General features: G+C 32.4%; 4 protein-coding genes across 10 annotated transcripts in view; 1 reads left to right on the top strand and 3 right to left on the bottom strand.

The window, feature by feature from the left end:
* LOC107839696 overlaps positions 1-6,248 on the bottom strand; it is a 6,967-nt gene extending 719 nt beyond the window's left edge. The window contains exons 1-2 of the mRNA XM_016683297.2: positions 5,923-6,248; positions 1-237 (exon numbers count right to left, since the gene is read on the bottom strand). The exon at positions 1-237 is cut by the window's left edge and continues 719 nt beyond it. Coding sequence (XP_016538783.2) covers positions 1-237; positions 5,923-5,989 — 304 coding nt within the window. The 5' untranslated portion in view covers positions 5,990-6,248. The remainder of the gene's footprint in view (positions 238-5,922) is intronic.
* Positions 6,249-16,813: 10,565 nt separating this feature from the next.
* Positions 16,814-18,263, bottom strand: LOC107839695 (bZIP transcription factor 53). The gene has a single exon (XM_016683296.2). The coding sequence runs from the start codon at positions 17,436-17,438 to the stop codon at positions 17,022-17,024; it is 417 nt and encodes a 138-aa protein (XP_016538782.1). The 5' UTR covers positions 17,439-18,263; the 3' UTR covers positions 16,814-17,021.
* Positions 18,264-20,569: 2,306 nt separating this feature from the next.
* LOC107839694 (pentatricopeptide repeat-containing protein At1g09820) lies at positions 20,570-28,409 on the bottom strand. Of its 7 annotated transcripts, XM_016683293.2 has the most exons (4): positions 26,308-28,409; positions 26,087-26,201; positions 21,240-21,330; positions 20,570-21,120 (listed from the first exon to the last, which is right to left on the bottom strand). In XM_016683293.2, the coding sequence occupies exon 1, from the start codon at positions 28,272-28,274 to the stop codon at positions 26,421-26,423; it is 1,854 nt and encodes a 617-aa protein (XP_016538779.2). In that variant the 5' UTR covers positions 28,275-28,409; the 3' UTR covers positions 20,570-21,120; positions 21,240-21,330; positions 26,087-26,201; positions 26,308-26,420. The 7 variants fall into 7 exon arrangements, with proteins under 7 accessions (XP_016538779.2, XP_016538777.2, XP_016538778.2 ...); XM_016683291.2 differs by having other exon boundaries at positions 20,570-21,330; XM_016683292.2 differs by lacking the exon at positions 21,240-21,330.
* A 20,726-nt stretch (positions 28,410-49,135) lies between these two features.
* On the top strand, positions 49,136-51,710 carry LOC107879358. Its single transcript, XM_047395578.1, has 5 exons — positions 49,136-49,393; positions 50,282-50,567; positions 50,706-50,851; positions 51,008-51,337; positions 51,534-51,710. The coding sequence occupies exons 1-5, from the start codon at positions 49,136-49,138 to the stop codon at positions 51,708-51,710; spliced, it is 1,197 nt and encodes a 398-aa protein (XP_047251534.1).
* The last annotated feature ends 20,379 nt before the right edge of the window (positions 51,711-72,089 follow it).

Genomic DNA, 72,089 nt, shown 5'->3' with positions numbered 1-72,089 from the left:
GTTTAGCTGCTTCTTTTGCTGCGATGCCTTGTGATATGGCATCATGCAGAGCAGTCTCGATTGCTGAGTTCCTTGCTCTCTCCACATGAGAGGATCTGGTGTTATAAGCGTACAGCTTCACACCTTCCTTGACTAAACATGCTAAGCTTCCCGTACTCCCATCAAAACAGTGCAACCAAGTAAATTCTCCACTCTTTGATGCAGCCTCTTGACCAACCCACTCCCTACATTTTTCAGCTGGAAAGCAACAAGATATAAGGCAATTGATTGATATAACAAACAATAAGGTGGGATAGAATAAGCAAAGAACCAAATAATGGTGAGTAGGGTAACGCCGTAGAGGCCCCTTATCGTTAAGAGTCGTGAATATCAATGGTACAATTCTATGCACATAATACTAGAAGAAAAGTGCCTCAAAGTAGTGATACTAATGCTGGTAGGGAAAAAAACGCAGATTAAGAAGTATGAGCATAAAAGTATCCTGTAGCATGAGTGCAAAGGATAAAACATTTCCAAAAATACAAAAAAAGTGATTGTTAAATCGAGAACATAGTAACCTTCATATCCGCTCCTTCTTCAATGCATAGAACTACGACCAGAATCTCAGTCGGATGGTTAGCGCAACAAATTTAACAAGAAATAAATGGTAGAGAAAACATATGCATGATGCAACTATCCAGTAGCATCAGAGGGGACGGAGGAAAATGCTATAATGGATTAGGAAAAAGGTCAGAATAATCAAAAAAAAAAAAAAAAAGGAAGATTCAAAGTTGAGAAAGAGATTGAATATTAGTTCCTAGTTATCGCCTTAACTGAACGAACAACTTCTAATGCGAGACGAAGCACTAAACCCAGTAGCACCTAATTTCAGGATTTAAGCACTAAATATTTCTCTACAGTATATTAAGCACGACGGGTACAAAGAATTAAAACTTAAAAAGAGTCAAGAACCACAAAAGTATATTTAGACGCGCAAATAGAAAAATTGTTAAAGCAATACTCATCCAAGATTCTAATGTCAAGCTACTTCCAGGATTATGAAAGTAGTTAGTAACTCCAGGTAGAAGATTGGTCAGTAAGTTGAACTATCTTACCATCATAAGCTTGAATATTCATTCCTTAGATATTGTTAGTCCAAATTTCTAGGATCCTCATGATGGTATGCCACGGTACGCATCCATCAATATACAAGACCCAGTGATCCACCCGGGACAAAGCCTTCAATATGAAGACGGAACACGTATATTACAGAAGATGCCTATTCAGATTGGCTGAGTCATCTGGATAGTCCATATTCAAACATTGTGTTTGATAAACGGAAACTGTCCTCGTGAAAAAGTAAGAAGCAAGATGCGGTCTCAAGGTCCAAGTAGAAGCTGAGAACCGAAAGAATAAAGCAGTTTTTTCAAAAGTTGATAAATGAAATTAAAAATCGACAATAGTCACGATACACTGCGTCCAATTTAGTCTTCCATAAAATAAAATATACGTATTTGAGATCAGTTGACACTTTCTTTTGATCAGCTAGCATATGTCTTAACTAGTTCCCATCGATTTCCTTAGTCCAAATGATCAGCTAGCATATGTGTTCAACAAGATGCTCTAAGGCCTAAAAATTAACCATACATGTGACAATCTAAAAACCTATGACCTACATGCTCCATCATGAAGGAGTGTCAAGAATGTTTCTCTTAAATCATGGATTGATACTCGCTTATCTCTATTTTATATCCTCTCAACAACAACAACAACAACATGCCCAGTATATTCCCACAAGTGGGCTATATATCCTCTCAAATGATTTAAAAAAAAGGAACTAAAAGCTGCCACTTCATGTCATAGCCACCAGATTCACCCTCCTTAGAGATGTTCTCACTTCTTTATTCTTTTGGGGGAAAAGATCTTCTACACCAATCAATAGGCTCCATTTCTACCTTCAATCACCTCCCCACGAATAAAGATTCAGTGATGCACCTTGTTTTTCAAAAATTAGGTAGATCCAGGGTAAAACGTGAGTAATGTGCATTTAGCTTGCAGGACAATTTGAACAGTATTTTTCTAACGGCCTATAAGGATATCCAGATTTATTTTATGTGGGGTTCTTAATCATTTTTTGATCATAAAAACCGTGTTTACCATGTCAAAATAAGAAAAGAAGATAAATGAAACACAGACTCTCGAAACTCTATCACAATGTACTACGTTTGTTTCATTTGACCATGCATAGAGCTTAAGATAGCAAGGCAGACTTTTGAATCTTGTGGTCCTAACCCAAAGATGTTATAATGCTGCACTAAAATGACCTTCGAATCTTATGGTCATAAACCCGTCATGCGGGATGTTGGAATTAAAGGGTTACTAAATATAGAAAGCGTCATTCTTTGTTAAACATACTAAAAAGGAAGGTACAACACATAATTGAAACAGAGGGAGCAGTAAATTTGCATAAGCAGTACAATCTTTCATTATTGTCACTTCAAAAATGTCGAGAGCATGCTTATACCGTGGGATGATTGTGCTTCATCTGGACATATCAACCTTAAATCATAGAAAATTCTTAATCTCTCAAGAAGCTAAACGGATATTTCAACTTAAACATGGCTTTCTAAATACAAACTGTAATAACTATGTTATCAACATAAACACCGAATGAAATATATAGACTATGAGCACAGTGCCTACTAAACATTGAACGGTCAGCTTATAGATGTATTTGCCAATTCCCTAATCGCTCCCAACTGTTACATATAACGCACTTAGTTAACATAACTTGTATTGACCAACTTTTGGAGGCATGTCAAATGGCTCAGTGTAGATATTAAACGTAAATGGTTAAATGTGTAGTATATGATAAGTGTTCTACATAAAAATGCAGCTATATTCATTGTAAAATATGCCTATAAGCGGATCCAAGTACAAGACATAAGTCACCCTTATGCCTTTTCAGGATCATATGGAATATAACAAACAGAAGGATGTTTCTGGAACGATTGAAAAGACAATATAAATTATCACGAGTGCCTTTTTGGTTTACTAACATATTTTTTAAGTTACTAACATATTTACTTATGTATGCATAGCTCACTGCTTTTTCAAATTTTTTAATTACATTGGAGAAGGGGATGGGGTTAGGGAAAGGGAACACTATGCTAGTACTGAGGTTTAAAACCTCTACCAACTGTGGAAGGCAGGGAGCTCATCAAGTGAGCTAGCCCTCAAACCCTCATTGCACTTATATGGAAGCTAAATACAAAACTTCTTATATTTTCGTAAAAGAGGAAGTAGAGGTGGATCATCAAAAAAAAAGGCACGTATATATATAGTTTGGATAGCTTGTTTGACAATTGCTATGAAGCCACTCCTTCAATTGTATATAATATTTTCCACACGGAGGGTACTGAGAAATGACAATTATTTAATTTACCAAAAAGTTACTAAACTCTGTAATTTTTTTGGCACCATCTTGGCACATATTTAATAAACTGATTATTTGATTTATCAACGAAGAAAAAGCACAAGACATGACTTTTCTTGCATCCTCCATCTTTCTCTTACTGCTCACATTGTGTATTAGAGAAGAGTCCTTTTTCCTAACCCAACCCAAATATAGTTTCTTTTGTGCCTTTGAGAGAGAAATTCTGCAAGGCAGATGGGGGATTAAATAAGGCATTTGACTAAAAAAAAGTAGCATGGTTTCAAGCAGCCATCACTACTGTAAGAACTTAAAACATAAAATGACGCCGACAAGGAAAACTTAATTTTTTCCACATTTCTGAGTGCAGATAAACCTGCACTTTGCCAAATTTATTTCGATTTTGACAGATCAAATGCAACTTTTGGCATTCATGTGTCAGTCCAGGGCCCTAAATCAGACATCTTACACAGCAGTACATGCAACAACTGCTACCCCTTTCACTTCAATTTCTTTTTAGTAATAAAAACTACATTAAATATAGTATCCTGTTATAATATATAGTATTTACCCCAAGTCTCTACAGCCCAGAGATTAATCTGGACTCTGGTATCCAAACAAACTAACGAGTTTTCAAATCCACATTATTGAACTCTCCCTAATAAGTTAATTACCACGCTATATACTTGAGCACTAAGTTGCTCGGACTCTTCAAAAATGTCTATGGGTGCGTGTCGGATCCTCCAAAAATAGTGTATTTCTGAAGGATCCAACACGGGTGCGGCAACATTTTTGGAGAGTCCGAGCAACTTAGCTTGAGCACTTATAGCCAAATATTGGACACTATGGACTGCTAAATGAGTACTTTTTAAACTGCCCATTGTCCCTGCACTGTACAATATCCTTTTGATGACTTTGACTTTATGCACTATACTATCAACTGCGACGCAGTCCCAAACAAATTAGAGTCGGCTATATGAATCCTCATCGACCATGTTCACCATTCAAATTCATCAAAGGCCGACTATAATGAGAATACTGAATTGGTTATTTTACGATGGTTATGAAACTTCACATTTGCACGGGCATGAGACCGGTAACATGAGTAAGCTCACATTGTACAAAGATTCGTTTTGGTAAAATGCTTCATTAACAAAATTACTACCTTTTACCTATCGAAAAGGGAGTACTTTAACCTTTTAAGTCAGCTTTCCGGTGGTTAACTACCCAGTAAAATCAATAAGTCATACCTAAAAGGGGATATTATCTAATTCCTTAACATTGCAATTCGAATAATTTCCTGTGGCTATTCATAAATCATAAAAGTCTTGTATTCACGTTAGCAATACTGCAATCACAAATTGGCCGTGCAAATGCAAAACTAGTCTAAAGGAAGATAAAAGGCTTTAGATCATCTTGCTAGACGTCTACTTTAAATTGTTATATAAAGACACATTAAGTAGCACTTCAATTAAATGCAACAGCACCCAAATCAAAACTGACCAATGTGACGGTAAAACTCCAATAGGGATAACATGTAATCAATTTATGGGCATAAATACCCCAATGGACCAAGCACATAATATAAATTTCACCAAAGAGTACACAATGCCCTATCACCCATAGCAAACAACAACCTGAGGACCTCCACCATCTCCTACATATCATGTTCCCTACAGGAAATTAATAATTTGGAGTCTAACACGTTTGTCCTATACCACCGAGACCCCTTCTAATTTGAAGGCAATTATGCATCTAGTGCACAATCTCCATACAGATTTACAGCTGCATACTTTCATCTTCCGTAGAAGTTGAAAATCGCCTGAGCAAATTATATATTATGAGCCATCATTACTAGCCTTGGAACTTGTAGACATATCAAGCATTAATATAACATTTGGAGAGCAATAAAATGGATCTTTCCGTTCTAATACTCTATCCAAGAGTTATCAGTATTAATGGAACGCTATTGGATCAAACGACAAAGACATTGTTGAGAAAAGATATGGCTTTTTTCGAATAAAATGAAAATTGGATTCATACAACAGGAGGAAGATTCCCCTTCCCTTAACCGGAAAGATATGTGACCATGAAAGAGGGATTAAGTAGAACAAAAATTAACTGAGTGGTAGAGTTGTGAAAACACTTATTCCTTCCATATTTTGAACCTTAGCTCCATCGAAGAATACATTACTATATCACATCCCAACAAACCATAATTGAATCAACACTTGCAGACTTCCATTTACGTAAATAAAAATGTAAGATTTTCATTCACTACAAGACAATAGAGAGCTCTACAAAATCATTCGTCACCCGGGCAGGCAGTCAATATTTGTGACATGCTAAAGCCCAAAATACCGCAGTGCGTCATAACAAACTAAACAAAGTGGACGAAAAGGTAAAATTCACGGCTTTATTAATCCCAAATAATAATAATCTTCAGCCAATTTCTATACGTACATTGAATAAATCAAAGAAAAAGTTAGAAAAGAATAGGGATTACATACCAGTGATGCTGAGAAATAGAAGGCCAACGAGAAAGAGAAGAACTTGAACGCGCTTCTTCTCAATCATTGAACTAATAATTACTACACCAAAACCCTAAAAGTATCAAAAGCGAATCTACGAAAATGGGAACGATGGATCTGCAGCAGTTGAATTGAATGTTGCGTATAAGCTTGACTCAAATGAATCTGCGTTAATTTTATTAATTTATTCGAGTTCGTTAATTAAGCGGGAGAAGAAAAATCATCGCGCCGGATCACTGTTATTTATGACGGTAAGAGAGTTTAATCTATAATCTATGTTTATAATATATTAAAAGAGCACCTCCTCGTTAAAATTCTCCTCTTAAGATAAAATCATCTTTTTATTTTTTTAAAAAATTATTATTTATTTATTTTTAAATATGAATTATAATATTAACTCGTAAAATATAATGAGTTAGGAAGAATTTTGATCAATTAAAAACTCTTAAAATTACCAATTTAAAGTTAATTATTTTTGACAAAGTATAAACAACAATAGGAATACGTTAGCTATTTTTGACAAAGTAGAATTTTGATCAATTAATAACTTAAATTTGTTTATTTAAATTTGGCTATTGTTAGCAAAGTATAAACAATAATAGGACTATTTGTACGTGAATTAATTTTTGACAAAGTAAACTGTATTATATAAGATTCTTGCTTTTTAGTTTTTATTTTCCTTCAAAGTAGGAGTTCTAACTAATGTGAATTATTATTTATCGCAAAGTACACAGTATAAGGAATCCCAGATTTTTAATTTTTATTTCATCATCGACATTCAAATCGCCCACGAAGGATTCCAAATCAAGAAAGATTTCTGCCTATTTCAAACATAAACTAAAGCATGAATCTTTTTCGAAAAACGAGAGATACAAGTATTTACCAATGAGTTGCCAGCCACCCCCACCATAGCAACTCGAGCAAACCAACAACTTTCTACTGATCTACAGAGTACATCTATCTAAAATTAAGTCAGATCAAGCATTTTTATATTCAGAATCGAACCACAACAAAAGAGGTTTCTTTGAAAAGTGCTTTATGATGTTGTTCTGGTAATGATCTAGGGAAGGTCTTCAGAGTTCAATGATTGTTTCCAACTTCTTTATGGCTTGAAAATGGTGCAAGCATTACTGCATGCAATATAAATACATTGAATATTAACAGGTGATCTTGTCAACAAAATCATTTTTTATAAAGAACGCAGAGAATTTTATAAATAAAAACCTGAAATATAGTTCATCAAATTCAGTGTAATTTTTATTATTATTATGAATGTTATGATTGTTGTTGTTGTTACTGTGTAAACATGGGCTTGTACTAAAATAGATCTGTATTATATATGTACATTCAACTTATCCTAAATAACTAAGTGAATCCACCTTTTATGATTAAAGTTGCATCAGTCATGGATAGGGAGACGTCAAGGAATTGCTAATTTGGTGATCCAACAAGTACTTTTTTAACAACACCAACATCATTGAACATTCATTAAGAAGCATATGCCAACCAACAAGTTACCTTATAAAAACAAAAAAAGTATGTGCCAACCAACTAAAAAGTCTAACGAAACCACCTTTCTAGGTTGCATACACACACACTCCTCAGACCCTATTTGTGGGATCTCACTAGGTATGTTGTCGTTGTTCCAAAACAACCATCCTCAGACCTTTTATAATCTGAGTGTGGGCAAGAACAACCTTCCACGCATTCAAGCTATGGCAACACTCATTTAATCGATTGATTAAGGAGCTAAATTGTGATTGTGGTGTTTTGATTATCTACCGCAAAACAAGACACAGATTAATATAATTAAAGTATGTCATGATAGTATATATTATTTAAACAAAAATTATTTTCTTTTTATGATTTAATTCTTAGTTTGATATAATGTGATTTTAAGCATTAATTGATAATATTAGTGATGTACCCTTGGTTTTATTGGTTTCTAGGATCTATATTTCATGTTAGATTTGATTTTGTTTTAAGCTCTTATGACTTTCAGTTTTTATCGCAACGATAGCAACAACAGAGGCGGAGGCTACTATTAAGGTTAGGAAGAAAAGGAGTATAAGTAGGAAGGAGAGGCTAGTGGTTAGGTTGCTGGGGGAGAAAGAGGAGGATGAAGAGAAGTTTCTAGAAGGTGATGATGAAGAGTATCTTTTTCTTCATTGGGAGTGTGGATTCGTGCAAAGTTTGCTACTTTCAATCTTTGATACTGTTAAAAGGACCATGATCGATTACTTAGAATTATATTCTTCGAATTCTTAAAAAAAATGTTGATGGTTGTGTATCGCATCTTTTGAAAGTAGTGTAAGTTAGAGAATCTGACACGATTGTGATAACATATTTGTAGAATTCAAGCAACATTGCTTGGAGGATTTTTTGAATAGACGAATATTGATTTCAATTATATGTTGTGTAAAGTCTTCGAAGCGGTATAAATACTTCTCAAGCAATATGTAGAAATTTTGAAGTGACTTTTTACATGCATAACAATGCAGTTATACCTTGAAATATAAGCAGTTTGATCTGAATTTATTTAAGTAGCTAACATCAGTAAGAGAAGCATAATTTTCAATCTTTTACTGGTGATGGAGTTATGTCCTTTATGGAGCTAACAGAAATGCAACAACTGATTTCTTATCATATACTGGTGACACTGATCATAAGTGTTTATTGGAATTACATTATAAATGATATAATTAATATTGTTATTATCAACATAATCTATTTTATAATTCAACTTTTCAAATAATCCAGTAAAGGTCTTATAATAATGATAAGGGACACACGTTATAATAATAATAATAATAATCTATATCCATAATCTATATCTATAATTTATATCTATATCTATATTTATATTTATATCTATATCTATAATTTATATCTATAATCTATAATCTATAATATATTAAAAGTGTGAAAACTTTTAGAAAAGTGATTTGAACTTTTTGCCCTTCACTAAAAGACTCCACAATAGATAAAACAATCATTTACCATATTACTAAATTATTATTTAATTATTTTGAAATATTTCAGGTGTCCCATTAAAATTTGGTTATTAATCTTAACTTATTTACACATAATTAAAAATACTATTAATTTTCAAGGTTATTAATCTTTTCTTATTTAAACATAATTAAAAATATTATTAATTTTCAAATATTAATTTACATTTGAGGAACTGATAATAAATTAATCTTTTAAATAAAAAGATGTAACCAAATATGAACTTTAATACTAACGAAATACTATTTTAGTAGTCATTTATTGACTGAATTTTTCGGTCCCTTTTGAACAATAATTTCACAAAAATGGGTAGGTTATTTTGGTAAGAATTTTACTTAAAATAGAAAACAAATTAAGTAAACTCTCTTTTTTAGTGTTAGCATCCAAGTAATTGTATGAATTTTTATCTCTTTACTTTTCTATTTAATTTATATTTTCTTTGCACTTTGAAATTTATTTTATCAGCTATTGGTTATTCGTTGCTTTTAAATGTTGGTTTGATTACTTAATTATGTGATTTTTTTATGTGTGTTTTGTGGTATTTTGAGATTCTATCAATTTTTGAGATTTTATCATAATTTATATTTGATAGTTGTTGACCTCACTCGAAAAAATGCGGTAAGGATGAAAATTTCAATTCAAATTTTAAGCTTCAAAAGAATGCAGATAATTGAGGTACAACTTCTATTAATTTAATTAACATACGATTTATTATTTTGAAAGTTAGATGATCTATCTAAATTTATTATTTAGGAGAAAATTATTCTCGCAATATTTTTTTTGATCGATCATATGTGGGTTAATTGATTAGTCACAAAGAAATTGAGGTTAACACTTTTAATATTCATTCTGATGTTGTCGTAAGTGTATCATTCAATATTTACATCTAATTATGTACGCCCTTTGATTAAAGATATATACAATATTGATTTGAGTAATTGAAGAAAGTAAAAAGTTTGTCCATGTATGATCATTAGTTTTAGCAAGGTAAAGAAGTGATGTTGGACAAGATCGAAAGATAATAATATATTCTTACAAAATATTTTTTTATTTGTGCTTTCTTAATTTTCTGACTTTTTTTCTCCCTTTCTGTTATATTTTATATTATGAATATTAGTCTCAACCCTAAATTGGATCATAGTGTACTAATAATATTTATATTTTAATTTTATATGACGTATATGTACAACAAATGCTCCTTTACAGCTTAATTTTCCTTTACATCTTTTTCTTTGATGAGTAAAATTTTTTAATTCTTTAAATTTTTTATTTTATATATAATTTTATTTATTAAGATGAAACACTTATAATGTTAAATTATATCTTTTAAATAGATACAACATTTATTTTAACTCAATTGCTATTTCTTTTATAATTTTATTTCTTTGTATATGATTATACTTATCAATACGAGACACACGTGCAAAGCACATACACTTGACTAGTGTAACTAAATAAATGTTGTTTAGTTTTTTTTTTTAATTTCTATGGAGTAAAAAATAGAGAAAAGTCATATTTTCCCCCCTGAACTTGTCCTCCCAACTCACTTTAGCACTTAAACTTAACTTCCGTTTATTTACCCCCCTTAACATCTTTAAAGTATATTTATTTCACCCCTCAAAATTAAATACCACTCTCACAACGGAGAGTGAGTTACACACGCACCATGTCAGTGCCAAATCAGTGCCAGGTCATTGCCACGTAAGAAATTAGAATTTTAAAAAAAAAAATCCCACACATACTATTTTTATGTATTTTTTTTTAAATCAAAAAATATTATTTATATATATATATATATATATATATATATATATATATATATTAAAAAAAAAACCCCCCCCCCCACTCTATTTTAATTTAAATAATATATATTATATATAATTATTTTTATGTATTTTTATTTTAAAAATAAAAATATACATGTACTATATATACCATTTCAGCCCCTTCCCCCCCAACCCCCGCTCTTCTTTCCTTCCAGCCCCCCACCCCACCTCACCCCCGTTCTTTCTCTCCTTCCAGCGCCCCCAACCCCACCCGCTATTCTTTCTCCCTTTTAATTAAAGAAAAGTGTTGCTTTAGGTGGTGTTGTTAATGGAAGAAAGTGAAAAAAAATTAAAGAAAAGTATTGTTCTTGAGTGGTGTTGTTAATGAAGGAAATAAAGAAAAGTGTTGTTCTTGAGTGGTGTTGTTAATGGAGGAAAGTGAAAAAAAAAATTAAAGGAAAGTGTTGTTCTTGGGTGGTGTTGTTAATGGAGGAAAGTGAAAAAAAAATAAAGGAAAGTGATGTTCTTGGGTGGTGGTGTTAATGGAGGAAAGTGAAAAAAAAATAAAGGAAATTGTTGTTCTTGGGTGGTGTTATTAATCGAGGAAAGTGAAAAAAATTTGAGGTTGTTAATGGAGGTTTGGGTGTTGTTGTTGATGATGATTTGAAGAAGAAAGAAGGGAAAAAGTCTATTTTTAATTTTAATTTTTTATTAAATTTTAAATATAATATTACTGAAATTAATTTTTTTAATAAATAAACGCGCCCCTTTTTTTAAAAAATGCCACGTCAGCTTTAGGGGTCAAACAAATACATTTTAAAGATGTTAAGGAGGGTAAATAAACGAAAGTTAAGTTTAAGTGCTAAAGTGAGTTGGGAGGATAAATTTAAGGGGGGAAATATGTCTTTTCTCTAAAAAACAAGTATAAATAACATAATTACCAACCCTTTTGGAAGTAATTATACTCTCTCCATTTTTTTAATTACTTTACTCTCTCTCTTATAGTCGACATATGTATAGCATTCTGTTTATATGTTGAGATTTTTGTAATATGTTTAGAAAATTGAGATTTTTTGTAATATTAAAAACATAAGTGGTATATTTGTATAATTTTTAGAAAAAATAATAATACATACAAATTGTATGTAGCGTACTCCTTCTCATTTAACTAGATACTGGAGCCCGTGTCAGCACGGGCCCAATGTGCTATTTTTCAGCTATTATATGTTTTTTTTCATTTAAATTTATATGACACTGATTAGTATTTGTGAAAGTTAATAAAATTTACTATATATAGTTTTAGATATTTTAAGTTGTTAATTATATTATAATTTTTAAGTAATGTCCCTTTATCCTAATTAATATGAAATCGATAACTATTGTAATCTATAATACTTTTTCGACGTTGTAATTTACTATTTTAAGCTATTTGCTATTGTAATTAATAATACTATTCTTGTTTAAACTTTCGTGGTATTATAGTGAATTTAGATTTTCAAAGTAATTTAAGATTTTAATTATTATAATTTAAATTTATACAACTTTCAACGTAATTTTCAATTAATATCCATTTATCCTAATTAATATGACATCGCTAAATATTATAATCTATAGTACTTTTTCGCCGTTGTAATTTACAATTTTAAATTATTTGCTATTGCAATTTATAATACCATTCTTGTTTAAACTTTTATGGTATTGATGGTGAATTTAGACTTTTAAAGTAATTTAAGTTTTTAATTATTGTAATTTATAATATTTTTAACAAATTCAATTTAAACGACACTAATATAATTTCGAGAGTAAACTAAATATCACGAGTGAAATAGCGATATCAGAACGTGTTGAATCTCATAATAACTAATTAAAAGTGATAGAATAAAATTGCTATAAAGAATACTTGTGAAAAAATTTTTAAGTGGTCTCACATAAAATGTCAAATTAATTTAAAACATCAAGAATTAATTTATCATTTTATGTTTATTTCACCTTTTATAAAATAAATATTATCAATTTTTAAATACTTAGATGACTCATAATATTTAATTATGTACAGTAAAATTACAATTGAAACAGCTGAAACAACCATATCATAAATGTCTATTTTACTTTATAATGTCTATTTTATTTTTAAAAAAATATTATTATTTGTTTTAATAAGTAAATGTCATATAATAATTATTTAGGGATGATATAATAAAATTACGGAGCAAACAGACTGGAAGCAGGACATATCAAACGCCAGCTGCCTGCTTTCAGGTGCCTGCCACTGGAGTTTATATATAGTAGTAATATAATAAATTATTATATTAATTTTTTCTAAGATTCAGAATGAAGAAATTGTTCAAAGTTGAAGAATGTATTAATTATTATTTTTTCAAAATTATTCTTCGTTTCTTCAGCCACTTGTAAATCTCAAATAGTAATTACCTCCATTTTTAAGAAGAGTTGAAAAGAATTAAAAGATAGTATTAATAAATTATTTTTTAATTTATGTTTTTAAATATCTTTTGGGTGTGTTGTCATTAACTCTATTTATTAGATGTTTCTCAAGAATTAAACACTATTAAAAGAAGTAGTCTTTGATATAAAAGTATAGTTGTAAATAATTACAAATTATTGGCCTTAAATTTTTAAAGTGGTAATTATGCTAAAATAAATTTATTTTGCTAAAGCAACACTTATTTTGAGACCAAAAAAGAAAAGGTTATTATACAGTTTATGCACTATTATGCAACAAATGATAACGAAGAAATTATTATGTGATGATCAATGAAAGGAGAAAATAATTAATGAAAGGAGAAAATAATTAGACTCTTCCATTCACTTTTCTCTAATACTTGTAATATTTTCCCGTATCTCTTCGACATAATAATGCATAATTCTCGCATAAATTTAGCGGTAGAAACGTAATCTGTATGCAAGCTAAATGCTGCGTCATTTATATTAAATTTTAGAAATCAAATATTGTATTGATTATGTAGAATTTAGTAATGCAGAGTTTTTATGTTAGAAAAAAAAAAATGAAACTATGTATCACTATATTGAATTCTATATGATAATTTTTTTCTCTTTTCCTATATAGCGAATGGGGAAGACCAATTCATGATATGGCAAAATTTTCATTTGGGTAAAGAGTAAAATATCCAAATATACCCTATGTTACAGGTTTGGTTCAAATATGCCCTCGTTGTTAAAGTTTAAGAGCAGATATATCCCTAAACTTTGCGAAAAGGTCTAAATATACCATCCTTTACAAGTTTGGTCCAAATATGTCCTTCCTGTTAAAGTTTAGGAGCAAATATACCCATTAACTTTGCAAAAATGTCCAAATATACCCTCCGTTACAACCCATAACCCAACCCACCAATTTGGACCAACCCATAGACCAACCCAAATTTTGTTTATCAAAATTTCAATCTTATAATGTTATCGAAATATTTCATCAGTTCAATGACTCTTCAAATATTATGTTAATGTTGCATTTTTGTTATTACCAGTGTGTTCTACTTCAAATATTGTGTTGATATTGCATTTTCAAACTTTGGTTTGTTTCCATGTTGTTTGATTTTACGCGAAGGACTCTAATCTATTGAAATATTTCAAAATAGTTGTAAAATATGGAAGAATCAGGGTCACGGCTTCTCCAGCTGTTTCAGCTCCTAAGAGAGAGATAGACCCTAAAAAAATGAATTGTCATATCCGAAATAGGCCTTGTTTCAATCTTTGGAAGTAATATCGACAATTTTTACAACAAACTTCTCGAGGGGCAGAGTAGAATCACTTTAATATACAGATTTGATGCCTCAAGTTACACAGTTAGGTTCGTGGAACAGATTCGTAATTTCTCCTCCGAAGGCTAGATAGACGGAAAGAATGATCCTCGTTTAGATAACTACTAGAAATATTGTCTTGTTGCTGGAAAAAGAGCCCTCAATGATGGAAAACAAAATTTGGGTCGGGTTATAGGTTGGTCCAAATTGGTGGGTCGGGTTATGGGTTGATCCAAATTGATGGGTCGGATTATGGATTGTAACGGAGGGTATATTTGGACCTTTTCACAAGGTTAAGGGGTATATTTGCTCCTAAACTTTAACAGCGAGGGCATATTTGGACCAAACTTGTAACAGAGGGTATATTTGGACCTTTTCGCAAAGTTTAGGGATATATTTGCTCCTAAACCTTAACATCGAGGACATATTTGGACCAAACTTGTAACGGAAGGTATATTTGGATCTTTTCGCAAAGTTAAGGGGTACATTTAACCCATTACCCTTTTCATTTTACTGAATGATCCACAATATGTACATTTTTTTTTTTTTGGAAGGGTTAGGCCCATATCTGATTGTGGTTCTCCTTTAATATATAAACAATCAAGAAATTCAAGAGAAAAGAAGTGAGGAGGGGAAAATTACACGTGCAATTTTCCAAACCTTTTATAATTATTATTGGTTCGAGAACCTTGATCATGGAAAATTAGTGAATTCCTATAACTAGGCTCCAGTACAATAAACTTGTGCACGTCAATATTTGGTACACCTTTAAACATGTCTCCAATTTGATGCCACTAATGCTATCATTTTATAACCTTTTTTCTTTTTAGCCGGAAACAATGTCTATATACCACACAAAGAAAGGTAGGACTAAGGTTTCCACACATCCTATACTCCCCCAATACAACTTGTGAATTACACTGGTATTTGTTTTAGAATGATACAAACAAAAGTTGTCTGAATTCAAGCAAAGAATTTGGCAGAAACATTAGCTAAAATTCTAATTTAAGTAGAAGGAAGACCTCTAACAATGTCACAAGGTAACCTTAGAGAGGCAGATTGCTTCAAACCTATCATATTATTATACACAGAATTCATTATTTATTAGAGTGCTATATTTTGGTAGAAAAATGTCAACAATGTAGTAATCCTGAAAGATTCATCATGCAGTAAAGAGAACAACAAGAATAGATAAAGCAGTTTTTCCCTACCATTAACTAACTTGAGAAAGGCAATATTCCCTGAGTATTACATTTGATGTAAGTCACAATGTCTTAACATCATTTGTGCAAAAACATGTTTCATGCTCTCATAACATAACTAGATTAGAGAGGCTGTTTCCATCAGACCCTCTGCTCAAGAAAAAACAGTTCAAAGCAGTAAAACGAAAGAAATAACAAGCGTACAAGAGACAACAGCAAATAACAAAAGCTGATAGATCCTCTGCTCTCTTTTCTTCCCCGGGAAAGACCCAGCTAACCTGCAACTAAGGCATCAGGTTATCCCACCAGGGTTTCCAAGAGAGTACATCAGTATATCACCAATTTGTTTGCACCGGCTCGGTGACTATATCCACTGTGGACTTCGGACCCAAGTTAAATACTATCGCGTTGACCTCTGAAATTTCTAGTCCAAGGGTTCTGCCACTAATGAGCGTATCTCTATGTAAGGAGCACTAGAACTCAAAACACAACTACTCCTACTTTGAGGCCAAAACTACGCAAGAAAAGTTCAGCTAGTTCAATGCAAAACATAGAGCTTGATTACGATAAAAATGTATACTTTCGAAACTGATTCTCTCCCATGGTCAGGCCTCTGAAGAGCTGAACTTTATTCCACCAAAAGCTGGTTATTAAGAACTAAAAACATTATACATACGATTCTTATCTTTGATGGCATGTTGACATATAGTGATGCAATCCACTCCAAGTAATCGTTTTCAAAACATCAATACAGATCACTCTATTTTGAAAGGCAACACCATGACTTCTATCAAAAACCTTACCCCTCTTGGAGTTTATGCATGCTTTGCTGCACTTATTGAGCTAAGGAAAATCCAAACCTAAAGGTACTAGACAAGCTAAGGGCAAGCGAGATAATCATGAGTTTATCAAGGACATTGACAGCATTGACAATACAACAATAACAACTACTACTGCTATTCAAATACCAAACGGTTGTCATTCTCAAGAATGGATAAAACTCGTGAATTTATGATAGCTTTCACTATGATCATTCCCTAAATTCTCTATATCAGGCATGACAGGACAAATCAGTTATCCATTACTGTTAATATCATCATAAACAAAGACCAAACGGTAAGACAAAAACATCTGATTCAACAACTCCCAGCTAAGTCTTGGTATATACATGGTTAAAAGAGTAAGCAGAGACACAGCATACACTAAAACATAACCAAGAAAGACACAACTAACATGACATTACCATCCAAAGAAACTACTGTGCTAAGATGTGGACTAATGGAAGCAAAGCTACCCAACTAGCCATAAAGACAACCAAATTGACATTAAAACTTAAACAAGCCTGAAGAAGCAATGGGCTGCATTGGACAAGGAGTCTGCAATGGCTTCAACAAAGGATCAGCAACATCAGCAGCCAAACCAGTACTCTCAATAACATCATTTAAATACCTGAGCCTATCAGTCAATTCCATTACTTGTGCCTTCAACACATTATTCTGTGCAGCACAAATTGTATATCTCTCCGTTGTCTCTTCAATCTTAGTCACAATATTCTTGTTTGCACCCTGTAATCTGCTCACTTCACCTGTCAAATCTTGCAGAAGCTTCTGCTTCTTCATCCTCGAACGCCTCGCCGATTCCCTGTTGGATATCATCCTTTTCCTCTTCTTTTCATCCATTCCTGCATACCTTTGATCATCTTCTGATGCAGATGAACTAACACTCTGCCTTAAAGCTGACATTTTTCCTCAATAGTGTCTACAAATTCAACAGTACCCAAAGTCTATGATTTCAAGAATTGCCAATCTATAAAAGGGGTACTATTTATAGGGTATTTCCAAAGAGGGTATTCAAGAAAAATCATAAAAATGATAGAGAAACAATACAGAGAAAGATTGACGAAAACAATCGCCCAAAAAGGTGGTGGAAATCAGAGAGATCATAGATTGATTCCTAACTAAAGAAACCTCAAATTCATTGTCGTTAAGAAAATCAGCAACAACCCCAGAAATACCCACCTTTGTAAATCTCACAAATAACAAAAACAACAACTATAGATTAAAAAAAGAAAAGTGATATCAAGAAATGGGGTTGTCACAGAAAAGGCAATCTTTTTTAAGACAATGAACAAAGGTTGATTGATTGCAAGAAAGAAAAGACACACAGAAGGAATCAAGAAAATAAGAAGGGAAGATTAAGAACGTTGGAGACAAAAAATGGTAGGTGGAGGAATAATTAAGGAAGAGATTAATATGGAGAAACCAGAAAGTATTTTTATGGAGGCGGAGAAGAGGATTACGTTACGTTACGTTACGATACTCAACCTTTATGAAAGGTGTTTATTGGATGGACTGGTAAAGATAGTTTGAAGGCGAGAAGAATGTTCTTGATGACAATTGTAAAGTACACTTGTAGAAAAATACAACAAATATTAATCATTCAATTCCACACATATTTTTCACAAAAATTAACACTAGACTTGCTTCTAGTTTCAATTTATTCGTCAAGCTTTCATCTTTTGATCCTATACATACTTTTAATTTGATATTATATTGGAAATGTTTGATACATCAGATAAGATAAGTAGGAATATCTTGACATATATAATCAAATTATTTTATCCACTCTCCATATGGATTGATAATACCACCTTTAACTCAAAAATGATGAGATAATAGAGTTCGGAATAATTAATACCTCCTATCGAATCTGGGATAAAGTTAATCTCAGATTTTATCTCGAGATTATATCCCTTATCATGATTTATGTGTACCAAGCTACAAGATTTAAGAGTGTTTTTTATTTTTTAAAATTCGTATCCAATCAAACTGAGATAGGTAAGTCCAAAACGGAAGAACGGATTTTGAAACCGAACTCATTAATAATCAAAACACTTGTTAGTTTTTTCATTTATTTTGCTACTCAAAATCAATGTTCCAAAGCATACTGTGAATTTGAAACATGAATCCACAAGGAAATAAAAATTTCAAGAGTCATCATCTTAACCCGAATTTTGTTTGAAAGGAAAGGAAGAATAATTTTAGGATATAAAAACATACTTTTTTACGAATATTCATTATGTTTACTTCTTCTTTTTTAATTCTTTCTAGGTGATTAAGCTCGTGAATATTGATTGATACTCCTCCGTTTTAAAATAGTTACGTTTTTGACTTGACACTCTCCTTAAGAAAGTATTTATTAGAGGTTTATTTTATTAAATTAATCTTATTAATTGTGTTTTGAAAATATAAATTTAAGTAAATATACTTGGTTTAGTCATTTAATATTGGAGGTAGTATTGGAAGAGCATAATAAAATACTATTAATTGATACTCCTCTGTGTCAAAATAGTTGATCCTCGACACTCTCTTTAAAAAAGTATTTATTAGGGGTTTAGTTTACCAAATTAGTCTTATTAATTATAATTTGAAAATATAAATTTATGTAAATATACTTTGTTTAGTCATTTAATGTTGAAGGTAGTATCGGAATAACATAATAAAATACTCTTGATTTCATCAAAAGAAACAACTAAATTGAAATAAATATTTTAAAAAAAATGACCAACTAAAACGAAACGGAGGGAGTATAAAAATTCTTAATAAAATGATAGTGCTACTTGTGGACATTCTATAATTGATTCCAATCTAATCTGAAAGCCTTCACGTAGAAATTCAAATATCCAATCGAAGAATAATACTTTTTAATATTTTAAAAAATGTCAAAGTTGGTTGAATTGGATAAGGGTAGCAACAGATGAATGGCGCGAAAAGATAGATTAGGATAGAACTACATTAATTATTATACTTTATTTGATTTAAAAGTAATAATAATTCTTAGTAATTATTTAAAGCGTAGATTATGATTAGATTAATATTGAGTTTATTATTTTCTCCAAATTTAATTCATACTTATATGTTATTATCTTCTACTGTCGCTCACACCCTTTATTGTTTTTCAAATTAAAACTCCAAAAATTTACTAATTTTGAGTTTACTTCCTTTGCCAACTTGTTATCGTAATTTCACAAGCTCTTTACCATAATAAGGTTGTATATATTAAAAGAAAAATAAAACGCACACGCATAAAATAATAAAAAATAAAATAAAAACTATAGTGACAATTAGGGAGTTCTCTTATTTGATCGCTTTAACAAATTAGCATCAAAGGTTATCTTGTGGAGATAAATAATTTCTTTGTTCTTAATTAAGAGTCTTCCTTAATAATAATTTTATTCCAAATGGAAAGCGCTGTCTTTGAAATAAAATTTAGACAAAAGTAGGAGTTCTCAAATTATAAGTTAATTAAATGGTTTAAGTTCAACATTTTCTTAGAAAAAAAGACAAAACTTTGGTGCGTGCATGCAACTACCTAAAAGACCTGTCTGTAGAGAAGGCTTCTAGATATCTTGGCATAAAAAATAATATTTTCTTCATTTTAGTTTGTTTATATCCTGCTTTCTTTTTCAAAAATATCTCTTTTATTGATAACTATGTAATTTCAACATTTTACATGTCATACTTAAAAGATTAAAGGACACCCAATATATTCTACCTATCTTTAGATTAAAATTACAAAATTCAAAAATCTTCCTTAATTTTTAAAATATTCCATGTCAAATCAAAAGGACATACAAACATATCAAAATGGAGGGAGTAAAAGATTCTACAAATAATTTTCTGGGTGAAAAGGCATGTTGCAAATAATCTTACTCAAAATTAAATAATACTTGTTTCAAAGTTAGGTTGATAAATACAGCAGTAAAAGTTGAAATTTACTTGAAAGGTTAGGTTTGGGTTAAATTTATTCACTTTTTATCTTTTGGTATTATCTTATTAGATTTATCTTAACTTACTGGCTAAAATACAAGGAGTTAGGGGTGGATATGGTACAAAATTGATATAATTGGAATTCTCATACATTTTCACACTGCCAAATAGATTAGTGAGAGGAAGAAAGACCTGGTGATTCCACGAAACAAATACTCATGTTAAGCTGGGCAGATTACATAAATCCAATACCAATTTTTCCACTGGAAAAACATTATACTAACTTCTAATCCTGCATTTTCTTTGGAATAGGTAACAAAGATTGCCTCTTCAATCCACAACTTCAGTCTCATAGTTCTCTTTGAACAAAATGCTCTTCATTATCTCTCTCATCGAAACTTTGATCCATACAATTTTCCCCAGAACCAGATCAGATCTAACTGTCTTACCAGGTTCTGTAGATTAGATTGCTAAGGCGTTCGGCAGGAGATCTCCTAGCTGCACAAGTGTTCTCTTGGCATGTCACTCACCTTAAATCACATAGTAACAGGTGGCCAACAAGCCAAGGATCCGCCAGCAAACTTTGGACTTTGCAAACAATGGCCACACGATCATCTTTCATGCAATGCTTGAGCCATGCAAACTCATGATGTACCTTTTTGAGAAACAAACTCATGATGTATCTATCAGCGTAAAAATGAAACAAACGGCATATAACCCAAAATATAAGGACAACTAATTATACACGTTGATAAGACCATGCTGAGAATTTACCCAAGCATACTTCAACGGAAAACATCAAAGCTACCGCACCAGCCTATGATTTCCTCCGGGCAAGCTAGAATACAATAGAGGGAAGACCAATCTGATATTGGAACAAGGTTAAATCAAAACTTTTAAGATAGGCCTATTATAATTTCTTAATTTAATTTTACAACAACATACCTAGAGAAATCCTAAAAGTGGGGTCTGGGAAGGGTGGTGCCTTATTCTTACCTTGTGAAAGTAGAGAGACTGTTTCCGATAGGCTCTCGGTGCAAGTAACGATATCCAAACAGTGAGAAAAGGAAAAACACTAAAGAAGAAACCATACATAAAACCATGGAGAAAAAAATATGAGATTACAAATACGAATAATATTACTAATAAGAGGAACTCGACAACACCCAACTACCTACTAGCCTTCCACCCTAATCTTCGATCTCCATGTCCTCCTATCTAGGGTCATGTCCTAGGTAAGATGCAGATGTGTCATATATTGTCTAATCACCTCTCCCCAATAGTGTTATCTAAAGCAAAAAAGCACTTAAAAGCTCTAAGGTTTGTTGGAGCTTTAAGCACAAAATGAGAATAAAGCGTAGGCTTTAATTAAAAAAGGCGCAAAGGGATAAAAACTACAAATATATATGTCTAGTCTAAGATAAATAATTATAAGCATGAATGACAAATATATTAGCTAAGAAATTGAAAAAATTACGATAAAGTGAAATATCAATTGTTTAGTGTCGTCTCTCCGCTCATAGGCAAGGAAAAGTATGCCTTAGAAAATTGACGACGACACTGAAGTGCACATTAAGTGAGGCGAAGCACTCAACATGTTTTGAGCCTCGGTTTAGGGCTTAAGCGCGCCTTTGATAATGTAACACCCCGCATTTCGGGCTAGAATAAAAACCATGACTCTGATGCGTTAATAATCCCAGAGCCTTAAATCCTATGCCAATGGCATGTTTATGTATTATGTGAATCCATTTGAGCATGAATTTAGACCATAAAGGTCCTTCAACTCAAGGACGAGTTGAAATTATTTCGATCAATTAAGTTTTAGTGGACGTTGTAATTTGTGCTAGCTTCCATCGACCATAGCTCTCTTAACTCTCTGTATATGTCGAATTAGAGAGCCTATCATGTGTCAAATGATAGGTCTTCGAGTTAACTTTCCAACGATACCAATTTTGCTAAAATCCGACACCCGAGCAAGAAGTTATGGCCTTTCAAAGTAGTATGCGTCGCCTAACTAATCGCACATGGCCACTGGAAAGCATATGCGGCGCCTATGTAAATATAGGCGATATCATATGCGACGCATATCTTATGGTTTCAAGTGACTTAAACACTCCGTTTTTGGGGCAAAATGGTCCTTTTCCCACCCTTATTCAGCCATAAACACGAAATTCAGTCCCCAATTCTCCAAATTACATCCACATTCATCTAAAAATTCTCAAGAACACTCCCAAAGGTTTCAAACTAAAAACCCAAATAAATTAAGATTTAACCGTGGGTTTTCAAAATTGATTAGAGATTCAAAATCCCCAATCCACAGGCTTCAAGAAGCACCAATTATTTTCCGAAATAGAGATACGCAGGGTTTTCCTAAATTCTCATGGGCATAGAAAAATCATGTTTTAGAATGGGGTTTTCGAATCTATGTATATATTCATGTATTAAATGTTTTAACATCATTGTTTTGGTCTTTTGACCTTCCCCAAAGTGATTTGAGAATATGAATGTATGAAACCATGTATTTAAGAATGAATTCTTGTTGAGAGCATGATTTTCGGTGAATTCCCTCTTTAGTGAATTTTTCAGATTTCTCATAGCATATGAATTGTTTTGCAATGCATCCCTGAAAAGCACTATATGAAATGATTGAACTCTTATTATGATTTAAAGGTGGTTTTAAATCACTAAAGAGGGAATCTAGCATGAATGTTTAATGTTCATAATGCATGTAATGAAAGAGTGCATTGATTTGCTAAAGGCACTAGACCACCATATGTTGATGAAGTTTTTGCATGATTTTGACTTGAGTTTCGAAACACGAAATCTTCTGTATCAGTTGCATGTTTTTGGTGGTCTAAATTATGCTTTAAATGAAAGATTTAACTTAATGTATTATGGCTCAGAAATCATGACTTGCAAGTCTTGGTATGACGGTACCAATTCAGACCAATGCCATATCAGACTAAGACTAATAGACATTTCAGACTATCATGATTTTAGACATTCAAAATGTTGCATGTACAGAAAAGGTTAAAAATGGGCATACAGAGATGTTAGGTGGTTCCCTGAAGAGGGCTTGAGTTCAAGCAACTCATTGCCTAAAACCGTGGTTTGCTGACCCGGGTATATTATTATATGCTGACTTAAGTGTCGTGTGGCGTATCAGATTCAGGAACTCCAACCCTTGCGGCATACTCGGGTTGGAGGCTTCCCCGCCGAGTCAATGATGGATTCCATATCGCCCGTGGAATATCAGACTTGTAGGAGATACCACCTAACTCAGAAGTAATACACAGATTAGAGTTTGAGATTTACAAACAGGTTACATGTTTTCAGAAGGTGCCCATGTGTTTTTCAGAAACTGTTTTATGCATAATGTTTGATGAACATTTGCTCTCAGGTATTATATATATATATATATATATATATATGTTCAATTACTCTATTTTGGATTGCTTCGCGTGCCAGTACAATTGTGCTGACCCCCCCCCTTCCTCCCAGGTACTGAGGCGCAGTCTAGGGGTCCAGATCCTCAGTAGAGTCTACAGACAGGGTTGTCTCAGAGTTCAGTTGGTGAGCCTTCTTTGTTTCGGAAGGCCTAGTCATTTAGGTATTTATTTCAGTATGACTTTTGGTCTGCTGGGGGCCTTGTCCCAGTTATTCAGATAGTATGTCAGTAGAGATTTCGCAGACTGTTGCAGATGTTTATTAAATATTGTTGGGCATGTTTTCAGGCCTTTAACTGTTTTAAATTGTTGACCATGTTTCCGTATTATTATGTATATTTCGTATTACTTTGATCATATGAATTATGTGCATGATTACCACATAGACAGAGGGCGTTCCGGGCCTTCGGGTTCGGGAATGCTCGTCACGACCAGGCCCCGATTCGGGTCGGGACAGATAGCACTACTCCCCAATACTTTTTCGAGCGATCTCTACCTCTCCCAAGACCCCCATAGCCAACCTCTCACATCTCCTCACTAGGGCTCCTGCGCATTTCTCTTCACATGCCCGAGCCATTACAAACTCTCTTGATTTGCTAAAATGGACAAGTAAAGTAAAATATCTATCTTTGGTATAGGGACAAGCAATACCCTTACCAACAACAACAACAAACCCAGTATATTCCCACCTAGTGGGGTCTGGGAGGGTAAGATGTATGCAGTCCATACCTCTACCTCTAAAGAAGTAGAAAGGCTGTTTCCGATAGACCCCCGGCTCAAGGCACGAGATACCACACAAACACCTAGTAAAGCACAGCACAAGATTACATATCATAAATACGGCACCCATAAGTAATATAAAACAGAGAAAAGCACACAGATTCGTAATAAAACATGGAACACGAAATCATAACAGGCATAAAACCCCCACCAAGTAATTCCCTACACTAACGACCCAAACTGGCCCTAGTCCTCTGCCCTAATCCGCGTCCTCCAGACCTTCCTATCTAGGGTCATGTCCTCGGTGAGCTGTAACTGCTCCATGTCCCGCCTAATCACCTCACCCCAGTACTTCTTCGGCCTACCCCTACCCTGCCTAAAACCATCCAACGCTAGCCTCTCACACCTACGGACCGGGGCATCCATGCCTCTCCTCTTCACGTGTCCGAACCATCTCAATCGGGCTTCCCGCATCTTGCACTCCACTGGAGTCACACCAACCTTCTTCCGGATAGTCTCATTCCGAACTCTATCCCCTCTAGTCAGCCCACACATCCAGCGCAACATCCGCATTTCTGCCACAAGCAATACCCTTACCATTTACTAGAATTAAAAAAAATCTCTTCATCCATAGCTAAGAACTTTTTGAAACTAGAACAAGAAACAACTTGTGTTTACGTTAGCAAGTCACACGGTTAAATTGTGATTGCATGGATCTTATTCCACTTATTATGATGCATCAGATTGCATAAAGAAGCTTGCTTGATTATTTTATTAAAATAAATGGACCAACACAGACAAGACTTGCCTTGGTCTTATGTTGGCATGCACATTGGCTAATCAATTGGGTACCACTATCTCCCACCAACACGAATATCAGCAGCTAGGAAAATCCATCTGGTGTCGCCTCTGTTGAAATACCAAATATTGATCCCCAAAGGTTTTTATCCAAGTCTCAACTAATAGTTCCCACCCACCCCCTTGGGGTTCACACAAGACCTACACTTATGCACTAGATTTTCTGTAAATAAGCCAACCCCTTTAAGGTTTCTATTATTTTTATTGCTAAGCAGAACCTGTAGGTTTTGGCAATGAACCACTCGTAGAACTCCCTTGCCCTAGTTGCCAGTTAATCGGGAAGCTGCAGTTTATGGCAGAATCTAATGCTGCAGGCACATTTTACTAACTGTCAGGTACTTCACCAGCAGTTTCAGAACTTAAAGGACTAATCAGTATCAAGAAAATTTAGGATAAAATCCTATTTGGTCCTAAGACAAATACATGCCAAGGAACTAGTCGGAAGTAAAAACAAAATACATGTATAGGATCTGCTGGGAAATAAAAGCTCAACCATCGACTCCATCATGACACATGTATCAGCATAATCACATAGAGGATTGCAATAGAAAAATCTATAAAAGATCAAGAATTAAAGAAGGCATCATGCAATTTAACCTTCTGTTACAGTTGCAACTATGTGTGCACAGAAGATTGCTTTCATGATGAAGCAGACAAGTCTCCACTGAATTTCACCCATGAATGGGCTTTAATATAATTACCAACCCTTGATCTACACAAAGAAAAAATTATGAAATGTGATTAACCGCCATAGACCTCGTACATTTAACTACTCTAAACCAAAATCGAATGAGAGATAGGAGGATAAAAGCACATACCTACCTTGCAATGTAACCATGAGCCACAAAGACTTTTGCTTTTGTCCCACCGGAAGAAAATCGCAACAGAATGACTCGATTCATTAGACCATTTTCAAGCTTCTCCACCATAATTAACAATTAACAATATCCTTGTAGAGGTGTCCATCTATGTCAGGGACGAATCCCTTGTCTATCATTTCTTCTCTGATAATGTCATAGGTAATTCTATTGGGTGCCAATCCTCTTTCCAACATCTCATTCAAAAGAGCATTTGCTTCTTCCAGCTTATCTTTCTGACAGAAACCTTTAATCAACACGTTGTAAGTGACAACATTTGGTTGCTTTCCTTCCTTCTCCATTCTTTTCCTAATAGTAACAGCTGCTTTGGTGTTACCTTCTTGGCAGTAGCCAGCCATCAAAGTGTTGTATGTCACGTGACTTGGGAACAACCTTTTCTCAGACATCTCATCTAGAAGTCTCACTGCCTTTCTTGATTCTTCCCTTTTGCACATTGCATCTATTCGAATGTTGTAAGTTACTAGATCAGCCTTCACACTCTTCTCCTCCATTTCCTCTAGTAGCTCTTTTGCTGCTCCAACATTTCCGTCTCGATAATAACCAGCTAATAAGCAATTATATGTTGAAATGTTGGGACAAATCAGTTTTCTCAACATTTGGTCACGAAGAGCGACTGCTTCTTCCATTTTGCCAGCCTTACTATGAGCATCAATAACTGTGTTGAAAGTTAGTACATTTAGATCTAACCTTTGCTTCACAATATCATTAAACAACTCTTTAGCCTCTCCGAACATCTTCATTTTTGAAAAACCATTTATCATTACATTATAAGTCCGAATATTAGGTTCCAACCCCAAATGTATCATTTCTGCACGTAAACCAAGAGCCTCATCAACTTTCCCATCACCAAAGAGCCCATAAATTAACGAGTTAAACGTGACAACGTCCATTCTCATCCCTTGAAGCTGCATTTCTTTAAAAACCTTCACGGCTGCCCCCACATTATCATCCTTACAAAACCCATCAATAAGAATATTATAAGTTCTCTCATTTGGACTCACCCCCTGCTCCACCATTTCTCTCAAAAGCGCATCCGCTTTATACATCTTCCCATCCCCACCCCTCTTACAATACCCATCAATCAACGTATTGTAAGTAACCACATTAGGCGTAATCCCTCTAACCTTCATATCATCCATCACATCCCTCGCCTTATTCAGCTTCGCCGCCTTACACAACCCATTAATCACAACATTAAACGTGTACAAATCAACCCAAATCCTCCTCCTAATCATCTCCTTATACACGTTCTCCCCTACCTCAAATTTCCCCTCTTTCACCACCCCTTTAAGCATCGGTTTACACGAAAACACACTCAACTTAAACCCATAATCCCCAGCTCTCCTAAAACCCTCCAAAGCTAAATCCAACTTACCATTGTTAACATAAGCTAATACCAACATATCAACAATAATAGAATTAGCACAGAAATTATCACTACATGTCAAAAGCGTATGAAAAACAGAAGAAACTGAATGAGTCTTCCCATTTTTAACAAAATCATGCAATAAAGATCGAACCTTTGGGTATTTTTTGTCATTAACTAACAATACAAGAAGTTTAAATAAATTTTCAAGAGGATGGTAAACCTTAGACCACCTGAAAAACCCCAATATGGACGAAGAATCAAACCCAGATTCCAAAAGAAGTTCAAGAAAGGAAGACGGGTTAATAGGTTTAATTAATTCCTTGAGGTTATACCAGTGCTGTTTTGAAATTAATTCTTCAACTTTGGATTTGAAAATTGGGTCGGAAAACAAGTTGGGTGCTGATTTTGGTGATGGATTTGCTGTGTGGAGGAAGCGGCGGGGTGTGCGAGAATGGAGACAACGTCGGACATATGTAACCGACATGGATGCCGGCGACACAAGTACTGGAGGAGTCTTGGTTAGGAACAGCGGAAACATAGACAGCTACGAACAAACAGAAACTGAATTTGGGAAAATTTGGTGTAATTTACGCGAGTGTAGTATCCAGTTTCAACTAGGAAAATGGCTTTAAAATAGCCCTCTAAAATTAGCTAAGTTTTCTTATTCAAATAGGGATGGACATGGTTGGGTACCATAGCGTATTTTAAATTTTGTTATAGTGATTTTAATTTTTGGTATTTGAAAGAACATTATTATTATTACCATATCAAATTAGTTTGGTATAGTTTTTTATCTTTAAATTCAATTTTGATATTTTATGACATGATAATTCGGAAACAATACTTTATTTGATTTCGACTTACATATATTCATATAAAAAAACTATAACTTAAAAACGTCTCAATCATATCATACTAACAACTATCTTTGTTAATCATCTACATAAAAAGAATATTTCAATCACGATTGAGTAGTTCAAGATGCAAACTCTGAACAACATTACCTAAACTTAAGCATAGTACTTCGAAATAATAAGTTTCTCAAAAAAATTATTTCTGAATAAAAGTTACTTTTATGTTCAATTGTCTAATGGATGACATATAAATATATTTAATAATCTTAAATAGTAGTAATATATTTGGATTTTATATATTATTAAAAAACTTTGATTCGATATACGATATTTTGATATTTATTGCATAAATACTGTATCAAATATAATAATAATAATTTAAAACTCCTATCAAATACCATAATATCGATACTACGGTATAAAAAATTTCGGTATGGTATTCGGTATATATCATCCAAGTCCACCCCTAGGGTCAAATATATTCCAATCGTTATCAAAGTATGTAAATATATTTTTATTTTCATAATTTTTTATATGTGTTGATAATTAAGTGAGGTGAATGTCACGTGGCATGTCACTTCAACGCCAGATATATATATTATTTTTTATTTAATAGAAATTGAGTGAGATGTATGCCACATGGCATGCCATCTCACTCAATTGTCCGTCCACATTGAAAATCGTTAAAAGAAAGGTTTATTTGGATACTTTAGTAATGACAAGGACATATTTAACCTCATAGTTTAATTAAAAGCAAACTTAGCTGATTTTATGAAAATTGAGGGGTATATTTGAGCATTTTTCCTTTTAATTATTACATTAACAACCAACTTATTAATTTAATTTTGGCTACTATATTTTTTAATAAAAGATTGTTCAAGTGAAAACCTACTAAACAAATTAAGAGAAATTTAGATTTGCTGTCAAATTTACAATCAGGAGAAATGATATTGAGGCTTAATGAAATTTTATCTTCTAGGATGTAGAGAGTTTCACAAAAATTTGTTCATATACTTACACAAGAAGATTTCGGTGTTCCCTAATTTTTCCTTTTCACTTGTAAAATATTATTTGAAAAATTAGTATTGAAATTTGATTATCAATATCAAAAGTATATGTATAATCAAAATGGAAAATCAATTTTCGCTCACCCTATTTAAATGTTTATGATAAGTAAAAGAAATAGAATTATCACAATATATTATTATAAGTTTCTCCCATTTATCTTCGTATTACGGTATTTTATATATTAAATATCATTTAATCTCTAATTTATTCACATTATAATTATACTTGTGTTGGTGAATTATTACTATCTAATAAGAGGAAAAGAGCTTAACCCAAAAAAAAGAAAAAAAGAAAAGGGGAAAGAGCTTAACCGTAACATGTGTGCTTCAGCGGTATGCTTACTCAATGTAGTAAGGAGTCGTTTGGTAGAGTGTATTAAAAGTTTAATACATGCATTAGTCTTTGTGCATTAGTAGTACCATGTTTGGTATCATATTTTTGACCATGCATAATTAATACTTGTATTAATTATACAATCTATTATGTATTGAGGTGTGTATTAATAATACACACCATTTTTCATGTATTAGTAATGCAAGACTTTCAACACATGTATTAATTTATTAAATGACATTACTACCCCTTAAATTATTTTTCCTCCTTTTCCCACCATATCACATCCCCTATTCCTTTTCCACCATATTCAAAAAATGATCTCTCTATTTTTGTACTCTACCATGAAAAAAGGGTGTTATTCGATGAACTTGTATGAGATAATTTTTGTACTCTACCATGGAAAAGAGGGTGTTATTTGATGAACTTGTATGTGATACAACAAAAGGGTTCATCCGAGAAGAAATTCTCTACGTAGTTACCACAATAAGTTTACATTGTGTTCAAGTCCTCAAATTTATTTTTATATATGTTGGATGATATTCTAGACATTTAACTACAACTTTCTTACTATAGAAACTTTGAAATGTTAATACCAAATATTATTAATCATAAAGTTCAAAGTATTTAGGATGATTGTTTCTGTATTTACATTCTTATTTCTTGCAATTTTCACTTTGAAATAAGAATTTGTTCGAGCTTTGTTGCTTGTACACCTTGAAAACAGATTGTAAAAGGAAGGTTGAAGGAAGGACAATTCAGTAAAAAAGTATTTTTTTATAAAAATTATATAAATATATATTATCTTTAATATATCAAACCAAACGCTATGTAAAAAATAATGTATGTGTAGCTAATACCAGCATTGTTAATACTTGCATTAATAATACAAGTATTACTAATACACCACATTTAGTATTATTCTTATACATTCTAGCAAACGACCCTTAATTGCTTTGGCTTGGTTGTCCAACACCTGTTTTACGTGCATGAGGTCTTGTGATCAAGTTTTTTTTCTCATTTATTGGACCGTTCTCTTTTAAAATCCAGTTGTGTATTTATTGGGCCCATTAAATTTTATATTTTTATTTGTAATTTGAGAAAATACGTTATTTCACCCTTGAACTATATCCAAAATGGTTGAGACACACCTCAACTTAACGGGGGTCGTATTACCCCCTGAACTAATTAAAAGTGTAATTTTGACACCCTTAGTGCCTACGTGGCACACACGTGTGCGTGGACCCTTCAATGTGTTGTGCCACGTATCACTAAGGGTGTCAAAATTACACTTTTAATTAGTTCATGGGGTAATAGGATCCCTTTTAAGTTAAAGTGCGTTTCAACCGTTTTGAGTATAGTTCAAGGGTGAAATAGAGCATTTTTTCTTTTTAATTTATTTGTGAATATTATGGCTCTCTATAATTTGTATTTTTATTTGCATAAAAATTTCAATAGTAAAAAAAAAATCAAATAATTTATATATTTGCAAATATTGTAATAATTACCCTAAATCACAATAATTAATAATTTTAAAAATTACAATTAAAAAGAAAGTTGTTTGACTCTCAAAATTTCACTTATAATTAATGTACAAAAAGTAACATAATTTCTTTCTTCTATCTTATGTGGCACAGTTCAAACTACAAAATTAAACAAGTTTATTTTCACTTGAAATTTGGACATAAAATCTTTCAATTTTTTAAAATAACATCTATATATTTGAAAACTACGTTAAAAAAAGTTTCAAGAAGTCACAATAGTTAACAGATATATAAAAAAATTATGATCGAAGAGAAACTTGAGTAAATCTCAAAATTTGAAAGGTGCCGTATAAATTGGACAAAGAAAATATTATTTTCATTTACAGATACTATTAACAGAGATTAACATTATACTTTTTTAGAGAAAATGCTTTGTTTCCACCCTGAATTATACGTAAAATTACTGAGACACACGTGAACTTTAGGAGGGTCTTATTACCCTTCTGGACTAATTAAAATCATTTTTTGGCAACCTTAGTGCCTACGTGGCACATACGTGTGCCTACGTGGACCTTTAGTATGTTGATTCACTGACGTGCTACGTATGTGTCACGTAGGCACTAAGATTGTCAAAAATATGATTTAATTAGTCCAGGGGATAATAGGACCTTCCTAAAGTTTGAATGTGTATCAATAATTTTGTATATAGTTCAGGGTGAAAACAGAGCATTTTTCCTACTTTTTAAAAAACTATTTCTACTATCCGATTACATATATTTGATCTGTGCCTTGCACGGTCATCACACAACTAGTTTTTTAAGGAGAAAGAACACCCCGTGGCCCTTTCAGAAAACTAGTTTCATCAAAAATAGCCATTTCAAATTAATTCCATGGGCTCACTATTAATTTTGAGCCATTTTGGTCCACTTTTAAAAGGATGTTCAGTTTTATGTGTCGCCATTTGGTCGGGCACAGAGTTTAAGAAATAAAGGAAGACTTGGTAAAGTTTACCAAATTATTCTTTATAAAAAAATGTGTCAATATATATTTTTTTTAATTAAGTGGGATCAATAAGGGTAAAAAGGTAATTGTGCCTTTAAAACGTTGCCAAATAAAGAAAGACGACACTTATTTTGGAACAGATTAAAAAGGAAATGATGACACATAATTTGGGACGGAGGGAGTACTATATTTTCTTGTGATAAAAAAATCTTTTTTGAAATAATTAAATAAATTTTTATAATCATTATATAGAATATGTATAAAAATTATATATTTGTATAGAAATTGTATATACAGTGTGCATAATTATATTGTTATTGTATAAAATATGGATATAAATATATGTATAGAACAACCAATAAGATATAGGGGTTGTATCAATATAGAATAGAGACTATATCAATATAGTATAATGATTGTATCATTTTCGTATAGAAACTATATATGCATAGGTTTTTCTTGCATAAACTACACCAATGTGGTATATGGACTGTAACGTGTATAACAACTTCATAAAGGTGCATAAAATATGCATCTGAGTAAAGTGCAACTTAGGTTGTCTAGGATGTGTATAGATATGGTACAATTGTTGTATAGACTATGTATATGTATAGGATGTATATACTGATTCTCGTTCTTACCCAATTCAATTCATATGCATCTGTATTTGATGCGTATAGAATTTGTACCAATTTTTTTTATAGAACATGCATATGAATAATTATTGCAACTAAAGAAAATATATGACGTGTATGAAAATTGTATAACTATTATTATGACGTGTATTGAAAACTGCATCATTGTTTTGTATAAAATATATAACTGTATAAAATTTGTATAGAAATTATAAAATTATTCAAAAAAAAATTACTATATTATTTTTTATATCGAATATATGTATTTAGTATCTAAATTGAAGAGTATTTTAAAAAAGCAATTAGAAAAAAAGTAACCGTTTATAAAAATCAAAGCAACAAACAGGAAAGAAAGGAAATGAAAAAACGGCGGCACAAACAAAACAAAATGTGTTATATAATATGGATGTCACGTGGCATGTATATGTGTGAAATGTTATTTATTAGAGATAATAGTTAGTAGTCAAGTGACCATAAATTACTTGTTTAAATTGGATTTGAAGACCATAAATTACCTGTTCAAATTGAATTTGAATACTTAATTAGTTGGTCAAATTGTCAACTTGCCTAATTGTCAACTTGCTAATTTAAAGTCAAGTTTGGCAACCTTATGAACTAAATTTGGTGGTTTATAAATACACTCTTTGTACATTTTACTATGATCATCAAAGTAGTAACAAATGTACTACTAAATTCTCTAAAGTTCTCTCATTTCTTTAAGTTTGATATTGATAGTTTGTCTTTATTTTATAACACGTTATCAACACTAGACTCTACCATCTCAAAATTTGAAGGCTAAGAAAAGAAAATTGAATCGAAAGGTGGAGAAGACAAGACCGCAAGAATTATGTGATCATCACGACTTGAGTTTCACTTTTCTACTATTTATAATAAGATAAGTATATTATTTACTCGTGTTCTTTAATTAATTTTGAAAATAATATTGATAATCACAAAGTGATGATATTGTTATAGACTCAAGTTTGAGTTTATTATACTTTGGCCTAATATGTTATTGGTTGAGGGTGTGATGATCGATTTAAATCTCATGCCATTAAGAGGGTAAGACATTGGGTTAAGAGTCCCGATGCACCATAATGATAAGATGTAGGGTTCAAGTCCCATTGATTTTTGGCCTAAGATGTCTTTATATGAATAAATCGTTGAGTTTTAATATCAATACAACATATTGATGATATAATAATGACTAAAGAAAATTTTGCTGAAAAGTCATGAAATATGTCTCATTGAATATGCTCAATTCCTTGAAGTGAATGTGGTAGCATGCAGTGCATAGTATGTCTGAAAGAAAATGTCACGCCCCAAAATCCCATCGGGCCGGACTGGCACCCGAAGCCGAGAAGGCCCGGGAGAACCCGTTCAAATACCTGTACTTTCACTTACATGTCACCAAAAATTGGACAGCACTTCGTTGCATATAGAAGGATCTAATTACCTGTATCAGCACAACACGCGCAAATATATATATATATATATATATATATATATATATATATATATAATACTTAGCCGTCGGGGCCACCACATATACAGATATAACATCCAATATATAAACTTCCATGACTTTACCCTTCCTTATGTCTACAAAGCCTCTAGGATATACATGACATAACTAGGGTCGGGACAAACCCCCGCCCACACATGACTCATGTACAATAACAAAACATAAGGAACCGACTCGGAAAGCTCCGAAGCAAACTGGAGCTCACCAACAATAGCTGTATGACCTGGCTCCTACTTGTGCGGTGTATGAGCTGAGGTACCTGTGCCTGCAGCATGAAATGCAGGTCTCCCGTAAGGGACGTCAGTACGAAATATGTACTGAGTATGTAAAACTGTAAATAATCACATATGATATAGGAGCTCAATAGAAATCAGAAACAAGTGAATAAGTCGTAATAGGAGTGGACCACACTTACTAGAACTTGTGACAACCTGTACATTGTATTTATTCAATCACTTTACCTTCGTTCTTATCGTCTTTGTAATCATTACTGTACTGTACTGTGACCATTAGGCTGCCTCCAGTACATATCAACTGGGATCGACCCATGCTAGGCTTATGCCCCTGAGATACCACCCATAAACACATAAATAGGGATCGACCCATGCTAGGCTTATGCCCCTGGGATACCACCCGATAAGAGAGATCTCCCATCACTTAGTTCAATTAATCTTTGAGATTGTTATTTCGGTCGCCACCACATTTTTTATACTTTGAAACAATGATACATCAATAGGAACCAAGTAATAGACCTTCTATACAATAACGATGTAATAAAGACTCATTGGTACATCAACAATGTGTTTCAGAATTATCAATATCACAACAATGAAATAAGAGCCTTTTGGTATATCAATGAACATTTTGACACTTTATAGGATGGAAACAACTTCGTTGGTAACGTAGAACAATACATGTTTTAGGATAACCTCGGAATCTTACTTGATGGAACATTGGTGTTTTCATGCCAAAGAACATTGTTAGAGTATGCTTTACATACCTCGTTGTAGATTCGGATACCAATTCAACACAACTTCCCGCCTTTACAAATCACTTATCTACAATGAAATGTTTGGCATCTAGTATTAGCAACCCAACACCACAATTCTCTTCCATAATTCCATACTACCAATATTTGCAAAACATTCCAAAAACCAACTTGAACAATAGGTTTATGTGTATATATATATATAATCATCATTTCAATAACACATCATCAATACCACATCATCATACCAAATTCCTTCACAATTCAACATAATCCAACATCATTTCCCAATCATCTTTCAACAACAATCAAATAACATACTTCTTATGCTCACATGCATATATATATATATATATATACATATCCAAATAAATAACACCAACATACTTTACATCCTTACCATAAAATGACCCTTTTGATTTCGAAGTCCTGTTGGCACAAATAAGGGGTGCTTCTCGAAGCCCTTGAGATAGTGAACACAACTACGGAATCAATTTGGATTTTCTACGGTTGAATCACAAGATATTTGGAGTTGAAATTAGGCTAGGGTTTCTTATTTTCAATAATTTGATGATAATTGATGGATATGAGACTAATTATATGTATATAATGACCAATTTTCGTCCATGAGGTGATGGAAAATGACCATATTGCCCTTAAAAATTTAAGTAAATCCGAATCTGTCCATGGTGGACTGTTTTGATAGGCTAAAGTAAATCGGCCATAACTCTTTGCTCCGATATCAGATTTGGGTTAAATTGGTATCGTTGGAAAGATAATTCAAAGGAATTTCATTTCATATAAAGTAGGCCACCCAGTTCGTCCTGTACAAGGAGTTATGATCATTTGAAGTTGACCCTAAAAATCTGTTTTGAGAGGCTGAAGTAAAACGAGTATAAATCCTTACTCAGATGTTGGATTTGGATGAAACCAATTGCATTGGAAAAAAGACTCAAAGATCTTTCTTTTGATATGTGGTAGCTCTCCCAGTTCATTATATTGAGGGAGTTATGATCATTCAAAGTTGACCCAAAAAACTGGCAGGCCTCAGTAGTTTGTGTGCAGGAAATTTTCCTGCACATTTACTGTTCACAACATCCCGGCCACCGTTTTATAGTTTCGAACGTGCTCGATTATATCCGAAACTTATCCGTTTTTGGAAATCTTTATATCGTTGGAAAGCTTATTCAATAACCTTCGTATGGGACCATCGACGGGCAAATTCCGGTATAAATAAGGTCTATTCCTATACACATATAATCAAACTATACACTTGAAACCATCTCAAAATAATCAATACTCATACTTAAACTCATATATACCTAACTTAGGATCAATACATACACTCCAACACATATAACAATGGCTAATGCACGTAATTAAGTACGGGGTGTTACAGAAAACATGTGATTGAATATATGAATATGAATAGAGGCGTAACAAGGACAAAATATTTCGTTACATTATATGTACGCCTCGCTTTTCTCATGAAGGAGCAATATCTTGAAGGATATTCTAAGCTATCATAATTTGATAGGCTTAAGACATCGTTATATTTCATTCCTGGGAAATGAGAATTTTAATTGTTAAAACTACAGATCCATTCCCTGGGGTGAATGTGATAGGAGTAACACCTCCCTAAAAGGTAGAATAATTAAGAATAAATATTATGAAATATACTCCAAAATAGCAAACTTGAAAATTATTCATGTTCTAGTAAATCTGAAATATACTAAGTAAAACTCATATGTCATGGTAAACTTGGAGTTTACTAGTACAAATAAGTTCATAAGTTGGCATAAACGATTTGTCCATCTCGAAGATGTGCTTAAAGAATTAGAAGGTTATATTCTTCGAAGAACATTATGAGTTCTCAAATGATCCTTCAAAATATAAAGGTAATTTTTGCCACTAATGGGCATGGTGTGAAAGGCCATTGCACACGTGATTATCGTGCGACCTAATTTGATATAAGATTTATAAATCCTCCATCAAAACAAAGAAATATAAAGTGATGGCGCACTTGACCTTTCAAAGTGATGATAAGGTCTGTCATGTAAATGTAATAAATTTCATGGCGTGAGAATGGGCTTCTCATGAAAATTTATGATGCATGCACATATGATTATAATTCATTCCTTGAAGAGAATGAGATTTGCACATCCTTAATGCTTGATCATTATTTAAATGAATGTGTCAAGATATGATAAAAACTATGAACACTGACATGCTCGTGCATGGTTGGAAAAATGTCATATCTCACCTCTATGGAAGGTTTGAGAAAAATAAAGAAAAATTTATTTTGACATAAACGGTCATTGATCGTGTACTTGTAGTATGGCATAAATATTTTTGATATGTTTATCATGGACAAGTCTTGCCTATATAATGTTTTAAGATTATGATCGTACTTATATGATTTTTCTCCTTGAAGGAGATGTTCACCATATGAATTGTGTGTGAAATATGTGTAGTAAACAAAATTAATTGAGAGCTCTAAAAGAGCTTCAGTGTAACTATCTGGAGAAATGAAATTGTTCATAATATTGGAATTGTAGTAAGTCTCGAAAGAACCTTATTAAGTTTCAAAGACATTGTCAAAAATAATTTTTTTTGAGACTATAAATAGTAGAAAGATGTTATATCTTCATATTACTACAATCGGCATGGGTTATAAATATTTACGTAAAAGGTTATCCGCGCTTTTCTTCTTATTTGTAATACACAAATATGAGCATGATGGCAGAATCACATGCAATGGTAAATTAAAAATTTACTGAAATAAATATTAGTTGAAATGACGGTTGATCATCCCGGTTGAAATTTGATGCAAAAATAATTAAGAATTCACGTGGTTATATATTGAAGAAATAAAATATTCTTCATGAATTCTCTTGTACTGTTTGTTCTCACAATGAATTGATCATTGTACCAGCAAAGGTTGAGATGTATTCCCTAAATTTTTTGGAACATATAAAAAGGTGAATATGGGTCCGTTCGCCTGCCATGTGGACCGATTACTATTATATAGTTTAATAGATGCATCTATGATATGATCACATGTGCTTTTCTATTAACTTGCAATTTGATTTTTGCAAAGTTGTTTGCTCGAATTATTAAATTAAGAGCATGGTTCCAAACTATAAATTATGTTGATAATGCTGGTTGGTTTAGTAGAAATTGTATGCCTCCAATTCTAGCTAAATCATTGATTATTAGAACAAATCTCCTCAAAAAAAATTGGTATGAGATGTATCATTTAAAATATAGTAGCATTCATATGCATCAAGCCAACAAGGCTCCCCTACCACTATTAGTTCAAGGTCAAGAACCAAATAATTTTCATCTAAAAATTTTAGTGTGCGGCACATGATGCAATTGCTTCATCACAATGCACAAATATGAATTTCAAGATAAGATTAGGGATAAATGTTAGGTTTCCTAACATTAGGAGGAGATTTGATTAGTAGTTAAAAGTTATGCATGAAATGAATTATCTAGATCCTTATCAAAAATATATATGTGAACTTGAAGTTTAAGAGATAATTCATTTGCAAAATGTTGCAAACTAATTGTCAGATATGTTTGCTAATTCTATATGATAATTCAACTGTAAAATGCTCCAATGAAAAGTCCGTAAAAGGACGGAGTCTATGACACGCCTGAAGCGTGATAGACCAATTGGTTTCAAACCGACCTAACACTTCATAAAACCTTGACAAAGGTTCAGGTACCTGAATAGTAATGAATATGAAGAGATCTTCATTAAGTTATGTCTTATTGGAACCAATATCAAATAATCATCGATGATATCTTTGATATAATATAATGCTCAACATTATAAATAGTATTGAGGATCTTGGATACAAATTTGTCAAAGAGTATGGACAGATAAATTATTGGCCAAATAAAAGTATGTAATTCAAGTAATTTGTTTCACTTAAAAAATAAATATCTGGACTCATAATCCAAAGACCAGAGGTATAATGCAGTGAGGTACAAATGATTTATTATGCGAGAAGTAAAATTCGTAAGATATAAAATATGACTTGTGCCTTGGGGCATAAAGATTTCACAAAGTTCCTGGCATTATTGTAGGAGAATTGTTCTCCTGTGGCTGTGGTGGATGAAATAAAGTTGATTTCAGTCTGAAAATATTAAAAAACTTGAATACATAAAATAAAGTATTATTATGTCTACCTAGAGGGCAAAAGTTATATGAAAATCCTTGAAGGATTTAAAAGGTTATAAAGCGTTTCTATTGAATACCCCATGATTATAAAGATCGCTTCACTTGAAAACAGATCAATTTTGATCTCATGAAAATGATTGGTAAGTACTATGTTTTAGTGCAGTTGGTGTACATATGAATTGCGGAGCATCATTTATAAGAATAAAGTATGTTTTAAACGATGCGAGTATAATACGTGCGCTGCACTCTTTTTTCCTTAGCTGGGGTTTTATTCCATAGGATTTTCCTGGCAAGGTTTTTAATGAGGTAGCTAACAATGCGTACTACTTGATGTATACTAGGAGTGCTTGACAAATGAAATATTTGTCCATTGATGAACATACGTTGAAAAGACATAAAAGAATGCATCTTGAAACATCGAAATGGGATCAAACACATAATCTTATTTTATTCTAGTCACGGATGAAATGCTGAATATTGTCACTTGACAAAATTTACATGAAAACTTGTTAAGGATACAAAATGTTTGAAGCATATAAAAGTTTCTGGGAAACTTATCTATAATCCTTATATTGCATAAATCTATAACTTGAAAATTATTCGAACTCTTTGAGAGTTTTCAAAAGCAATAGATTATTTGCTGACATAAGAAATATGCCAAATTTAATTGGTTATGAAATACCATATCTTAGTGCAATTGATGTACTAGTGTATCCTGCAAATACTACAAGGCCTGACATAGCCCTTTTCGATTAATTTGTTAGCAAGGTATAATTCTGCTCCTACTAGAATACATCGAAATGGGATCAAACACATAATCTTATTTTATTCTAAAGATTGCAATCCCGATCTTGTTGATTATATTGATGCTGGGTATTTATTTAACCCACATAAATTTCGATCTCAAACATGCAATATATTGACATATGGGGATACTGTCATATCTTGGAGATATACAAAGCAGACTATCAAGCACTTCATCAAATCATGCTGAGTTAATAGTTATTCATGAAGCAAGCCGAGAATGTGTATGGTTGAGGTTCATGATACATCTCATTCGAAAAAAATATTGTTTGAACTATGACAATGTACCCACAATTTTATACAAAGATAATACAGCATGCATAACACATCTTAAAGGAGGATTCATTAAAAAGAGATAGAATGAAGCACACTCATCAAAAAATTTCTATACACATGATCTACAAAAGAATGATGATATTAACGTGCAATAAATTTATTCGAATGGCAATATGATTGATTTATTCACCAAGTCTCTTTCAGCTGCAAATTTTAAGAAGATGATGCACAAGATCGGGATGCAAAAATTCAAGTCATTAAACTGAAGTTCTCATCAGGGGGAGTAAAATACATTTTGTACTTTTTTTCCTTAACCAAGGTTTTGTCCTAATCGGATTTTTCTAGTAAGATTTTTAATGAGGCAACACCAAAGGCGTATTACAAGATGTGTGTATTCTTTTTCCTTTATTAGGCTTTTTCTCATTGAATTTTTCTAGTAAGATTTCAACGAGACACATTATTTATAAATGGACATTCAAGGGGAAGTGTTATATAATATGGATGTCATGTGACATGTATATGTGTGAAATGCCATTTATTAGAGATAATAGTTAGTAGTCAAGTTGGATTTGAAGACCATAAATTACTTATTTAAATTGGATTTGAATACTTAATTAGTTGGCCAAATTGTCAACTTGTCTATTTGTCAACTTGCTAATTTGAAATCAAGTTTGGTAACCTTAGAACTAAATTTGATGGTTTATAAACAATCACCCTTGTATATTTTATTATGATCATCAAAGTAATAACAAATGTATGTTTTTATTTGAAAAATAAGTAATTAATGTGAATTTCTACGGGTATGCTTTCTCTCTTGGTGCAAGTTAGCTAAACCTGCACCCACCATGGGTAAGAGAGGTCGTTTACCCTCTCATAAAGCTCTAATGGTAAAGAAAGCACAGATTATGCAAGGCGCATCTCAGCGAGGGAAGTTGCAAGCACTCAAAAAAAGCAAAAGAAGAAGAAATGATACCACAATTGGTGGATTCAAGCATCAAATCAGTAGGTTCAAAAGGGACGGGAGAATTGAGGACAAAGCAAGTCCTAGCCTCCCCTAATCTAGGAATGAGCAGTTCATCGTCCATGGAGCTGCGAAGGAACAACTCGAAGGAAATCAATAAAACAGTATTGGAGCAATTCAATGGAACAGTGCATGCTAATAAAGTAACTGATAAAATGCAGCAGAGAGAGGCAACATCTATTTGGAGTGAAGTAGTGACGAGATCAACTAGTATGCTACTGGAGGCATCATCAAGTGCCAGTAAATGTTCCTGGGAAGATGAAGTAGAAGAGGAGAGTAAGTTGATGAATAGGAAGAAGTCAATTTGGGATAATTTCAATATCTCAAAATTGGCTAATGCAGGTTACAAATTGGAGTATGTGCTCCATCACAGGTTGGAGATAGGCAGATAGTAGAAATTGGAATGGAGGACATCAAATATAAGGTGGAATACTAGAGTAGAGCAGTGATTCGTTATGTTTTGGGGGCACACCCACCATTCCAGGTAATTCAACGTTATATTCAAAGGCTTTGGGGGTAAATATGATATAGATCGAGTAGCTATGTTGAAGAATGGAGTTATTGTAGTACGAGTTGAAACTGTGATAGGGAAACAAGAGGTATTACAAGGAGGTATCTACCACTTTGACAACAAGCCATTAATTGTCAAGGAGTGGTCTCCAAAATTAGAATTTACCAAGGAGGAGTTGGAAACTATCCCAATCTGGATCAAATTTCCGGAGCTAGATTTTAAATATTGGAGTAAATCAGTACTAAGTAAACTTGGAAGTATGATTGGGAAGCCTCTTATGGTGGATCACAATACTGAGGAAAGGAATGGATTAAAGTTTGCTCGACTGCTTGTGGAAGTAGAATTGGGAGCTCATCTACCTGATGAAGTGCAATTTAAAAATAAAAAAGGAAAGGTCGTGGTGCAAGCTGTACAATATGACTGGAAACCATTATTGTGCAACTTTCGTAAGAGGTATGGCTATGAAGAGAATGAATGCAGAATTAAGAAAAAAGTTCCCAAACCAATTAATGTTGCAGGTGTAGTTACGAAAGGACCTGCTCAGCAGGATCCTCCACATGAGGTGAAAAATGATAATCAGGATAGGGTGTTGACAAATCAAATGACTAAGAAGAACCTTCAGCAGGGTAGGGAGGTGGCAAGTGCAAGCATAGATAGCTGGCAGACTCCGAGAAAGCTAAGTAAAACTCCATACAGTGTAGCCGTTGGACAGGTTTGTCAGGCAACGAGTGTTAATTCATTTCAGGTGCTACAACATAGTGCAGAATTACATGTAACTACATGAGATGCAAGGACCGAGGGTGGCTCTATAAATCCTAGTCCTGGGAATGGTAAACATAATTAGTTGTAATGTGAGGGGGCTAAATGCTCCAAATAAACAAAAAGAGGTTAAGATCCTTTGCAATGAAGAAAATGTGAGTCTTATAGGCTTACTTGAAACAAAAAAAAAGATTGATACTATGACTGATAATATGTTTGCTGGTTGGAGCTACGTAACTAACTTGGAAGAGCACTATAATGGTAGGATATGGATCACATGGAGGCCTGATTACTACAAGGTCTCAACCATTTTCCAAACTGCTCAACAAATCATTTGTGAGGTGATGTTCATTCCCTTGCAAATACTTTTTGATATTCCATTCGTATATGCCTTCAATACTAAGGAGGAAAGGCATGAGTTATGGGAAAGTCTAGTGAGACATAGTAGAATTTGCACAAAACCATGGATGCTACTTGGCGATTTTAACTCCATTTTAAAAGCAGAGGATAGAATTGGTGAAGCTCCTGTGGTATGGTCTGAAATAGTTGATTTTAAAAGTTGTGTGCATGATTGTGGGCTGCTGGAATTTCCAACACCAGGTAATAAATATACATGGAGTGACAAACATTCTCACCAAAGAATATTTTCCAGAATTGACTGGATATTCATTAATGGAGTCTGGTTGAATACAATGCTACCTTGTCAAGCAATGTTCCTAAATGAGGGAATAAGTGATCACTGTCCTGCTAAGGTGATGTTAATGGATAATCCTAAGTTCAAGAGTCCATTCCAGTTCTGTAATGTATGGACCAAACATCCTTACTTCATTTGGTTGGTGAATGAGGGATGGGAGGTGGATAATGAAGGATGCATGGTGTTTAAAGTAGTGAAGAGGTTGATATTGTTAAAGAGGGGCTTGAGGAAGCTACATGTTCTGGCTTTCCAAAATATAGTCACTGAAGCACAAAAGGACAAGAATAATTTGAAACTTATACAGAATAAACTACATCTTAGCCCAGATGATGCTCATTTGCTGGAAAGAGAGAGACAAACATATAAAAAATTTAGGAATTCTTCATATATAGCTGAGGTGTTCTTACAACAAAGAAGCGAGGCAACTTGGATAAGAATGGGTGATGATAATTCAAGATATTTATTCTCTGTTATCAAACATCAAAAACTGAAACAAACCATTACACAACTAAAAAATCAGGTAGGTGATTGGCAGACAAATCCTGACACTATTGCAAGCTTATTTGTTGATTATTACAAAGAATTATTGGGTCAGAGATCAAAGAATAGAACATCTGCATTACTTGCAGTTATAAACCAAGGTGTAGTCCTTGATAATAAGCACCAAAGGCAGATGTTATTGCAGGTTGAGTCAGATGAGGTAAAGGAAGCTATTTTCCAGATAAAAAGTGTCAAGAGTTCGGGACTGGATGGATATGGTAGTGAATTCTACAAAGCTGCTTGGACAATTTTTGGGAATGATGTAACCAAGGCAGTGCTGGAGTTCTTTCATAATGGTAAACTATTAACACAAATTAACTCTACTAGTATTGCACTTGTTCCTAAAGTAGATAGGCTGAAAACTGCTAGCCAATTCCGGCCTATATCTTGTTGCCATGTGATCTACAAGTGCATCTCAAAGATTATATATAAAAGGTTAAGAGATGCAGTAAACTATTTAGTAGCAGGGAACCAGTCAGTCTTTGTTAAGGAACGATCAATGATGCATAATGTGTTAATATGTCATGACTTACTATGACACTACAATAGGAAGAATGCTTTACCTAGGTGTCTTGTGAAGATAGACCTTAAGAAAGCCTATGACATGGTACACTGGGATTTCTTGGAAGAAGTACTTCAAGGTTTCCGATTTCTGTAATAGTTTACTAAATGGATTATGACATATGTGTCAACCACTAAGTTCTCAGTGAAAGTTAATGGTGCAAATCATGGCTACTTCTTAGGGGGAGGGGGCTTAGGCAAGGCGATCCAATGTCTCCCCTCTTATTTGTCCTAGAGATGGAATACCTATCGAGAACACTGCAAACTATAAGCATGTTACCTGATTTCAGATTCCATCCAATGTGTAAGGAGTTAAGACTAACTCACTTGATCTTTGCTAATGATTTGATGATATTCTGTAAGGGAAATATAGATTCTGTGAGTAGAATAATGGAGGCTTTACAACACTTTAGTGCAGCTACAGGTTTGGAAGCTAATATTGACAAATCAAGTGTGTTTCTGGCTGGAGTAAATGAGGAAATAAAGAATCAGATATTGGCAAGAACTAGATTTGTAGAAGGTGCATTTCCTATCAGATATCTTGGTCTCCCTCTTTCTCCTAAAAATGGAACAAGGTTGATTGCCATACACTCGTGGACAAGATTATACAGAGAATCAATGTGACTTACTCCAAAAATTTGTCTTATGCTGGGAGGTTACAGGTGATAAATACAGTATTATTTTCTATCCATAGTTTTTGGGGAGCTGTTTTTATCCTTCCTCAAAGTGTACTTAAAGAAGTAGATAAAAAGTGTAGAGATTATTTGTGGGGAAGCAAGGATGAAGGGAGGAAGATGGCTTTGGCATCATGGGAAAATGTATTTTATCCTAAGAGTCAGGGTGGACTGAATATAAAAGGCTGTAAATCATGGAATGTAGCATCAGTAGACCAACTGATTTGGCAAATTTCAATGCACAAGGAGACACTCTGGGTAAGGTGGATACACGGGTTGTACCTCAAGGATGATGCAAGTATCCTCCTGACAGCAGCTGGTATTGGAGAAAACTAAATTCTATAAAGACTTAAATGCAGAGTTGGTATGTGCAAGGTAGATAAAAATTAACAAAGGATGGAGCCTACTCAATAACAAAGAGTTATATGGAAATAATACTGCAAAGAGTTAAAATGAGAGTTGCAGAACTGATATGGACATCTGTTGCTTTACCAAAACATAGATTCATAGTATGGTTGGAAGTACAAGGTAGATTACTCACTCGGGAAAGGAATAAACGGCTAAACATACCGGCGGATAACGCTAATGCCGATTGTTGTCTTTGTGAGGCCAATGAGATAGAGACGAAGATTCATTTGTTTGTAGAATGTTCCTGGATATGGGAAGTGTGGCACAAAGTCAACCAATGGACTGGAGTGGCAGTGCAACATAAGGATGTACAACAAGTCTTGATCAATATACAAAGGAAGCACTGGAAGAAATTCATGAAAGAGGCGGTTGCAACTTTACATGGTGCCATAATCTATCATACATGGAGGGCCCGAAACTGGAAGAGATACAAAGGCAAAGCTGTAAATATAGATGAGGTAATTACAATGATTAAGAAGGAGCTCTTAGAGAGGATTAATTTGCACAGGAATTCAAAGAAAGCTCAGAGATGTAGGAATTGGATTCAACACTTAGTTAGCTAATGTAGATGTTATATTTGGTTGCTGTTGCTGCTTGTTGGAGGCCTACCCCTATGATAGGATGAGGTGCTCTGTATTTGTACTGAGACGGTTTTGTTATGGTAATATTTTACATTTGTTACAAAAAAAAAACAAATGTACTACTAAATTCTCCAAAGTTCTCTCATTTCTTTAAATTTGATATTGATAGTTTGTATTTATTTTATAACAAAATGGCCGAAGTTAAGGCTATAATTTGGAATTAACATTGAGTGGCTATTTTGTGTCAATTTTATTAATTGAGAAGTTAATTTTTGTCCATTCCCCATTTTCTAAAGGAACGATTGAAAAGTAAAAATTATCTTTTATGTATTTATTAAATTATTTATTATAAATTATAGTAATATTTTTAAATAAATATTTTATTAAATTTCAAATGTAAGTTGTAGTAATTTTTAAAAAAGTTAGTTTTTTTTTTTAAATATTCAAAAATATATTTATTAAGTACAATTATCTTCTTTTCTTTTAGCATTTAGCATTTCATCTCTCTTAAATTAACTATGTTGATGATTATGGTAAGAGTAAAATCTGACCAATAATATATTTTTAAAATTTTTCTTTTTCTTATTTTCTTCATAATCTGTTATACAATTCCACAATTTTCTCTCACAAAATACATGATTCTCTCTCTCCCTCTTTTCACTCTATTTTATTCTATATATATTTTTCACATATATTTCCTCAAAACAACCAAAATACTCTATAGATAATTACAAATTTTATATTTTTTACAATAATATTTTTTTACTTCTTTCATTATTGAAGAACTAAATGTACTGCTATTTTTTTTTATATATAAATCTTGATTCTTTTTTTTCAGTATTAAAGATGATAGTGTTTATTCAATCTTAATTCTCTATAAAAGTAGATGAGATGGAATCTAAATTCAAAGGGATAAGCACATAATTGATGTACAAACTGATATCACCTAAATTGAATGTGACAATCCATGAATACCAGTTTATATATCTATTTCATAAATATTTCATGCAAATGTAACATATAAGAAATCACTTTATAAATCGATTTATTCAATTTATAATCTAAATTATATCTTCTTAATTAAATATCACAATCCATAGAGTTTGTAAAAGATTTGCAATAAAAAAAAATCAAGTAAAACAATTTTTATAGCTATTCCATTCATATAAAAAATAAAATTAAGTATTCATATGTAACCTGCTATAAGAGAAATTGAAAAAATACTATCAAGATTTTTGACTTTTAATCCAGTACAACCTTCATCTACTAAAAACAATAATAAATATGCAGCATTCTTGTATATCATTTTGCATACCAATTTCATAGATCAAAAATTGAAAAATTATTTTGTATATGATATTGATATATAACATGGTTTAAACTTGATTAGAAAAAAGTTTGTTTTAAATAAAATATTGATATTAGTATTTTCTTAGAAGAAGAAGACAAAAAAAGAGCGAATCAATTTAAAAGAAAATTGTAATGAAAGATAAAAATGATATGATTGATAACAGAGATTGAAAAAAATAAACTGTATGATTGCTAATGAAGAAGGAGAAAATGGTATGATTAAAGAAGGAGAAAATCATTTCACAGAAAAAAAGGAGATGATTGATGTCCTAATAATAATGTCGTTTTTTTATGCGCATGAAATCACTTTTTTTATATATAAAATTTATATTTTATTGTCTTAAAATAAAAACATCTTTTTTTTTATACCAAATATTTATTATTAATTGCAATCTAAATTTTTTTGCTATATCTTACGTTAAACCAATTAAAAACTAGTACATAACTAAAAATTTGGCCCATTTCATAATAACTGTGAGCCCAAATTTACTAAAAATAACAAAATCTCATTAAGCTTAGCCCATATATCATGAAAAAAAGAAGTAAATTTTATATATATACCGACATGTTTACTATTAATTACTAAAAATCCCAACATCTTTCAAAATTTCCTAAAATCTCAACATTTGACCTCTGATGATACAAGTTAATTACATTAGTTACATACTACTGATATATGTATTAATTAACTAAATCAGCATGTTTTAAGGAATGTAACAGATAACTTTGCATTAAATTAGCATTTACTAATTAAGGTGAAAAACAAAATCAAATCCCACATTTAGTGGGATTCCGTTTATTACTCCACTTCGTTAAAATGTAAACGTTGTTTTAATATATTTTTGAAAGTGAAAAATATTCTTTCTTCTTTTTCAGATTAAACACACCAATTTTTTTTATTTGATTTGTTAATTTCGCTTGTTTGATATGATATTTCGGTGCTTTTACGTCATTCCGATGTTTGGATTAACGAAATCGAGTATGTTGGTTATAAGAGTGATGGAATTGTGGTCAGTGAACATGTTACGAAAAACTGATTTCTACAATTGCGGAAGAACTGAAAATCGACGAAACAAAAAAAAATTGAAGCTCGTTACATTGTTGAAGGAAATGATTGTCCGTTGTTCATTCGTAACGAAATGAGTGTGAAGATGTACTTTAAAATTAAAAAGACAGAGCGTGAATTTGGAACGTATCCTCTTATCATCACTACGTTAGATAAGTCTGATAGTGAAATGCTTTTTGATGGGAAAGTTGGTGCTGTAATGTGTTTGGAAAGTCCCTCTGAAATAGTTAAAGAAATAATTAGTTATAAATCTAATTCTACTTCTCCTATGCCTTTGTTGGATAGAAAAGGGAACAAGATCATTACTGATTACAAACATAGTGATGTTAAGGTTGGATAAATATACAAGGACAAGTGTACTCTCATTTTGGTTATGGCGCGATTTGCAATTGAGCATTCCTTTAATTACTATTCCAAAAGATCAGACAAGAAAAGGTATGTTATGTTTTTTTTTTTTTGTAGCAGGTCTTGGTAATTTTGTGTACGTTAACTGGGAAGGATTATTAATGACGAGATACATTTTGTTATGAAAATGATACATTTTTCTAATCTTGTATCTCATTTTATTAAGTTATAATTAATTATATTTCTTGTTGTGTGTTATAAAAAATGTTGTAGATACATATAAATATCCTAGATACATGTTGTAAATTTACAAGATACATGTTGAGCAAGTTTCAAGCCGAGATATATTTTGTTATGAAAAATAATACATTTTGCTCATTTTGTATCTCAGTTTATCAAGTTATGTTTAATTATGTTTCTCGATGTTTTTTATTTTCTCATATATATCAGAAATGTCCTAGAGACATATTAATGTCCTAGATACATGTTGTAAAATTTCTACATACATGTTATACAAGTAGTCAATGCGGTTAATGAATATAGAAATATGTTTTTTCATTTCTATATTCATTAAGAAGATAATTTGAACTTTTGTTTTCATTGATTCAGCTATGTCCTACAATGCCGTTCGGAGAATTGTGTTTGGATCTTTAAAGCATCATGTCGTCGGGATATAAAACTATTTAAAGTTAGATTTTTTCAAGATATTCACACATGCCCGTTGAAAGATCGTGTTTTTACTCAACTTCAAGCTATAGTTGGGTTTGTTAGTTGTTTTGCTGCACCAAAACTTGTCAACTATAAGAGAATACACACCCCGAATGATATAATAAAAGATATTAAAAATACTTTCGGTGTAGACATTAACTATCAGAAGGCTTGGAGGGCTAAAGAACGTGCGATTGACATGTTAAGGGGGAAACCTGCGGATGGTTATCGACAAATGGCTCGATATGTATACATATTAAATTTCGTATATCCAGGTTCACATATTAGAATGCATAAATCCGAGGATAATAAATTTATGCATTTGTTCGTTGCATTGCAACCTTTGAAGAGGGGATTCGAGTATTACAGGCCTGTAGTTGTGGTTGATGGTGCGCATTTGAGTGGAGCATATAAAGGTACATTTGTTTCCGCAAGCACTCTTGATGGAACAGGTAATTTATATTTATTTGTATGTATATTTATTTTTACGATGTAATTAAGATCATATTTTCTGTTAAATTATTTTTCTAGTTTGAGAAATCGTTTACTTGTATTTGATTAATTAATTTTTTATATTATCAAAATTGTAGGACGCATTCTGCCAATTGCGTATGGTGTTGTTGATAGTGAAAACGATAATTCGTGGACTTGTTTTTTTGAGAACTTTAGAATTGCTTTTGGAGAGCGCAATAGTATGTGTGTTGTTTCCGACCGTCATGAAAGCATAATAAAGGATGTGAGTGTTGTATATCCGAATGTGCCACACCTCACATGCATTTGGCACTTGTGGAAGAATGTTTGCACAAACTTCAGGAAGAGTAAAGATAGACTTAGCGATATTTACTATGCTATGGTCAAGGCTTACCACAAAGATGAGTTTGATTTTTTTTAGAATCAAGTTGGGAAGATTGATAAGAGGGTAAAGTCTTATCTTGAGGATGCTGGATTTGAAAAGTGGGCACGCGTGTATGCACCTGTTAATCGTCGTAGAATGATGACTTCAAATATAGCGGAGTGCATAAATGGTAAATTAAAGCTAGCACGTGAGTTGCCGAAAATAGAATTTTTGGAGCAGGCAAGGAAATTGTTTGGAAAGTGGAATTGCAAGAATAGAGAAAGTGCATCGTATGCAAACACAAGTGCATCATATGCAAACACGTCACTTGGAAGTAGATTTGAAGAAATTCTTCAACTAAATACTTCAAAATCTACAAGGCTTAAGGTTAGTTTTGATGTTTTGTTTTATTTTACATATTATAGAATGCTTGATTCATAATACAGGATACTAGTTGTTTTAAAAATGTTATTTTGAAAAATGTTACAGTAACTTAATCAATCTTTTTATTGAATTTAAACAAAATATTCTATAAAAGATTAATATGTATTTATGTGTAAACATATTATGACTAATCTTGTAGGTTAGTGCATCATCAACATATGTATATTCTATTTATGATGACGGGAGGAAGTACAGAGTATGTCTTGATAGGAGGACTTGCTCTTGTGGTAGATTCCAATTGGACGAGATAACATGTGAACACGCAATTGTAGTACTAAAAAGCCAGCATGTAGTTAATATGGAGACTTATTGTTGAGAGTTTTATTATCCCAAAACATTAAGGAAGACGTATGAAGAATCTATGTTTCCAATGCCCGATACAAAGTACTGGATTGTGCCACAAGAAGTTATGAATGAAGTTGTGTTACCACCAAAATACAAACGTCAACCCGGAAGGCCAAAGAAAAACAGGCACAAGAAATCAAGTGAAACTATGACATCGAGTAGTAATTGTTGCGGGAGATGTGGGTATGCAAGTCTCAACAGGCGTACTTGTAACTTCTTACCAAAGGAGGACTGACCATGCAGTTGACTGATTATTAATGTGGAATAATTTGTTATCTTTTAGTTGAATTTCTTTCCTTTTTAATGCGAAGTTTTAATTGATGACATTGTTTTTTTTTTAAGAATATTAAGAAAAATAGTTTCAGTAATAAATAGTTGTTTTTGATCCTTGTTAATTATTTACCCTTATTTTTTGAAGATTGAAATTGTCGTGAAACTTCATTTAGAAATTAAGATAATATTGAACTAATAATGTTATTGTAGTTGTTATACTGTAGTAAAGGATGGTAAAGATTTATACTTTTATATGATGTATTTTTCATAAATTTGTAGATACAAGTTTGCACAATTTGTAATAATTGAAAAATATAATTGTATCATGTAGGACTGTAAGTTTTGATATAATGTGTTAGTTTGGTTGAAGGCAAACATGTATTCTGAGTAATTAAAAATGGCTATAGAAACATTATAATGTAATGTGTTGTTATATACATTTATTATATAGTAAAATATGTATTTGTTTTACTAGATACATATAATTTAATAAGATGTTTCTCAGTCAATTTTATAGATACAAGATTAAATTTTCACTTCTATAGTATAATGTCATTAGTTTTTTGATATAGTACCATTAACTTGTGCTATAATTTGTTATGCATTTTAGAGACAACAGGTATTAATTGGAACAAAAAACTATTGTAGATACTAAATAATGTAATATTTTCAAGGTTAATACCATTATATTCTAATTTATGTTTCATTATATTAGATACATATGATTGTAAAATGTTATAAAATATTTTTCTAATACTATATTTTTATAAAGTGCTAGAATAATGTAGTTCGATACATAAATATATATGAAATGTTTTAGCATTGCATTATAATGGATAACAAAATAAAACTATTTAATCATTTAAAAACATAATGTATCAGAACATAACATTACCAACATCATCCAAAAATCATTAATGTTTCTATCAACTTTCTAGTTTTGTAATATCCAACAAGCAAACAAATAAACAACTACTTAATATGTAAAATACTGTTTTTTTTTTTTTTGTGCGAGCTTGCTCCTTGGCCTTGGTGGGTCATCATTCTCACTAAAGTATCCGTTCTCTGCTTTTTTCAGACCCATACTTGCACAAAAGAAAAGAATATCTCAGACGATGGTATTGAGCATCAATACCCAAACATGAAATGCCTAATCCCTCACTCAGATACTCGACATAAACAGCCACAAATACACCAAAATCTATGCATTTCAAAAAATAATTAAGTTAAAAACATTAATATACATGAGTACGGTAATGAAAACAAACAAAAAGGTAATGTAATACGTACAAGCTTCCCCTATATTGTTGTGCTATCTCAGATACATATTCCACTTGAAATGGATCCCGTTCGAACTTTTCCTCGTATGATTTCAGTGCAGTCCAGTCAGTGGGTACCTTGTGCTAAAAAAATTTACTATACTGAAGGTAAGTTGGAATCATTACAACCAACTTTTCAATCTCACTTGTTTGTTTTCTTTTCCGTGAAGAGGCCATTAAATCATACACACAAATGCATCAATCCTTTAAAGCAATGAATGTCAATACCCACTGAAAGGCGCCGTCACAGTTAATTGGGACAAATACCTCATTTACCATATGCCAAGGCTGACCTGCGCACGTACTCAATCCTTTGATTGTGTTAATCAGTGACTTCTCCACATCAACAACCTCATCAATTCTGACAGATGTATCTTGAGTTGCAAGATCCTTAGTAACGTCTGAATTGTAGTAATTTACATATGCCTTATCGATGTACACTTTGAAAAAAAGTGTAATAAAGTGGTATGTTATAGCAATCAACTGTAATAAGTAATAATTATATAAAATTATTGATTATGTATCTAATGTAATAATTTTAAAAATATTGGTAACTATAAGATCAAAAACTGAACAACATATATATTCATATAGTACGAAACATTTTTTGTTATTATGTATCAAATATACAGTACTTTCGGCTAAAAAATTTCAATTATCTTTACTAACAGTAAAGATGCAAATATTACAAAAACAAGTTTCGTTAGCACGATGTTTAGCTTAAACAATTATGCAGCCAATGTAACTCATGTAATAGACTTTAATACTTCATCATAGAAATCACACAATACGAAAACTATTTACTATTGAAAATCTGCTTAAACAAAATTTTAAGAAAAAATGAAGGTAATACCTCATCATTCCAGCACTTGTTCTGTTGATACATCAAGTAAAACCAATTCTTGAATTTTGGAAAAGCAACTACGAAATCTAGTTGACAAAATTCAAGTGTTGAACAATTAACCTTGTAGTGATCGTCACCGTCTTTTCTGTAACATAAAAGTACAGTTGATTTGAAAAAATAAATAAATAGTAAGTTGTATATTACTGGTGAATTTAGAATAAGACGTGTTGCTTACTTTTTCGTGTGTTGCTTGTAGAGGCCATCATGGATTCATTCTTCAAATATTTTCATCTTCACAGTAGGTGAATCCCTAGTAATGTGATAGCTTTCGAATGAAAATTTTTTTCGCTCATTAGAAGCCAACTTTTTCTTTCCTTTAGAACTTGATTCAAATTGGGTCAAAAAAGGAGAACGATAAATCTTTGATGGCTTTCTTGAGCGTGGTGCAGATGCATTTTTATTAGCCGAAATATTCTTTTATGGCATAGAAAAGGCAGAAAAAATTGCGGTGTCGCTAATCTCATACTCTGCTGGAGCTGTTGGTGGAGGCTTGTAAATCGTCAATGCCAAATCATGTTCTCGACCTGAAATAATACTTTCAAGCGGCTGAATTTCTTCAATAGCTATGTCACTCTGCTTCTCAATTCCAACATCCTGAAAATAATTTGAAACCTTAACAAATTTATTATAAATAAAGTCCACTATTTTTAACTTTATCAATAAGTAGTAACTTGTATCTGAAGTTTATTTTAACTTGTATCTGAACTTTAGTTTAACTTGTATTTCAACTTTAATTTAACTTGTCTTTAAACTTTAGTTTAACATGTATTTAAGCTTAACTTAACTTGTATATAAATTTTGTATTAACTTGTATTAAACAAAAGTCTAAACTTAACTTAACTTGTATTAACTTTTTTGTATTAACTTGTATCTGAACTTTGTTTTAACTTTATTTCAACTTTAATTTAATATGTATTTAGACTTTAGTTTAACATGTATCTAAACTTAACTTAACTTGTATATAAATTTTGTATTAACTTGTATCTGAACTTTATTTTAACTTGTATTTGAACTGTATTTAAAGTTGTATCTCAGTTTTATTTTAACTTGTATCTCAACTGTGTTTTAACTTGTATGTAAACTTTATTTTTAATCTGCAATATTAATAACATAACTGTGTTCATTTTTTTAGTGAATTAGATTCTTACTACTAAATTAACTAAACTGTACAAGATATGTAAATGTTGATTACATATATTACTTAGTTTACATTTATCATTTCAAGCATGCAAAAATAGTCATGTTAATTAGAAAACACATAATGAACGTTTATTACCTTTTTATGTTGTTCACCCTTCTTGAGAAATGATAGTGTTTGGTTGGCTTTATCATCCTCCATTTCAACCGGTTTGTCAGTTTCTTTTACTACATTGTCAGTACTCGTAGGTCCTTCATTATCAACAACGGCATCTGAAGGATTATATTTTTGCCAGCTCTGTTTTACAATAGTTTTCTGTAGATTTTTTATCAGAGAATAAAAAAAATTAATATAATATAATTAGTTAATTACTACCTTTGAGAAGTAAGTACATATTGATACATATAAATATTTTTTTATAAGATAATTCAAATAGTAAATATGTACTAATGGTCACCTCCATTTCCTCTGTTTTTTTAGACACTATGTGGACTGACAGGATTAGTAGGACAGTCAAAATCAGCAACATCATCTGAATGTGCAACCTCTTTCAGGATTTGTTTTGCAATTTTTTCCTAAAATTGAAAGATGAGAAGCATGAATAAATTCAATATACTCGCTAATAAATGTGTGTTGTTTTACAGCATCTTACCTGCTTCACAGTCTTATTTTTCTGCTCTAATGAATTCAAAAATTCAGTGAATCTAGCGTTCATTAGACGCTCCAAATCTTTGAATTTTTGATCAATCTAGTAAATATGCAAGTTGATTAGTTAAAATGCATACAATTAATAAATTTATACAACAATAAATTGTAGATCCTTACGTATGCCTTCATTTCGGACTCTAACGAATGTAGGTCCGCTTTAACCACAAGGTCTTTCTTGTTTAATGTGGATGTTGAATTAGCATCAACTTTACTCTTTTCTTTCATATATGCTTGTTTCGTCATTTTTGTTAAGCATGAAAAATAACACAATATAGAAACGTTTTCATTATGAGAAAAATATAAAATATGTTGATAAGGAAAAAATTTGTTGTCTGTTTTTTTCTGTGTCTCGCAACTGCATTTGTTTTTTACGATCTGATCTTCTTCCTGTCGGAACATCTTTTTTAGTCTTTGTCATAGGTTTATACTGTACGAGATACATGTATCGACCGCCTCATTAAAAATTGTGGAGGAGTAGAACTGAAGTCATCAAAACTGTAATGATCTTCGGTAACTTGGGGTACATTGACTCTGTAACTCCTCCGATATTGATTTTTAGATGAAGATGGCATCGGAGATGTACCATGGTGTTCAGATGCAAAACTAGTGCGCGCCAAATTAAGTTTTTCAAACTCGTCCGCAGTAGGAACAATGTTGGCATATGAATATTATGTACAAAAAAATTATCCATTAAATATTATTACGATTAAAACTACAAAAACTATAATGCAATGTATGAAAAAAGTTCAATCATTATCGTACCTTGCTAAATATTTCAGTCATAAACTGATTAAACTGAGGCCAGACTGCAACAACCTTCCAATTCAATATGCGAGGTATGTTATTTCCCTCCTTATCAACAACTTTGGATTAAACATTTGAATAAAGTTCATACATCCACACATTAAGAGCCTGTGGGATACCACCTAACCTATAAAGTTGCTTCTCCATTGAAAATTCTTGCCTAAGTGAGGCCATCAACCTGGAGAAAGACACGTTACCTCAAGGAAAGAATTGATATTTTCCATCTTCAACCATTTTAAAATCAAAAAATGGCACGAGAGAAGCATTCAACTGTGAGTAGATAAAAGTGTGTATGAAATATAGGATTGTCATCTGGAGGGAATCCTTTTTGTTTTCAAAATTTCCCTTCAGAAAACGTTCCACCAATGCATCCTTATCTACACCATTGGTTGATTATGGAAAATACCTTTTCATAAGCCTACCCGGAGAAGACTCTTCATATTTGAAATCATCAACATTCCCAAAACAGTTTAAGCCGGTAATCAATGCAAATGCATTGACGAAAAATCTAAGGATCTGGCCTTTGACAAAAACATTATCTCTTATTGATTTGATTGCTTGAACTCGAGCATAAGAATACATTTTGTTATTTGTCCAATATAATTAGAAATAGGTATGTTGAGAAACATTGAAGATAGTCTTCTCAAAAAAGTGTAACACTTCTTGCCCGACAACTTGTTTAATTTCATCCTTAAATCTTAAATTGCATAAAATTATAAATCTAAGAGGATGACTTGGAATTTTCTTTATAACATAACTCAATTCCTAAAACAAAAAGAAACAATAGTGAAAAATTATTCTATATGCAACAGCTCTACATTAAGACATTACAATAAAAATAAATACTCTAATAACAACATACTTTAGAAACAAGTTAATACAACATGTATGTATGTAGGTATTAACTTGTATCTTTTGTTGTATGACTTTCAATGACAATTAAACCAACACTAGATACATTTCAAGAAATTAACAGTAAGTTCCAGATACAAGTCAACATAACATGTATCTATTAAAAAACTTGTATCTTTTGTTATATGACTTTGAATAATAATTAAACAACACTAGATACATTTCAAACAATTAACAGTTAGTACCGGATACAAGTTAACATGACATGTATCTATGAAGTCATAACTTGTATCTCTTATAATATAATTTTCAGTCAAGTTTAAATACCGACATATACATATCAAATCATTAACAACAACTCACAGATACAAGACAACATAACTGTATCTAATGACAAGAAACTTGTATCTTTTGTTATGTGACTTTCAATAACAATTAAACAACACTAGACACATTTCAAGCAATTAACAGTTAGTGCCAGATACAAGCTAACATAGAATGTATCTATGAAGTCATAACTTGTATCTCTTATAATATAATTTTCAGTCAAGTTTATACACCAATAGATACATATCATAGTATTAACAATAACCAACAAATACAAGACAACATAGCATGTATCTAATAACAAGAAACTTGTATCTTTTGTTATATTAATTACAATATCAAAATAAATCACAAGATACATATAAATTATTAGCAACAAAGCACCGGATAAAAAATAAATTTTATCAAAAACGTATCATCCATCACAAAATATGTATCTCAGCCTAAAATTGAACAAATCTGTACATGCAATTACCTTAGGAAGCCCATCTCTATAAATTTCTTCAACAACTCTTCTTCTCTTGATGGGAGCTTTACTTTCAGGACTGTTGTGTCCTTTTTTTTAAGAACCACTTTCTTTTTTCTTGTCCTTCTTAGCAATCTTTTGACGTAATTTCTTCATAGTTTAGGGATCGTTTCTATGTTTTGACCTATTTTCATGAACCATCAATTTCATAGTCAAAATCTCCTGGAACAAAGTTTACAACTTCTTGAGATTCTTTGAAACATTCTAATTGAGAAACCCCAAGACTAAAATAAGGTCTAGACTCACTATTCATGCTGATAATTCAAACAATGGAGCAAAAAAAAAAAGTGAAATTGAAGAAATCTCTGTACCAAAATACTCAACTTTCAGATAGCTTTACTTGTGGAAAAAAAAATTTGAAAAAAAAATGTAAAAAAGGAATTAAATAAGTTGAAACTAATTTTATGGAAGGAAATTACCTTGATTGAATTTTTTGAATCAGATGGAGAAGATGGATAGAAAATGGCTAGATTTTGCGCCGTTCAAAGTGGAGATGTGGAGTACTTTTCGGTAAAGAGCCGCCTTTTTAGTTGTAGGGTTAACTTGTATCTCACAATTAATAAAAAATATGAAATGTTGGGATTTGAGTAATTTTTAAGAAGTGGGGGAATTCTTAGAAGTTTAGAAACTTATGTTTGTTATAAATGTATTTACATTATAGTGAATGTCTATCAAGATCTAATAAGATCTAGTTGATATCTATCAGGATTTGATGTATTTATCTTTTAGTGTGAAACTAGGGGCAAATTCCCCCTATAAATAGAATGACTTCCTTCATTGTAAATCATTCCTTAAGAGAAGAAATAAGAATTACTCTCTATTCTCTCTCTATTCTCCCTACTCTTCTTCTTTGTTCTTTCTTGTTTTATAACACGTTATCAGCACGAGACTCTGCCAAACAAGGTGAGATTATAAATTTGAAGGATTTCAAGGTTAGTAATTATTTATGTTATCTTTCTTTTGCTACTATTAATATAGTTATTATTGGATTTGAGGAAAAATTATTGGTTTGGAACCATTTATATTTTAAATTTATTCCTCAAAAATAATATTATAAAAAAGGATGATAATATGTTGGGTTCAAGTCCCATCGATTCATGCCTAAGACGTCTTTATATGGATAAGATATTGAGTTTGAATCTCAATACACCATATTGATGATATTATGATGGCTAAGGCAAAATAATGAGTGTTGAATGAAAAGTCATGAAATTCGACCAATTGAATATGCTCTATTCCATGAAGTGAATGTGGTAGCAATATATGATAAGTCTGAAATATGACAACTTACTTCATTCTAGAGGTGTATTTGGTAGCAGTGCATAATATGTCTGAAAGAAGACAAGTGATTAAATGCACGAATATACGCGTGGAGGGACAATATGATAATAATCATCAAAAGTGATGATATTTTTACACGCTTATATGATTATAAGATATACTAGAGAAGAATTCTCTACATCAAATGTATGCCTCGATTTACTTCTGAAGTAGCAAAATCTTGAAAGAGATTATAAGCTATCATAATTTGATAAGCTTAAGGCACAATTTTATTCAATTCCTGGGGAATGAGAAACTTATTAATGCAAACGTGCACTTGATTGTGATTGTAACACAACTCACCTCTGAAAGAGGTTGAATAATTTTGAAATCTACTTCTGAAGTAGTAAATCTGAAATTTACTAAAGCAAAAACACATATCATAGTAAACTAGGAGTTTACTAGATTAAAAGTTCATAAGTTGACATGAACGATTTTGATATCCCGAAGATGTGCATACTGAGTATTGAACATATATTGAAGAATTAGAAAATTCTTCATGAACTTTAATGTTGCTTGTTCTCATGATAAGTTGGTTGGACCAACTAATTTTGGGATTGGATCTCACAAAATCTGAAAAGAATAAAAGGTGAATAAGGGCCCGTTCACCTATCATGTGATATGTTGAAAAGATGCATTAATAAGATGATCACATGTACATTCATGGTCAACCTACGTTTGACATTCATAAAGTTACCTGTTCAATATAAATTGAGCATAATTTTCAGATTGTGTAATCAAGATAATTCATCTTGATGATGATGGTTTAGCATTGAATGCCTGCCATAAATAACTGAACCATTACTAATGAGAACAAAGTTTCGTGTATCGGTATGAAATATGATATTTTGCATACAATAGCACTTGTATGAATTAGACCAATATATTATAATTATTTCTTCCCTCTCAATTGGTTCATGGTCAGGAACCAACTATTCCCTCAAATAATTTTGATGTGCGGTATACGATTAATAAATATACCATGATGCACAAAGATGGATTCCTCAAAGAAGATAGAGGATGTATGTTAGTTTTCCTAACATAAGGGGGAGATTATAAGCAACTATGAAATATATTAGGAATTATCGTCAGATCCTCATTCAAAAGATAATTCAAGTCAAATACCGAAAGCATCTCATTTTTAGCTGCAAGTGCTCCTATTTTGTGTCCTTAAAGGATAAAGTCTATGCATGCGTGAAGCATGATAGACCAATCGGTTCCAAATAAAATAATCCTTGAAAAGGATAAGGAGCAAATAATCATGATAAGAAGCCAATGTGCTCTTGAAGAGCCTACGACATAACACTTCATGAAACCTTATGAGAGATTTAGGTACCTGAAAATAATGAAGTGATGAGATCTCAAAATGTTATGTCGCATTGTGAACTGATACAAAATGATATATCATTAACGATATCTTTGATACGATATTGACACAATATTGTAAAAGATTACGGAGATCTGAATTCTACGTTTATTTAAGAATGCTGACGTAGAAATATTTATCAAGTGATATGAAAGGGTGCATCTTGGTAAGTGAAAACTTATTTGATTTGAAGTTCAGACACTTAAAGATGTCACACATAAAATGTTGAATATTGTCGCTTGACAAAATTTGTATGAAAAATTCTTTAAGGATTCAAAATATAAAATTTTCTGGGAAACTTATTGATAATCCTTATATTGTATAAGCTTATAGCTTGAAAATTATTGAAACTCTTGGAGAATTTTCAAAGCAATAGATTATTTGCTGAAATGAGAAATATGCTGAATTAGATTGGTTATGAAGTACCATATCTTATTGCAAGTGGTGCACTCATGTATCTTGCAAATACTACAAGGCCTGATATAGCCTTTTCAGTCAAGTTGTTAGCAAGTTATATTTCTGTTCCTACTATGAGACATCAAAATGGGATAAAACACATGAGCTTATTTTATTCTAAAGATTGCAGTCCCAATCTTATTGGTCATGCTGATGTTGGGTACTTATATGACCCGCATAAAGCTCGGTCTCAAATAGGGTATGTGTTCATATGTGGTGGTACTGCAATATCTTGGAGATATACAAAGCAGTCTATCATAGCCACTTCATCGAATCATACTGAGATAATATCTATTCATGAAGCAAGCCGAGAATGTATATGGTTGAGGTCCATGATACATCTCATTCGAGAACAATATGGTGTGAAATATGACAATCTACCACAATTTTATGCGGAGATAAAACATCACGCATAGCACATCTTAATGGAGGATTCATAAAAGGAAATTGAACGAAACGCACTTCATCAAAACTTTTCTACATACATGAGCTACATAAGAATGGTGATATCAACGTGCAACAGATTCGTTCAAGTGAAAATGTGGCTGATTTATTCACCAAGTCTTCTCCAATTACAACTTTTAAGAAGATGGTGCACAAGATTGGGATGCAAAGGTTCAAGGATGTTCTCATTAGGGGGAGTTAATACGCGTTGTACTCTTTTTCCCTTACAAGGTTTTGCCCCACTGAGTTTTCCTTGTAAGGTTTTTAATGAGGCAGCCGATATGCATATTGTTAGAAATGTGTACTCTTTTTCCTTCACTAGATTTTTTTCCTACTGAGTTTTTTCTAGTAAGGTTTTAACGAGGCACATTATCTATCTAGACATTCAAGGAGGAGTGTTATAAACGTATTTACATTATAGTGAATGTCTATCAAGATCTAATAAGATCTAGTTGATATCTATCAGGATTTGATGTATTTATCTTTTAGTGTGAAACTAGGGGCAAATTCCCCCTATAAATAGAATGACTTCCTTCATTGTAAATCATCCTCAAGAGAAGAAATAAGAATTACTCTCTATTCTCCCTACTCTTCTTCTTTGTTCTTTCTTGTTTTATAACAATGTTGTTTATTGAGGTAATTTTTTCAAAAAAAAATAATCTCCAAGTATATTTTAATGAATTTAATTGATTAAATGGCCCGTATAATTTTTCATCTTTAATTTGTTTCGCTCCAAATATCTTCATCTTCATACTATTTTAATCTACACATCAAAATATAATATTAAGCATAATTTATAAAATCAATTTTCACAAAAAAATAAAAAATAAAAATACTAATGTGAGATAAATAGTGATTAAATAATGTATTGGCCACATAACTTTATGAGAAATTAGCTGATTTCTTTTCTTTTTCTTGAAGCTTTTTGACTGGAAACAAAAAATGCTAAATTCAGTTATGAATATGCTACTTCTAAAGTGAAACGAGCCTCCATGAAGGACTACTATGAGACAAGCATATCACAAGTTGATGGTCAAATGGTGTCATTTTTTGTGTTTTGATGGTATTTTAAATTTTTTGTCGGAATAACATTTTTTCTTTATAATTAAAGTTATAATACTATTCAAGATTGGACATGCATGCCCAAATCTTTTGCTAATTACTTGTCATCACCAACTCGGTACTTAATGTTGCTCATTGCTTATACGTTAAGGATAGTAGTTTAGAATTAAATCTTGCAATATCTTAGCTAAACTTACTCTGAAGAAGATTTCTTGTACAATCTGTTTCACTATTGTTGTTGTTATTCTTCTTTTGTTTTGGAATTTTGTGATTCATTTCTTTTTATACATATTATATTGTTGTAGCCAATTACATCATTTCTGCTTGACTATTCTTTCCTTTGCAATACTTCATGACCAACCTTATCTCCTCTTGTCATTCATAGCATCTCTTCATATTTTTGTCAACGTAACAGTTTCATTTCATATTTTTGTCAATGTAATAGTTTCAGTCACGCACTGTCAATGTAACAGTTTCAGTCATACACTACAAGTTGATGCCTAATATTTTTTTTCCCTCTTTGAAAGTGTGTCTTTGATGCCTAATATTTTTTCCCACTTTGAAAGTGTTTTAGTAGCCAACCTCTAATATTATAACAATGACTCACAATCTCAATGTTGATGACACAACTATTTGAATGTTGATGACATAACTATTTGCGGAGGATCAGACAAATAACCTTTTTGAAAAATCTCAGTAGAATTTATTGAGGAGAAGTATTTTTTTTATCAAGAATTTTTTCTAAATACTTTGGTGTAATTTTATTATCAACAACGAGATCTCAATAAAATTAGTAATCTAAAGTTAACTTTTAATAAAAGGTATTAAATTTATATACATACACAAAAATTGATTTATTTTTTTAATTTTTACACACTTTTTTTTGGTAGCATATTCTCAAAAAATATTAAGTATTTAACTTCACATAATAATAATATAATTTATAAAAGTAATGTTGAATTCGAGTTAAGTAAATATTAGTCATCTGTTTGTAATACATTATGTTGGATGTTGTAGTAAAAAATGTATCCATTAATATGAAATTTGAGTAGCTAAACTCAAATTTCTAAAACATATCTGATAAAATATAGTAGACAGTTCTTTTTTCTTTCTTTTTAATTTAAACTTTATATCTCTTTTTTTTTCAATTCCAATATTATTTTACATGAAACTGAAATAAAAAAGTTCATTATTAAATTTTTTGGGCCTCAAAATTTTAAGGACCTAAAATAAATGTTTTACTAGCCTGATCATTCAGTCACCCTCTCGTTCACCGACGTCGTTTGGTTGGGAAATAGTTATCCTGGTAATTAATTCCGGGATTAGTTATCCCAGAATTATCCGACATAACCTATCCTACCATGCATATAGGATAAGTTATCATTATGGTGTAAATGGTGGGATAAGTTATCCTGAAATTGACTAATCTCTCCAACCAAACATGAGATAAAATGAAGGATCATTTTATCCCGATATTACTTATCCCTTATACCTCACACCAAACGACCCCTGTTATTAAGCAATGTATAGTTTTAGCATAAACGAGTGTATAAGCAATAAGTTTCCTCAAAGAAGAATCAGAAGAGGAAAAGTAGTATAAGCACAAGAAGACGAAGAAATTACAACAATCTGAGATTGACTAAATTTTAAATAGTTTTTTTTTTTGGTTTAAGCCACCTAGTGTCCGGTACCCGCTTTTTAGGAATCCGACTATATTCGGATTCGCCCCGCGTCGGGCCCCATTTGGGGGGAGAGCTCCCAGCAGAGTGTTTGTCCATACCCAGGGTCGAACCCTCGACCTCTAGGTAGGTTGGGGCAGCCCCTTTCCGCTGCGCCACCGCTGCTGTTGGTTTAGTTAAATAGTTAAAACAATCTGAAATTGACTAAAGTTTAAATAGTTTTAAAAACTTCTCCCTTTCTATTCCGTTTTTTTTCAAATGACTCATCCCCTTTTTTATAACTTTTTAATTGTATTTATTTACGTAACATATTTAAAATCATAAGATTTAGGCCTTATTTGTCTGCACTTAATGGAGGTCTGAATCTGAATGGTTTAGACTTCAGATCATTAAGTGCATTTGTTTTTTATTAAGGTCTATTCAGAATCAGCAGTTACCACCACTAACCACCTCTACCACAGTCACCATTGTCAACCACCACTCACCTCCACCATCACAATCACCATCGACAAAAAATACCGCTAGCCACAATTGTCAACCGCTACCACACCAACTACCTCTTTTATTCTAATTATATTCACCACCACCATTGCCGTCAACAACACCACAATCAGCAACCACTAGTGGTCAATCTCTACTACTATCCAACTAATTTATCACAACTAGTACCACCACTAACTACCACTAATACATCACAACATCTACAAATTCTTTGGCCGCCACCACCATTGTCACTAGTAATGTCATCTCTACCACTATTTCAACCAGTACCATCGCTACAATTTATCTCTACTAACAACCATCTCCACCACCACAACAAATAACATCTCCAACTAGCACCAACACATCATCAATCATCATGCATTCATGTTTCAGCCAACACAATCAACACTTTAAACTACTAACATCAAGCAATGTCACATTACAACAAACACCACCACCATCAATTGTCACCATCATTACAGTTACTACAATACTAACCATCACAATTATCACCACCAACAATATTAAACATTAATATCAATCATTGTCACCGCAACCTCCATTATAAGCCATCTCCATTATCACTAACAAACATAAGTATTTTTTTCTCAATCAAATACTAATAATTTTATTGTATTAAATTACATACCTTTTTAATATATCCTGAATATTTTATTTGAATTTTATTTTTATTTTATTATGCATACAAATAATTATTTTTTACCCATTCAAATGTTGAAAAAACAAACAGTCTTAATCATTCAGTTTTCAAATTTTGAGACAACTGTTGGACAATAAAATTTTGAGACTGAAAAATAAATAATTCGAGATAAGAAAATATTGCAACAATCGATTTTATTGATTTCAATAAGTGAGTGTTACAATCTCTATGAATCCTCTGATTCGCCTTTTCGAATATAAATTCAAGGGCTTAAAGCTTAGTCTTGAATTTGAATTTGATTTGATGGACTTGAGGGACTTGATCTTGACTTGTGCTTGAATTCAAGGGATTTTGAGCTTGTTCTTGAATATTGCGGTTTTGATCTTGAACTTTGATGAACTTGATTTGAATGCTTGAGTTTTTTAGAGAAATTGGGGCGTTTGATCCACGAGTTTTATCTTGCAACTTGTTAGAGTTCTGGGGTCCCTTTTCTGAATTATGAGACCCCTATTTATACTTGTGGAAAAGCAAGAGTCATGATCAATATGGACTTCCTTTGACCAATCAGATTTGAGTGATGTGGCGCTTTTTTATGGGCTTTTATTTCATGGGACTGCTGCATCAGTTTGACATGTGGTACGGTCCTATTGGCTCCTTCACTTGACTTGGCATGCCACGTCATTTGATACGTGGCGCTTATTTGGGCCTCTAGAATATGACAATATCTTGGGCTTAGTAAAGTGGGCTCATCATTTGTAGCCCAAATTAATGGACTAACCCAATAAATATTGGGCCTTATTTAAATCTATACTTATTTGGACTTAAATAATTAATTCAATTATATTAATCCGCAATATTTATTTGAGACTAATATATTTTGAATTTAATATAATTCGAATTTTGTACGGATTTAAATTTAATAAAATTGAATCCCCCACAAATGCCCCCTACTTCAAGACTTGTCGAGACATTTAATATTTTAGAGACTAGCCTTGAAGTATGATTATTTAAACATGTTTCCTTCGTGCTTCAACGATTTTTTGTATATAAGAACACCTCATTCAAAAACTTTAAAGCCGAACCATATTGACAATGTCTCTCAAAGCTCTCTTATTTTTTTCCACGAATCTCTATACTTAAGACCCGTTGGTGAGTTATGATATCCAATTTTAAACAGTTTTGGAAGACTTTTTCATTACTTTACTTAACCAGGAATAAAACTCTTCCGATTTAAACTTAGATTGGAGAAGGAAACAACCTCCAATTTGACTTTGTATAGAAGAAGAAAATCAGCCTCCAATTTGAATTTATATGAGAGAAGGAAATAATCTCCAATTTGAATTTGGAGATGAAAATTATTTCAATATGAATTTATATTGGAGAAGGAAACAATCTCCAATTTGAATTTGGAGATGGAAGCTATTCCAATATGAATATATATTGGAGAAGAAAACAATCTCCAATTTGAATTTGGAGATGGAAATTATTCTAATCTTAATTTATATTGGAGAAGGAAACAATCTCCAATTTGAATTTGGAGATGGAAATTATTCCAATCTGAATTTATATTGGAGAAGAAAACATCCATCCTACAACTCTATAAAAGGAGGTAGTTTCTCCACTTTTTCAATATCAATTTTTGGGTTTCCAAGTCATCAATAATATTGAGGTAATTTCTTTTGCTCCCACTTTTCTCTTATTTTCATCACTTTTTTCAGCACAACATGTTAGTGGTAGAAAATTCATATCTCATTGTATAAATATTGAAATCATGATCCGTTTGATGTTCCAGAAACTAGACTTCAAGATCTACAACATATCCAAAATTTAGAATTAAAATCCTTCAATATAATTCTTGATAATTTTTTGAAATTAGCCCTGAATTTTATCATGCTGAAAATTTCAGATTTATGCGTCTTTAGTAAAACTTTCATATCTTGAAGTAGGAAGAATGGAATTACAAGCCGCTTGATTCTTGTGAAACTAGACACAAAGATCTATAACATATACAAAATTTATAATTTAATACAATCGAGATATTTTCAGGTGTTATACCGAAATCAACATTGAGCTTTGATGCATCAACAATTTCAAATTTATGCGACATCACCAAAAAAATTATATCTCAATGTGAGAGTATTGAAACTATGATCCGCTTGATCCTATAGATGTAAGAAACATGCATGTATAACATATTCAAAATTTGGATTTTATCATTTTTTGGATTGTTCCAGATGATTTTTTTTTTGAAGTCGATCTTATATGCTATCTGACAGAGGATTCCAGATTTGCATTGCTTTCCCAAATAATTTATATCTTGATGTGGGACCATCACCACCAAAGGAAAATTTGATTTCCTTAAACTAGATTTTGAGGTTTTTATTCTCATCAAGGCATCTTGTCTCAATCCAAGTTGGTGATATACAATTTTCAAGATCGCAACGCTCTTACAGGTAACATCCTTTCTATTTGTGTTTTTACCTTCTTCTTTTTTCTCTTTTTTTTTTGCAGGGTTGAAACAAAGATGCAATATGTAATAATTGGCCGGCTTAAGGTGGTAAGAGTTTAACTTCGCCTTTGTCACCTTAAGACCGAAAGACTTACGCATAATTGTCCGGCTTAAGGTGGTAAGAGTTTAACTTCGCCTCTGTCACCTTAAGACCGAAAGACTTACGCATAATTGGTCGACTTAAGGTGGTAGGAGTTTAACTTCGCCTCTGTCACCTTAAGAGCAAAAGATTTTGCTTGAAAACGGCATGGTTTTCTTTAAGTATGGGCCCTTTCACTGATGCATTTATGCAATGGTCTTCTTTAAGTATGGGCCCTTTCACTTGATGCACTTATGCAATAGTATTCTTTAAGTATGGGCCCTTTCACTTGATGCACTTATGCAATGGTATTCTTTAAGTATGGACCCTTTTATTGATGCATTTATGCGTTGGTCTTCTTTAAGTATGGGCCCTTTCACTTGATGCACTTATGCAATGGTATTCTTTAAGTATGGGCCCTTTTATTGATGCATTTATGCGTTGGTCTTCTTTAAGTATGGGCCCTTTATTGATCAGCTTAAGGTGCAAAGGGACAAATTTTGTCCACCTTAAGGCATGAAAATTTTGATATCCTTTTAAGGATAAACCCGTTAAAGGTCAGCTTAAGGTGCAAAGGGACAAATTTCGTCCACCTTAAGACATGGAAATTTTGACATCCTTTTAAGGATAAACCCATTAGAGGCCAGCTTAAGGTGCAAAGGGAAAAATTTTGTCCACCTTAAGGCATGAAAATTTTGATATCCTTTTAAGGATAAACCAGTTAGAGGCCAACTTAAGGTGCAAAGGAATAAATTTTGTCCACCTTAAGTCATGAAAATTTTGATATCCTTTTAAGGATAAACTCGTTAGAGGCCAGCTTAAGGTGAAAAGGGAAAAATTTTATCCACCTTAAGGCATGAAAGTTTTGATAACCTTGTAAGGATAAACCCGTAAGAGGCCAACTTAAGGTGCAAAGGGACAAATTTTGTCCACCTTAAGGCATGAAAATTTTGATATCCTTGTAAGGATAAACCCGTAAGAGGCCAACTTAAGGTGAAAAGGGACAAATTTTGTTCACCTTAAGGCATGAAAATTTTGAGATCCTCTTAGTTGTAGGCTTAGAGAACTTTGGCATTCCAAATTCCATTGAAGGAAGTCTCTTTCTTTTTGACGGGTTGCCCCCATTGAGTCACAGATATTTAGAGTAAGTCCAAAATTTAATTAGAATAGTTTCATACTTGCTATCAATATGGTATATATTGCATGAACATATTTTTTTTGACACTCGTGCAACTAAACTCAGAATAAAATTTCAAGCGCCTACGTACCTCAGTAAAGAGAATCAAGTTACAACGTAGTTCTGGGTGAGGTTTGTGTGTGTGTGTGAGCCGTTCACAGTTTATACTCTTGTGGGCCAGGAGTGAACATGGAGTTTATACTCGTACCTTAAGTAGTATACATGCAGTTTATACTCGTGCCTTAAGGAGTGTACACGCGGTTTATACTTGTGCCTTAAGGAGTGTACATGCAGTTTATACTCGTGCCTTAAGGAGTGTACAAGCAGTTTATACTCGTGCCTTAAGGAGTGTTATCTTCCTCACGCCATCTGTATCGACAAGCTTGTAAGCACCGTTTGAATATGTCTCTTGTACGACATATGATCCATCCCACTTTGGGGTAAATTTGCCCCCAGACTTATGAGAAGTGATAGTGGGCCTTCTTACTGCAAGGACTTGATCTCCAACTTGAAAGCACCTTAAGCGAACCCTTTTGTTGAAAGAATGAGATAGCCGGGCTTGATAACATTCAAGATTTTGTTGAGCCTCCAGCCTCTTCTCATCAAGAGCTTCTAACTCCAGCCTCTTCTCATCAAGGGCTTCTAACTCCGTAAGATGCAACTTAGAATTTTCTTCATCGGTGAGCCCTTCTTGAATAGTCAGTCTCAAAAAAAGTATTTGACGCTCAAGTGGCAGGACTGCTTCAACTCCAAAAGAAAGTGAGTATGGGGTTGCTTGTGTTGGTGTACGGTAAGTTGTCCTATACGCCCATAAAACTTCTTCCATTCGCTCATGCCAGTCTCGTTTGGATTTGGAGACGACTTTCTTCAACAAGTTGCATAGTCTTATTGAAGACTTCAGCTAGACCATTGGCGGCAACATAATACATTGAAGACTTGCGCTGCTTGAAGACAAAAAGGTCACAGATCTTTTTCATCAACTTGTTATCAAACGGCTTGCCATTGTCAGTTATTATATATTGAGGGATTCCAAAGCGGTAGACTATATTCACTCGGATGAAGTTCGCAACATTTTTTTTCTTTACTTCCTTGAGAGCAACAGCTTCAGCCCATTTGAGAAGTAATCTGTCCCAGCCAAGATGTATAAGTGTCCACTAGAAGACTTTGGTAGTGGACCAACAACATCCATTCTGCAAGCATTAAATGGCCAAGATGCTACAGTTGGATGTAGCACCTCTGGAGGTTGATGTATGAAATTTGCGTGGAATTGGCAAGCTTTGTATCTTCTTGCATAGTCCAAGCAATATTTTACCATCGTTGGCCAATAATATCCCATTCTTTTAATGTGAAAATGGAGCTTCGGTCCAGACTGATATGATCCACAAACTCCCGAGTGCGCTTCTTGCAAAGCTTGAATTGTTTCTTCCTCTCCCAAACATCGTAAGAGTACTCCTTCAAATGATCTTCTGTATAGTGTGTCTTTGTAGTAAAGGAAGCGAGGTGCACGATGATGAATGCCAGTCTTTCTCCTTGGATCTTTTGGAAGTATCCCACAACATAAGTAATCAATAATAGGTTGTCGCCAATCTTCTTTTACAGCTTCAGACACGACCACTATAACAAATTTGATTATTTTGGGACGAATTATTTTGTCACTTATAAGTCATATTTCGTCGCAAAAGATTTAGCGTGACGAAAAAAATTTCGTCAATCAATCGTCTCCAAAAGTGGGTCGCTAAAAGTAGACAAAGACGATTTAGTGTTTCGTAGCTAAAAAAATTAAATTGGCTACAAAAAATAAAAAATCGTCCCCAAATGTGTAACATTTATGAAGAATCTGTTTGTCATAGAAATATAATTTTTTTGTAGTTGATGATATGCTTTTGTCACTAAAAAGTTATCAATACCGACAAAATTTCATCGTCGCTAATTATTTAATTCAATCAGTGACGACACCAATTGTCGCTAGAGTTATATATATTTTGTGGTTGAACAAATATATTTTCGTCACTATTGACAACCTTTTTTTTTGCATACAACAAAAATTTTTGTCCTTAAATGTATGAATTAGTGACAAATATATTATTATAATAAAGATTAATAATTTTGCAGTTAAATCTATTATTTTGTCACTAAAAATAGTATTTTTTTACCGATGATGCAAAATTGTCACTAAATTATTATGATTACTGACAATTATGATTGTCATAAAATACAAAATTAATTTGTATCAAATAAATAGGAAGATATAGAGAAAAATACA

Source organism: Capsicum annuum, chromosome 8 (genome assembly GCF_002878395.1).
Source record: "Capsicum annuum cultivar UCD-10X-F1 chromosome 8, UCD10Xv1.1, whole genome shotgun sequence".
Classification (NCBI taxonomy): Eukaryota; Viridiplantae; Streptophyta; class Magnoliopsida; order Solanales; family Solanaceae; genus Capsicum; species Capsicum annuum.
This window is presented reverse-complemented; position numbering and strand designations above follow the sequence as displayed.

What these genes read in the sequence shown, in the direction of transcription:
- LOC107839694 (XM_016683291.2), bottom strand. Translation starts at nt 28,274, where the DNA reads ATGTTTCCGCTGTTCCTAACCAAGACTCCTCCAGTACTTGTGTCGCCG.
- LOC107839695 (XM_016683296.2), bottom strand. Translation starts at nt 17,438, where the DNA reads ATGTCAGCTTTAAGGCAGAGTGTTAGTTCATCTGCATCAGAAGATGAT.
- LOC107879358 (XM_047395578.1), top strand. Translation starts at nt 49,136, where the DNA reads ATGAGTGTGAAGATGTACTTTAAAATTAAAAAGACAGAGCGTGAATTT. An exon ending in ACAAACATAGTGATGTTAAG is followed by an intron (nt 49,394 to 50,281) that starts GTTGGATAAATA and finishes ATTAACTATCAG; the next exon opens with AAGGCTTGGAGGGCTAAAGA. An exon ending in ATGAAAGCATAATAAAGGAT is followed by an intron (nt 50,852 to 51,007) that starts GTGAGTGTTGTA and finishes GATTTTTTTTAG; the next exon opens with AATCAAGTTGGGAAGATTGA.